We start from the raw sequence: 72,089 nt of genomic DNA, 5'->3' as shown, positions 1-72,089 counted from the left end.
TTCGATAAGGGTAGAATGGAGCCTTTCTACTTGGCCATTCACCTCACTTCTCTGGGATGGCGTAAGATAAAGGCTGATTCCTAACGATTCAAGCAAATTTTGTATTATCAGGCTTATCAATCCTCGTTCATTGTCGGTTACCAAAATTCCAGGGGTCGTAAAATAGTGTAGTAATTTCACCATTTTCTCTTTAAGGTGCAGAGTGGATTTGTTTCTAATGTGGAAAAGTTTAGCATATTTTGAGAATTTGTCTATGCAGCTTAAAAACTTTTCCCCTTGAATTTCGAATATGTCTATGTGAATGATTTCACAAGGACGTGATGGGATTGGTGTATTTTGTAGTTCTGGCGTATTTGGGTGCCTATCGTACTTCCTAAGTTTACATGTTTCGCACGATAAAACACATGTTCTAATCTTATTGCTCATTCCCAGAAAGTAGTATCACTCTAGGATTTGCTTTCTATTCTCAGTGGGGTTTCGATGCGCTCTTCTTTGCTCCTCCCATATGACTTCAAGGACTCTATCTGGGTTTCGTAGGTCTTCTACAAGAATTTGAGCTATTTTATAGTGTAAAAAGTTTTCTAAATATATCTTCTGGAGCAACCCTAAGTGACTTTCTGGAATTTTGATGCCGCTGATTACATTTGGTCTAAGCTTTTCTTTAAGCACATTAACGAGTTCTTGTTCGCCTATACCCTCTATTCCTACATAGTGTCGCAGGTAACCAGGATGAGGTTCCTCGCATATTTGTATCCTACCCCCAAACACAATCTGATTCCTGAACACGTTCAAAGGTACCTCGACGAATGGAATTAAATCTGAGTTATCCCGATCTGCGCTATGAACGGTGTCGCATGTTGAGCTGCCGTCGTTTGCCGAATACGACGTGGAGCCATGGTTGCGTTTTCGCTAGCATTTTCGGATTCGGACGTCGTTGTCAGTTGATGTACCTGAGTTTTTAACCGGGAGAGAGCATCAGCTACGACGTTCGATTTTCCTGGCTTATAGATGAGTTCGTAATTATACTCCTCTATCCTAGATTTCCATAACTTGAGCTTAGCGTTATAATTACGGTTGGTTAAAGAGAAGGTTAGCGGTTGATGATCGGTAAAAATTCGAATCTTTCTTGCACCGTACAAATAATTTTGGAGGTCGTCTAAGGCCCAGACGATGGCTAGCATTTCTTTTTCATTTGTTGCGTACCCCTGCTCTGTGGTGGTTAAACTTCATGATATAAACGCTATAGGCTTGTCTTTGCCATCGTGGTCTTGTGAGAGCACCGCACCGATCGCAAAATCAGACACATCAGTCGTTAGATTGAAGGCCTTCTCAAAGTTGGGGAATGTTAGGACTTCCGCGGTCGTCAGTATTTCCTTAAGATTACTGAACGCCTTTCGTGCTTCTTCATCCATTATTATTGCTACTTTTCTTGATTGTGTTGCTCTTACTTGTGCGTGTTCGTCCCGTTTTAGGTTGGTTAGTGGTTTGGCATAATCCCCGATGAATTTCCTGTAGTAGGAAATTAATCCTAAAAACTTTTGAGTTCTTTTAAACTGTAGGGAGGCAGCATATTTCTTATTGAGACTACTTTTTTTGGGTCTGGTAGTATACCTTCGGATGTCAAAATATATCCCAGAAACTCCACGCTTGTTCTTAAGAATTGTGTTTTTTCTAAATTGACTTTAAGACCAGCTGTTAAGAGTCTAGGAAGAATCGCATCGATATCTTTTAAATGAGTGGCTTCATCTTTGCTAAAGATGATGATATCATCAATGTATACGAAGCAAATGCGGCCTATAAATTCTTGGAGCACGTCTTCTATCATGCGTTGGAAGATAGAGGGTCCTTCATAGGAATTTGGTTGTAGTTGTTGCTCGCCCCACCTAATAGCCGCGACCGATCACAAATTGTCATCAATATATATATATATAACGGGAGTCCAAGGAAACTTGCCGTTTCAACAAGAGTGGACAATAATGAAAGGGGTGTTAGAGGCGTTGTTTCCACATTACAATTGAAGAGATGGTTGGTGTCATGTGGGGACACATTGCAAGCGGGGCATACATTTTGTATGTCGGGGTTGATTCTGGATAGCTAAGAGTTTAACCTGTTACAGTATCCAGAACGAAGTTGAGCAAGAGTGACACGCGTTTCTCTGGGGAGTATGCGTTCCTCTTCCGCGAGTTTTGGATAATTTTCTTTAAGTACTGGATTCACCGGGAAATTCCCGGCATAAAGGTCCGACGTCTATATTGGAGTTCACCAAGGACCTGCTTGTGTTTTTTCACTTCATATGGCTGGGTTCTCAGGTGCCGTATTTTCTCAAAATGCTTACGGAGATGACTCCTTAAGCCCCTACGCAGTGCTGGTTCATCAATCAGATGTCTGTTGGGATGCCCAGGTTTCTGGGTATTCAACAGGAAATGTTTGGTCAGCATCTCATTTCTCTCCCTGATGGGGAGTATTCTCGCCTCATTATGCAGATGGTGTTCTGGGACATAAGAAGACAGCCCGTGGCCATTCTGAGAGCAGTATTTTGGCAGGCCTGTAGTTTCTTCCAGTGGGTAATTTTTAGGCTTGGCAACCATATGGGTGACGCGTAGCACGTAATCGGTAATCGCGAGGCGAAAAAACTGGAGAGATTAGGGAGGTAGCCGTTTATTTTATTGCATAGCGCATCGATCTTCGGGCCTGGGCCTGTGGCCATTATTGTGCAGTCATCGGCGTAGGAAACGATTGTGACTCCTTCCGGTGGTGAATGTAGCTTAGATATGTAGAAATTAAACAAAAGTGGGAATAGGACACCACCCTGTGGCACCCCTTGTTTAATTATCCTTGGTTTTGATGTTTCGTTTCTAAATTGCACCGATGCCTGCCGACCACCCAGATAATTTGCCGTCCACCTTTTAAGGCATGGGGGAAGGGTAGACCCTTCCAGGTCTTGCAGTAACGAGCCATGGTTGACCGTATCAAAAGCTTTTGATAGGTCTAGCGCTACGAGTACTGTTCTATGGTGGGGTATTGATTTAAACCGCAATTTATCTTGGTGATAATGGGATTTAGCGCGGTGGTAGTGCTATGGAGTTTTCTTAAGCCATGCTGATGAGGAGCTAGCTGCAAATTTGCTTAGAAATAAGGGAGCAAAATGGCTTCAAGGGTCTTTGCCACTGGCGATAGGAGATATCTGACGATACGACTCACCTATATTAGCTGGTTTCCTAGGCTTTAGTAGCGGGACCACCTTGGCCATTTTCCATTTTTCGGGTATGACAAAGGTGGAAAGGGACAGGTTGAAGACATGCGCTAAATATTTGAAACCCTCTTTCCTTAGGCTTTTAAGTATCGGCATGGCTATGCCGTCTGGGCCCACTGCTTTGGATGGTTTAGCACGACCAATGGCGTCCTCAACCTCTTTAGCGGTGATGGTGATTGGTGATGCGCTGAATTTGTGTTTATGTGCATGTCTATTGGCCCTCCGTCTATCTTTGTCGACCGTACGATGCATTATATATTGTCAGCAGATTGCTCGTGCATTTTTTCGCATCCGACAGCACTTTATCCCCAAAGGCGATGGAAACTTTGTCTTTGTGCTTAGTTGGATTCGATAGGGACTTTACGGTGGATCAAAGATTACCCACACCGGTAGAGAGGTTACAACCCCTTAGGTGCTCCTCCCATTTCGCCCGCTTGTGTTCATCCACAAGCAATCTGATGCGTTGGTTTTTATCCCTTATTTGGGGGCGCCTGGATTAGCTGTCTTATAAGGTCACGTTCTCTCGCTAAGTTTCCGGCCTCCGCTGAGAAGTGGGGCCGGATTTCGGGAATTCTCCCGGCGGGAATGAAACGTGCCGGGGCAGATTCAATGACCTTACGTACCTTGGGCGGATGTCGCAAACCTATATATTCTGTGCTGGCAGACGGTGCAAACGGAGGTAGGGACTAAGAGTCTGTTTCCCTAACCTGCACGATTGCTGCCGGAAAAGAGGGGGGGGGGGAGAAGAAGGGGGCAGGGGCTGATGCTCAGCATTGCTACAAACTCTACTACGAAGGTAGTAGTTATGAGTGGTATCAGCTGTTTGAGTTGTTGGCGCCGTGGGGCGCGAACAGCAGAGGGTACTTGTTGTGGCTTGCTGAGCAGCGGGGCTGCTGGAGGGTAGTGGGGGAGGGGGGGGGCGCTTAGGCATAGACTATGAGCACCCTTGGGCGTGAACAGCAAGGAGCCACAAAAGATTTATAAAAGTAACGTGGACGTCGGGTTTTTGGGATCAAGCCCAGAACAACCTGTCCGATGCAACCATACCTTGCACGAGACACACTGAACAGAGTATGACCGTCCTAAAAAGATTCTTTTCCGGCAGATGTAGCAAAACCATTTCTCAGGACCGGGGTCAGGAGACGGACCCGGATTGGATTCGATGCCTTCCCGGAGTAAGAGAGTATGGAGCAATCCTGCTGCAAGGAGCTGCTGGGAGGATAAAAATTTGTGGGAGGGACGAAACAAATTAAATGGGGTCACACTGAAATGACAGTCCTTGGTCGGGAAAAATCCCGAGTCGCTCCGGTACATAGAACCGACTGCCTTGGGAACGATAGGAATTTGGTGGAACCCGGAGGTTAAGTCTAAGGTAGTAAAGTATTTTGCATTTCCCAGGCTTGCGATGGTGCCATTAATTGCTGTTATAGGGTATGTGTCAGGAATGCTTACGGCATTTAGACGTTTAAAATCTATAACCATTCTGTATTTTTTCTCGCCATCAGGCTGCGATTTCTTTGGTATAATCCATATGGGCGAGTTGTAGGGGCTTTTCGAAGGACGAATGATGCCTTCTGATAGTAGATCCTTAATTTGTTTTTCTACTTCGCTACGCATGTTGACTGGATAGGGGTAGCTTTTAGTGTAGATGGGGTTTTCTGTTTCGGTTCTTATCTCTGCCCGAACATTGGCTTCGATCTCCATTCTACGGTCGACTGGACCGAACACGTTTTCGTATTTGTATAGTATCTTTCTCAGTAATTTTCTAATGGAGTCAGAGATACTGGGGTCAAAAGAAATGTCTACGTTGATACTATTGACTTCTTGTACTTTTTTCGCTTAAGGGGCAGAAAAATATCTGGTTTTAGTATGAGAAGATTTAATTCCCTATCTAACACTGCTTTAATCTCTGTTAGTGTATCGTCACCTATGATACCATCGAAGGATTTGAGTCCTGGAAGAACAAAGAATGTGGAACGTAGATCTTTACCAACGAATTTAAAAAAATGTCTGCATACTTTTCTGCCTATTCTTATTTCTCCCCGCGGAGAATACATGGTTAGGTTTCTCCACCGGTATGGTATTTTGCGCTATGCGCTCGCTAATATAGTTCTTGTTTGCCCCCGTATCCACTAAAAACTTGAGTGTTCCCTGACCTTTCGTGGTGAATTCTAAATACGGTACGCCGGAAACGAGGCCCCTACCGTAAAATTTACCTGAGCACCGGTGGGTTGTTCTTTATTGCTTTCTATAGTGCCTTCTACGCCCTCCTCTTCATCTATTGGCACCAAATGGAACAATTTTTGTTGCTTGTTTGCTGAAAACCCTGAAGAACTAGGTCCCCTTTTTAGACTATCGTTTCTTCGAAAATTGGAACTATTGGATTGCCGGCTTTGTTAAGATGGATCACCATCCATTCTTGTGACGCCTGAGGGGCTGTTGTTTTTGCGCCAGCTCTGCGAATATTGATTACTAACGCGATATTGTCCTGACCCTGGGTGGTATGGGTTTGATCCTAACTGGCTTGGGACTCTATTTATAATACTTTTGTTTGTTGGGGCTGTGTACCTATATCTAGATTGCTACTGAGGTGGGTAATCCCTGTTGCCTTGATGCATATGACACAATTGATATACGTCAGTGAACATTCTGTTATTTCTGTTGAATGTTTGTGGGGCTCTATAAATGGCATTTCTGCTATCCACTTTCATAAATTCTAGGCATGATGAGTATGCCTCTGGTAAGGATTTTGGTTTCTGTATGAGGAGCAGCGTCGGCAAGTCCGCATTTAGACCTCTTATAAAAACGTCGAGTCCCCTTCTTCGGTGCGTCTTCGCCAAAGCCTTAACTGTTTCCTTATGCTCGTATTTTTCCGTATTGATAGCGTTTATCATTACAGATAATTGCTTGTTGATATGAGCGTAAAATTCGGAGACTTCTTGGCATCCTTGAGTGATGTGGGTTAGTTGTTGATCGAGCGTTTCGATGTATCTGTCATCGGCATAGTGCAGGGAAAGGATTTCCTTAATACTTTTCCAATCAGCATCCAGGATATTGTGGGATACCAGTGCAGCGTCTGCTGCCCCCCTAATCTTATACCTAATATGCCTTAATATGGCCCTATAAATCGGCTTGTACCGAACAACCTGATAATCCCTAACGATTTGTTCTGCGCTGTGGAATAGTGTTCTCGTGATCCGTCAAATATTTGGAGTTCCTTGACAGAATCTGAAAGTTTGGATTCATTTTCATTCAGTTCACCCTCGGGCCGAGGGCTTACGAGTGGCTCCTCTACTGGTTGTGGGTCGGTGTCAGCAGATTGTCTGCGCACATCCTCTAGCTGTTCTTCTAGTCTTGCCAAATTTTGGCTGAGTCCCTATGTTATATGGACTCTACATTGTTCTTTGTTTCGACACTTTTTAGGCGTTCCTCGAGCGGTATAGTTGCGAGAGAATGGCGTTTACTGCGCCATTCATTTCAAAAAGGGATTTTTTCATTTCCTCAATGTTCATGTTAAAATTAAAATAAACACGAGAAATATGTTAACTTATAAAATTTATTCTGTCCTCTTGCACGATCTAAATTGAACTAACTCGAACAAAGTATTTTACCTATCAGCTAAGTTCTTGTGTTAAAGCAATTATGCTATGCTAAACAATTATTGTGTACAAAATAGTTTACTTAACTAAAACTAGATTATGCTGTTCAATCACAATTTCTGTAACTACACCAATCGTTGTCCCAATTAACTTCCGCTTATTCTGCTCGTGTGCTGCGTCAGCGAAACTTCAACACACAACATAGCGCGGTCACATGCTCAGCAACGTTAGTAAGTGGGTCAACCGCTGGATACTGCTGTTATAACTTACATATAACCAGAAGGGTTTGTGTCTTGTATTTGCACATTTAGCTATTTTGAACAAATAAATAAAAATGTGATTTTCACTTGGGAATTCCTTAAATTACTAATCAAAATTGCAATTGCCTTATTGTAGGCAGTACTAAAAAATTTAAAATAAGAAGATGATACAAAAATTTTAGGGACTACCTTTATATAAATGGACCAGAAAATAGAAGGCAATTTTGCCTTTAATACAGACATAGTCTTGTTGAATTTTAACTAAAAAACTTTAACAATAGCTCTTGTAAAAGAATTTTGGGATTTCAAACTATAAAGGTTTAAATTTTAAATAATCAATTAGTTAATCCTAAGTACATGGTTTGCCTTAGATTGAAAGACTGCGCTCCACCTTTATAGTTTTAAGCCCCAAAATTTTCTTACAAGAGCTATTGTTAAAGTTTTTTAGTCAAAATTCAACAAGACTATGTCTGTATTAAAGGAAAAATTGCCTTCTATTTTTAGGTCCATTTCTATAAAGGCAGTCCTTAAAATTTGTTTATCACCTTTTTATTCTGTTTGAACATAGTATAAATTTACGCAATTAAGTTGACCCATAAACGACATGGTACAATTACAGGGGAGAGAAACCCTGCTTTTGAGTGTCAACCGATTTATTTAAATTTTAAATTGATTTACAAAACCTAAGGATTTTCATTTTTTTTTTTTTTTTTGTAAAACATATTGTGAAGACCAAATAAAACCTCATTAATTTGGCCCACACAAAACGACCCCGCAACATATCTAACACGGCATTAACACAACAGTCAGTCACAAAAGGTCCTAGCAACACGACAAATCAACAATTCTCAGCAACACAACAAGCGGTCGCAACATTTAACAACAACACGGTAACCATGGCCACGCAACTATTTCAGCTAGCAACACCAAACACAACAACCATAAAAGGCCGACACAGCAGCCCAGGAGTTAGTTAGCACGGAGCTGTGGTCGTGACCGGAACTACCAGTGAAGCGGTACCTCGGATGTGTCGGTTGTACCACCAAGAGAGATAGTTTCATAGGAGTGATCCACCTTTATGGCGATATCTCGAAAAGGCGTCCCCCAATAGAACTAAGGCCCACTCCCTTTTAAAATACTCATTAACACCTTTCATTTGGTACCCATATCGTACAAACAAATTATAGAATCACCCCTGGTCCACCTTTATGGCTATATCTCGAAAAGCCGTCCACCTATAGAACTAATGCCCACTCGATTTTAAAATACTCATTAACACCTTTCATTTGATACACATAAGTACAAACAAATTCTAGAGTCACCCCTGGTCCACCTGTATGGCGATATCCCTAAATGGCGCCCACCTATAGAACTATGGCCCACTCCCTCTTAAAATACTCCTTAATATCTTCCATTTGATACACATGTCATACAGACACATTCCAGGATTACCCTAGGCTCTCTTAGCTGAGTATGTAATGTTTTACTTGTTTTATAATTGTTTTGTTAAATGTTTGTCTTGCAAGTGCAGCTTAAGATGTTAATTAATGTTTGTTATAAATACGTATTGTCTTGTGCAGTTCTGATTATGACTTCAGACTAAAGGCGCAATATGGACATTAAATTAAATGAAAACAAAATAAAAGTGGTTAATTTAATCCGGCCTTGAGCTCAACAATAACAACAATAGTATATACTAACGGCCAAAAAAGAAAATAAATTATGGCATTTTTTTTTATTTTTCGAAATGTTCGATATCGAAAAAGTGGGCGTGGTCATAGTCGGATTTCGCCCATTTTTAATACCAAGATAAAGTGATTTCAAATAAGTAAGTGAACTAGGTTTAGTAAAGATATATCGATTTTTGCTCAAGTTATCGTGTTAACGGTCGAGCGGAAGGACAGACGGACGACTGTGTATAAAAACTGAGCGTGGCTTCAACCTATTTCGCTCATTTTCACAGAACGCTGTTGTCGTCATAGAAGCTACGCCTTTACCAAATTTCACAAAGATTGGTAAATTTTTGTTTGAATTATGGCATTAAACATATGATAAACAAATTAAATGAAAAAGGGCGGAGTCACGCCCATTTTGGAGGTCCCACTTCCCCTACCAAAATAAGTACACAGTAAATTAGTGTTTTGATTTCGAACACACACACACGCGGCTCTCAGGCTTGAATAATCGCCACTTTGAATACGGTAGAGAGACAGAGATCTTTCCTATGTAGTGTCGCTGAGAATATTACGATCCAAGGACGGCGATTCTCAGCAGGGAGAGATAGTACTAGCTAACGGTGGCGCTTAGCAGATGGTGATGACGGCGGTGAATGACGGTGGCTCTCGCCAAGGGGTGATTGTAGGGTTTCTAATGTATTATACATTTTACCTGTTAACTTTATATATTTTGTGAATTCAATAATTAATGTTCAATAATTTTATTTTCATTATTTTGATTTTTTTTTTAAATATCAAGAATTTTCTAATTTATTTAATAATTTGGGAAAAATTTTAAACAACGTGAGATCAGGACGGACAAGGCGACAGCTGTTTAGATTATACCTTGTAAATCTCTTCAAAGCCTTTTCTCCCGGGAGTGAGAGTCGAACCCGCACTCCTACGATAGTTGAAACGGGTACAAACGCATTCAGCTACGTCATGCCTTAGATGTTGTAAAGTTTTTCCCAATTGCCTTCTTTTGCATATATTATTCATCTACACAAAAATTTTCATTCTATAAAAAATCATAATAAATATAAAAGACACTTTTAGGCGTTTGTCAATAAAAGGTTTTGCTATAAAAATATAATACGGGTTTCGACCAATTCATTGAATTTGTGGATACGGTTTCTAATACTACATTGGCGATCTGGCCAGTCACAACAATCGTGAATAGTTAAATAAAATAACAATTTTATGTATGTGTGTGCTAAATTAACATATGAAGTAACAACGCAGTGGTGCAATAAAACACAAAAAGAATTGATTTTGCGACAACTTAAATTGCTTGAAGAACAAACACGCTTGAATAATTTGCCAAATCCAAAAATAATCACAAGCTTTTAACTTCATCATACGTAAGTCTGTGCAATTCAAACCCAATACGGTCACAAAAGTACAACAACATTTTTCAATACTTTCCCTTCCGAACAACAATTATTGTAACATGATAATACAACTAAAATCGCACTAAGCGGCAGTAACAACAATTACACGCCCACAACAATTGCTATTAAATAATCCTGTACAAAACGTCTTTAAAAATTTACAAAATCTTCAGAGTCACAAAGCGAATCTGATGCAGTCACAGGCGGCAACAAATAGTGGCGCATCAGTACAAGTACAAACATCTAATAAATTGTCCCATCTTACAACAGCCTCCGTTTGAAGTGCCATTGTTTCAGGCGTTACCGCTGCATCATCAACATCAGCCTTTCAATCAAAATTATCATCAAACATTGCAAGAGCAACAACTACAAATACAACACAATTAAAAGCCATTGCATAAATATCAATCACGGAAACAAACTAATATTCGCAAGTATTGTTATAATGATATCATCTTTTATATATTTATATTAATATATAGATAGATATATTATTATTATTATTATTGTAAACTCTTTCTTTTTGAGGTTTAGAAAAATATTTTTACATTTAGTAACGTTGAATTTTAAAGGTTATTTTTAAAATTTTGATATTATATTTTAATTATGCTTCACACGCCACCAAACGAAAGAAACACATCTACACCAACACATCAAGTTAACGATTCACTTATTGATTTAGAAGGTACGTCTTCACAAAATGACAAAATAAATCCATATGGGAATCAAAACAATAACGACATTTTTTCTACTTCAGTAAAACTTCCTCAGTTTTGGACAAATTGTCCTGAAGCATAGTTAATACATGTTGAAATGCAGTTTAATACTAAAAAAATTACTCAAGACACAACTAAATACGAGTATATTATTACTGCATTACCTCAAGAGGTCATAATCATCATTTTAGATTATATTCAAAATCCACCAGAAATAAATGAATATTCTGCATTAAAACAAATTTTGATTGAAAGACATTCCTTAAGTGAGAATGCGAAGTTAGATAAAGTGTTGTGCGATTCTGAAATGGGTGATCGTAAACCTTCGGAATTTTACCGATCTTTAGTTCTACTTTCGGGTTCTAATTTTAGCCAAGAAATTTGGGATGCGAAAATTACCCTAAAACTTCAATGTAATTTTAACAAGTTCGAACTTCAATGACATAAATGATTTAACTAAATTAGCTGATAACGTTTGGGAAGTTATCAGTAAAAATGAATTTGCTTTGATAAACAATTCTCAAAATTCTAAAGGAGAAAATTCAATTATTACTAATTTGATTAAGACAACATCCTTAATTTGTGAAAATTTTCAAAAATTATATTTAGAGTTAAGTGAAGTTAAGAAAGAAATTAATCGGAGTTATTCAATATCACGTTCAGTAGAAATAGTTTTAGAAGTACTGTTAGATATAGTTCGAAATCTCGTAATAATACCAACTGGTTATGTAGATATCATTACAAGTTTGGAAATAAAGCTAGGAGATGTGAAGAACCATGTGCGTTTGTGAAAAATAGTAATCCAAGAAACTAAAATGCTCCGTTGTTGCAGCGACAAATAACGGAATTTCAGAAATATCAACTCGTCGCTTAGTTATACTTGTCAAAAAAACAAGTTAAAATTTTTGATTGATAGTGGGGCAGAAATTTCTATGCTTCCAGCTTCGAAATTCTTGTGTACAAAAAAATCATCATATTATCTTAACAGAAGCTAATGGTTCAACGATTTTTACATATGGAAAAAAACTTGTAAATGTTAACTTAGATTTAAGGAGGGAATTTCCTTTTGTATTTTTGATCGCTGATATAGCGAAACCGATTATAGGTGCAGATTTTTTAAGCAAATATGGACTTCTCATTGATATTAAAAACAAATGTTTAAAAGATCCATTAACAAATTTATCAGTTAACACAATATTGTAGTATTGTAACATCTTGCTTCCAAACATTTTTTCAGTAGAAAATCAATACCCAAAATTGTTGAAAGAATTTCCTTCCCTTATAGAAGAGCCAAGTTATTCAAAACCAGTTAAACACACCACAGTTCATAGACTAGTTACACAAGGTAATCTTCCTTTCTCAAAGCCAAGACGTTTAGACGCAATCGAATTTAAGGTAGCTAAAACTAAATTTGATTTTCTTGTAAAAACTGGAATTTGGAGACCATCAAATTCCTCTGTAGCATTACCACTTCATTTAGTACCAAAAAAAGAGAGTAATGATTGGCGTCCCCGTGCTGATTTTAGAAGACTTAATACTGTTACTGTTACTGACCGCTACCCTCTACCACATATTCAGGATTTTAATATGAATCTAAGAAATAAAAAGATATTTTCAAAGTTAGATCTTGTTAGAGCGTATCACCAAATAGCAATGGCAGAAGAAGATATTTATAAAACAGCGATTACTACTCCTTTTGCTATGTTTGAGTTCATTCGAATGCCTTTCGGCTTGAGGAACTCAGCACAAACTTTTCAAAGATTCATCAATGAAGTTGTAGGTGAAATAGATTTTGTTTTCACGTACATTGATGTTATTTTAGTTTCGAGTGAGAGTGAAGAGCAACATTTTAAAGATCTCCGTATACTTTTTGAACGTTTGTCTGAATATGGTTTGAATGTTAAACCAAATAAATGCATTTTTGGTGTTACTAGAATTGATTTTCTAGGGCATGATATTTCTGAATTAGGAATACGTCCATCTGAAGGAAGAATAAAAGCTATTCGAGATCTTGAACTACCAAAATCCATTAAACAAACACAAAAGTTTATTGGTATGGTTAATTATTACCATAGATATTATTACCATAGATATTATTATGATTTAATTAATAAATCAAATAAAAACCGAGACAAACTTCTAGTTTGGGATAATAGATCTATTAAAATGTTTAAATGCATTCAAGATAAATTTGCATCTAAGGTCTCGTTAAATCATTTTAGCAAGGATTCAAAATTAGCTTTAACTGTAGATGCATACAGTACGGCAGTCGGTGGTGTTCTACAACAAAATGTTAACAATAAATCTGAGCCTCTCGAATTTTATTCGAAGAAAATTTCTCCAGCTGAAATGAAATATAGTGCTTTTGATAGAGAACTATTAGCAATCTATCTTAATATTAAACATTTTCGATATCTATTAGAAGGACGATAATTCACTGTGTTTACTGATCATAAGCCCTTAATTTTCGTTCTCAATTTTAAAACTGAACGAAGTCCGCGACAAACCAAACATCTTGAATTTATTGCACAATTTACAAGCGATATTCAGCATACTACTGGACAAGAAAATGTGGTGGCTGATACTATATCTAGGGCATTTAAAAAATAGGCAATTAAAATTCAGAATTTAATTTTAAAATTTTAGAAAAGGAACAGCAACAAGATGATGAACTAAACAATCTTTTATCTCTACAACAATTTCAAAATTTAAGATTAATTAAAATTCCTCTTTTAAATTTCCATATATGGTGCGAATCATCCGGAGATTGTCCTAGACCTTTCGTTCCAAATAACTTACGCAAAATAGTATTTGATAAGTTACATGGGATAGTGCATCCGGGTACTAAAGCTACTCGCCGTCTTATTATTAAAAAATATTTTTGGCCAAACAAGGATAAAGAAATTAATAAATGGTCAAAAAATGTATTAATTGTCAAAAATCTAAAGTTGATCGAAATACGAAATCACCAGTTAGTAAAATTTCCAGTGTTACCAGCTTAACACTGCTCCAACCCCTACATACCGACGGCCAGGCTTTGGATACTCGATCTCCGATATAACACTAGTGTCAGAAAGCCTGCTGCTGACCGCTGCTGGATGGAGAGTCATAGAGGATCTGACTTGCAGCGATCACAACTACATCACTTTCCACCTAAACGATCCCGGTCAGAGGCAGATTCCGAACGGGCCACGTAGAACAATAGCATGGGACGCATCCAAGGTCGACTCTGCCACGTTCTCCGCATCAGTACTGGGGGATGCCCGACGGATAATCAACAACTCCAGTACGACGGAAGAGACGGTTGAAAAGACAATGAGCTGTCTTCGCCACGCTTGCAATCTCTCCATGCCTCGGAGAGGAGTGTGGAGGGGTAAATAGCAGGTATACTGGTGGAACAGCGAAATCACGGAGCTGCGGAAAATATGCCCCCGGATGCGAAGGCTAGCAACTCGCGCGCGCGGTATGCCTGAGGCTCTAGAAAAGTCGGAAGCGTACAAAGGAGCGAAGAAACCTTTTAGCGCAAAGCAAGCTTACGTGCTTGAAAGCGCTTTGCGAGGAAGTGGATCGAGACGCCTGGGGGCAGGGATATAAGATAAAAATGAAGAAGTTCCGTTCGCCAAACCAGGTGATGGAAGAGAACCAAATAAGGAACATTGTGGATGGCCTGTTTCCCACCCAACTGCCTAGGGAGGACGGGTACGTTACCCATGAAGACCGCAACGTGGAAGAGCTTAAAACTGCCGTGCGAACTATGAAACCTGGGAAAGCATCTGGGCCCGAAGGAATACCCGCGGAAGCAATTAGACTAGCTGCAAATAACTGCCCAGAACTTATGTTGCACATGTACAACAAATGTCTCGAAGAAAGAACTTTCCCACCATATGGAAGACAGCACGACTAGTTCTCACTCCAAAAGGGAAAGGAGATCCCAACTCTCCATCATCCTACCGTCCCCTATGTATGTTGGACACAGCAGGGAAATTGATTGAGAGTCTCCTGAAGCAACGCCTCACCAGAGCGTTACAGGACGGCGGAGGACTGTCTCCCAGACAGCATGGTTTTCGGGGGGGCACTCCACAATCGATGCCATAGCAGAAGTGATAGACGCAGCCAAGAAAGCCGAGACAGCGTACCACAGAGCAAGACCTATAGTGTTTCTGTTCACGCTGGACGTCAAGAACGCTTTTAACTCAGCTAGGTGGGAGGACATGCTTGAGGCACTAGAAAGCACTTTCAAAGTACCGCAATATTTGTTAGAAATTTTAAGGGACTACTTAAGAGGGAGGTATCTAATATATGAAACCACTCACGGTCAAAAAAAGGTTAAAATAACAGGTGGAGCAGCCCAGGGTTCGGAATTAGGTCCCGATCTCTGGAATATAACTTACGACAGCCTTCTTCGATTAGACATGCCAGAAAGCACCTTCCTCGTTGCCTTTGCAGACGACGTGGCAGCTGTGACAACAGCACCAAACTGCGAGCTGGCACAGCCAAAATTAAACCAGGTCATGTGTAATGTAAATAGGGGGATGGCTGAGCACGGTCTCCAGTTAGCAACAGCAAAAACGAAGATCGTCATCCTCACAAAGAGACGTATTCCCACTACCAAGAACATGATGGTTGGGGACCAGCCAATAGAAACACTCGCTTCAACAAAATATGTGGGAGTGGGGTTAGAGAGCCAACTCAACTTCTCGGATCACATCAGAGGGGCCTGCGAAAGATCTGCGCGCATAATAGCGCAGTTGAGTAGATTAATGGCAAACACAGGTGGCCCAAAGCCTTGCACAAGGAAGTTGATTGCATCAGCCTCGGATTCTATACTCTTATATGGTGCAGAAATCTGGGCGAACGCAATGAAATACCGGAAGAACCGAGTCGCCCTCACCTCGGTCCAACGCATAGGGGCGCTGCGAATATCTTCGGCTTACCGCACGGTATCAGCTGAAGCTGTCCTGGTTATTGCGGGAACCATACTGATATATTTTCTCGTTGAGGAAAGAAAAGCAATATACGACAACGGATCGCAAGCAAGTAGAGCTGCTGTTGGCACGCAGCCGCGAGAAGAATCGATCCGACGCTGGCAAGATCAGTGGAGCAACAGCATCGTAGTAAAATGGACTAGGGAACTAATTCCTGAACTGAATCCATGGTTGAAGCGACTGCACGGAGAGGTAGACTTTTACCTGACCTAGTTTCTAACGGGACACGGTTACTTCCGCAAATACCTACACAGAATGGGTAAGGTTGATAACCCGAGCTGCCTGTATTGTGGGAAAATAGACGATGTACGCCACACCTTCTTCGAATGCAGGCACTTCTCCGATCAGCGAAGGAGGGCAGAAGAGGTACTTGGCGACCTATCCACATGACCTGTCGAAGAGACAGATGGGATACGGTCAGCACAAATGTGAGGCATATACTTATCAGTAAACGAGAAGACGAATGCCTAGCCCATTAGCGTGAGAGTAGCCATAGAGCTCACGTGGCGCGCACCCGTACCCGAAGTAATGCTAAACGCGGTCCCAGGTACGGGGATTTGCGCGAGCCGTGGGAGGTTAGGTTTTAGTGGGTATGCCTTCATGGAAGAAGGGAGTCCTACACTCGGAGAGTCTCGCAGTGAGGCTTAAATACCCCGGTCAGGGCATAAAGCATTTCCTCCTTCCAGGAAACACAAAAAAAAAAAAGTTAGTAAAATTTCAATACCGAAGAAAAGATTCGAACATATTCATTTAGAAATTGTAGGACCTTTACCTATTTCAAAGGGACATGACTAGATTTTGACTATTATCGATAGGTTCACTCGTTAGCCAGAAGCATATGGATTAAGGGAAATTTCTGCAGAAACAATTGCAAATAAATTTTTACATGAATATATATCTCGGTTTGGTGTACCTCTAGAAATAACTTCTGATCAGAGTTCTCAATTTATTTCAAAACAGTTTACAGAATTAACAAAGTTATTAGGCAGTCATCAAACTACAATGTAAGCTTATCATCTTCAAGCATGGTAGAGCGATTTCATAGACAATTGAAAACTTCTTTAATGGCTAAAAATGGAACCAGAGATTGGTATGGTGAGCTACCTCTAATACTCCTACCTCCAGACTCCACTCACGTAAGGCGAAGTGGCCTGGTGTGATTTGGTAAATCCTCTTATTCATGTTTGTCTATGAACACACTGGGAATTATACTCGCATTGCCGCGCACAGCGCGACAGCGAATGAAAATTCTCAACCATTGTGTGTGTTTACCATCGCTGGCCTGCCTTGTGCTTTCGCGGTGGTTGTTGGGCCGGTATGTATGCAATTTGTGTATATATGTATGTCGGTATGTATGCATGGCTATGACCATGCATTGTGTTTGCATGGTAGGGCCGTACTATGCAGTAGGTACATATAATACTGTAACGAATTTAGGGAAACTCTACTTATTTTACACCTTCTACTGAAGTTCGTGTCGCTAAATTGTTGAATAAATAACTCCAATACTTTGAAAGTACTTCACAATAACACGTATACTTCGCAACCAATAGCGTACTTAAATCAAACTGATTACGGACTACGCAGCTTCTGATGCTTTTATACTCTCTCCCAAATGTCTAGACGTTTCTTCCTCTAGAATCCTCTACCTGGTCACCAGCCATACGCGCGTGTGTTTGTAGTGTGTAACCATATGCGTGTGTATATGTGAGCGAAGTATTAGCTGATGATGACATACGTTTGTGAGTATCTCTCTGCTGCTTGTATATATGTGTGTACATGATGATTAATGTGTTTATGTAGCTTGCTTAAATGTTGTTGTGCCTTTAGTTAATAACCTCAGAGTTGGTAATATTCGTCACAATATGTAGGATGGGCGTTGTAAGAGGGGCAGATATTGTGAGGTAGCATTTGCTACGTTACAACGTTCCTGCTAAATTTCATAATGATATCTTCAGCGACTGCCAAATTACAGCGCCCATTACTGAAAATTTTACTAATTTTCTATTCTGCGTCACAAGGTGCACCCACCTAGCAAGTTTCATAGCTTTATCCGTCTTTGGTTATGAATCACCGCACTTTTTCGGTTTTTCGACATGGCTAAATGAATTTCTTTTTTCGCCCAGATCATATTGTTATATAGAAGTCTATATCTATCTCGATTAATTTATGCCGTTACGGGGTACCGTTATGTACAAAATTAATATACTCTGTGAGCTCTGCTCAGCTGAGTATAAAAACTGGTCAGAAAATTAAAAGAAGTAAATAAATCATGTTTGGATGATAATTTTTGTAGATTTGTTAATAATGCAGGGCTAAATATAATTAGGTAGGGAGACAAACTGTAGTGTTGCTTGGAATAAACCTCACTTCGAATGCTTTTATTGATACAAATATACATACACACAAACGTTCATATTTTATTGGCCCAGATAACCACTTGAGTTCATTTGCCTTTGGCAAACCGTCCAAGAATAGAGAGAGACTTCGGTGCGGTCGGATGTGTTTTGCCGAAGTGCAAAGAGATTTTTCATATAAGCTGTGTTGGTATGCTGCAGACTGATGTGGATTTTCTAACCTCGTCTGATAAACCATTATTTTGTAAAGTTTGTTCTCTTGAGCGTCGGTCTTCGATTCGCTCTCCTCCGCCACCCGCTGCTTTTGAAGAGAATTATATTTCTAAAACCAGCGGTAATTTAGCCTCATTCTCTGATAATAGCAAACAAAGTGAAACATTAGGTTTGCCTCAAATAAGCAACAATCAATGCCGCAATCTATCTTAAAGGAACTTTCTTATCTAAGAGCTGATAATGCTTCTATGCTGTCGTTGATCAAAAATTATCGAGATGATATACAACTTTTTGTGCAAAAGACGGAAGAAATTTGTGCCGAAATTCGATCATTGCGGGCCGAAATAGTTGACAAAAATGAGGATATATCGAAACTAACTCTCGAGTTAAAAAACCTTCAAAGCATTGTTGGTAGCTAGCTAAAGAAAAAAAGAGTAAAAATGGTGCAATGGGCAGAAGCAAAATTGTTGTATCTACTGCAAATAAGCCTGAGCAAAGCTCTCCTTCAATATCATCCGTCATATGCACTGCATCTAATGAAATTAATCAGGGATGCACCTTAACGTTAAGCTAATCGTTTATCAAAAAATTTCCACCGTTTCCGTTGAAACACTTCGAAATATTATCGATAAAGAAATTATCAAGATAAATTGTATCTCGTTTTTATCCGAAACGAAAAGCTTTCGTTAACGTTAAAAACGTTAACAAAAACGTGATACTTTATGTTTGAATTGTGCTGGCAATGCTATAGCCATGGTGAAGCCGTAAGGTGGTAACAACGAGCACACATACACACACAAACTAATGTCAAAAACACTCTGAGAAATGTTCGTACTGTCAAAATTCATGAGAAAAGTTGCAATCAGCTTGGCTATTGCTTTCACCTTTAATGACTCCGCCATCAATCAGCTTTGCCAGCATAGTTTGAAATTAATAATGAACATAAACGATTTGATTCCATTTTGATATGGCAGAAAACGAAACGAAATCATTTCGTTAATTTGACGTTTTTAACGTTAATAAACGAAACGAAATGACTTTGTTTCGTTTATTAACGTTAATTATCGTAACGAAATGATATCGGTTCGTTGGTTAAGCATGCCTGAAATTAATAATAAATCTGTCGCCGTAACTAGGTACTGCTAATCAGTCTCGTCAATGCTCTTCTCTTGTATCATCAGCTAATAATAATAATACTATACCAGTCTCTCGTGCTGCGGCGTGTTCAGCTATGTTATATTCTACATTGTCACAAATGCATTAAATGGGAAAGCTACGTCGAATACTGCTGCTCTGTTACTTTGTGTGCTTCTTCGCTGCCAGATGATACTCTACCACATGCTAAACCTGTTTTTAGTTCTGCTGTTACTCTCTCTACTATATTAACTGAGAATCAAAATTCTTTAGCTAAAACATTTGCTGTACCTATTCAAGCATCCCAGCAGTCTACTACTACTAAGCTTATTAGTGATACTACTCCATCTTCATTCGTAAATTGTCCTAGTACTGACACTATGACTCTAAATTCAAATTTGTCCTCCAATGGATTGGACCGCTCACTTGATTTGTCATCTACTAGCCGTACTATTCCAAATGCTCCAACACATACTGTGTCTCATGTTTCCAAATGGAAAACTAATAATAAATCCAACCGAAAGCTTCGTAAACAGCCTTTACTTGTTGGATCCAGCCACAGTCAGGAACTTGGTGTCGTACGATCGTTGAAGTGGCTCCACATATCCTCGTTCTTACCTAGCGTTTCTTCCGACAATATTATATCTTATGTTTCTAAACATATCTCAATTGAGAAGCATTTTCTGGTGTGCATTAAGCTTGTGAAGAAGGATGTTACTGAAGGTGATCTAAGGAAAGTCAACTTTAAATTGGGTGTTGAAGATTGGTGTTATGAGAAGGTGTTAAATGCCGATATTTGGCCTGCGAATGTTAAACTTCGTCCCTTCCAGTTTTTTCGAAAGGAGGTAGTGTCACCACTCAAACCATAAAGGCCCAGTCTCCGGTCATAATGCATAATAAACCCTTGAAAATATATTTTCATAACGTGTCTGGTTTAAGAACAAAATCTAAAGTACTCTTTGACTTGAGCTCTCACTCGGACTATGATATTGTGTTTCTTATTGAGGGCTGGCTCAATGAAAATTTTTTTAGCAACGAATTCCTCGATCCTAAGCTATATAATGTTTTTAGGAAGGACAGAGACTTCGCGAAAACCAAGACTTCAAGAGGTGGAGGTGTACTCATTGCAGTTTCCACGAAATATGGCTATTCATTGCTTCCCTTGGCAAATGGGGACTCGCTCTTAGATCAACTTTGTGTATCAATTTGCAGCAGCTCTAAACTTCTAATCTGTGCATCGTATATTCCGCCGTCTAGTGCTGATGGACTTTATAAACATATATTGATAATATTTTAGCTTTATTTACTAAGCATTCTAACAATAGTTACTGTATTCTTGGTGATTTTAACCTGTGCAATATAAGCTGGAACAGACTAGATGATAGTTTTTCTTTCTTTCCTAATAATGTTACTAGTTTCGCTGAGTCTTATGTAATTGATAATTTGTTAAGTCTTAATCTTGTCCAGGTTAATAGTTTCATTAACAGACTCTTAAAAATTTTGGATCTTATATTTATTAGCGATAATATGAATTTTTCATTAAATGAGTGCCTGGATCCTTTGTCGGCTGCAAATCAACATCATGTTCCACTAGTCTTAAACTTGGAATTTTATAATTTTAACTCTATTTGTGAAGATAACCATTCTACTAGTTTTTGTTTTAAAAATTGCGATTTTGATTCTGTCAACTCTGAAATGTCCTCTTTAGACTGGGATTGTCTTTTCTATGGTCTATCTTTACATGACTGCTTTGACATTTTTAAATTTAAAGTTAACAGCATCTGCAAGAGCATTATTCCTATTAATAAAAAAAGATCTTATAAAATACCATGGTATACTAAAGACTTAAAGAAACTAAAAAATTTAAGAAACAAATTTTATAAAAAATTTAAATCTTCAGGCTCTTCTTCTATATCTGTATCTGCGTTACTCGAAGGAGTTTAAATCCATGAGTAGGGTGCTACATAAAAATTATGTTCAGAAATATGAAACTGAAATCAAAACGAACCCAAAAGCGTCTTGGCTTTATGTTAAGTCTAAAAAATCGTGTTCTATTATTCCGTCTGAGGAATTCTATAAAGAAACCATTGCTTCGACCTCCTATGAGGCTGCAAATCTTTTTGCGCACTTTTTTAGTTCCAACTTTGGGTCTAACATTGAAGAAACTGAAAACCAGGGCCCAGTCGTTGACTCTCCTATCAATGTTGGTTTCTTAACCTAATAATTGATGATGTAATAGATGGCATTAGGAATATTAGTTACACAACACAGACTGAGTTCGATGGTTTATCGGCCTGCCTATTTAAAAATTGTGCAGCTTTTGCTTACCCTCTTTTAATTTTACTCAATAAATCGCTTGATAGTGGCGAATTTATCAATGCTTGGAAGATTACTTCTATTACCCCTATTTTTAAAAGCGGTAACAAGAATGATATTTCCAATTACACACCCATCTCTAAATTGTCTACGGTTTCTAAATTATTTGAGTACATCGTTAAACAGAAAATGTTGTTTGCCATTAAGAGCTTGATATCACCTAATCAGCATGGCTTCCTGCCAGGAAGATCTACCACAACAAATCTAGCCATATTTTCAGAATTCTGTTTATCAGCTTTTGGTAACCGTTGTGAATTTGACACCATATATACGGACTTTTCGAAAGCTTTTGATAAAGTTAGCCACTCGCTTTTATTATCCAAACTAGCTAGTTTGGGAGTTCACTCCATGTTTTTATAGTGGATAAGGTCGTATCTTTCATATAGAAGCTGTGTAGTAAAAGTTGACAATACGTCATCACGTTATTTTTTTGCCTCCTCTGGTGTTCCCCAGGGTAGTATTTTGGGTCAGGTGCTCTTTATTATCTTTATAAATGGCATATCAAGCTGCTTTCGACACTCACAATTTCTGTTATATGCTGATGACCTGAAAATATTTTCGGCTGTCACCAGTCACCTGGACTCTGTTAAGTTACAAGAAGATCTTAATAACGTTGTAGCCTGGTGTAATAGTAACCGATTACATTTGAATATAAAAAAGTGTTTTCATATTTCGTTCTCAAAGTCTCGTTCTCCCATTCCCACCTCATATTGTAACGAGGACTCTCAACTTTGCTCCCTTAGAGAAATTTCGGATCTCGGTGTTGTCTTTGACTCCAACTTCTTATTTCTTGGTAACATAAATTACATAATTGCTAAATCCTACTCAATGCTTGCATTTATTCGCCGGTTTGGCTCAGATTTTAAGGACCCTTATACACTGAAATTATTGTATACGAGTTTGGTACGTTCAAAGTTAGAGTATGCTGTCTTTATCTGGAGACCTTATTATGATTGTCATATCAATAGGATTGAACGAATTCAAAAATATTTTATTCGATTCGCTCTTCGTTCGTTTGGGTTCATGGATCCGTTACCCTCGTACACTGCTAGATGCCAGCTAATTAACTTAAAATTGTTATACTCCAGAAGAATCATTCTGTCACTTTCTTTTGTTTATGACATAGTTCGTGGAACTATTGATTCCTCTGCCTTGCTAGAATGCATTTCATTTCATATCCCAGCCCGAAGCTCGAGTTAGAACAATGCATGCTTTTAATTCTCCTATTCTAAGAGCATTAAGAGAATTTAATTTGTACTCAAGGGTACATGATGTTGATTTCTCTCTACCAAAAACCAAATTTAAATTGTTATTAAATAGGATCGTTAATTAATTTGTAATTTAATGTTTTTATTCTACTTAGTCTGAATAAAAATGTATATTTTCTAGATGTCTTAAACAAATAAATAAACAAATATATCGATTAGTCACACCAACCAACTTATGTGCGGATCATATTAACAATATGTAGGTCACTACAATAATATGCTGACAAACAATTATCTATTATGAAGTCATGAACTTTTTAGTATGTAAGCATTAATGTAATTATGTATGTGTAGGTTGAGGACTTTTGTATAAATAGAAATGCATTTCTTTAATAAACGGGAATAATAATTTTACGCTACACATCGGCGTTTCAGCTAATTCGTGTTTTTACATATTTCATGGCGATCCTGCCAGACTAGATCAAGAACTAGCAAAACTGTCAGAGATCCTGCCAGCTCGCGTTACCACAGCCCTGATAAAATTCGTGTCAGTGGATATATGCAAAATACAAAAAAAAACCAGCCAATAAGAACAAAAAAAATGAAGAAAAGTAAAAAAGAGAACTTATAAACATATAAAAGGCGCTATATAAATTTGCAACAATAAGACATGTCGCGCTTCTTTTCATAGCAAAAAGGGTAGCGTAAGAAAAACAAGCAACCTTATTGTTAATAATAAGTTTGACTTAGGACAATTGCTTATCAGGCTGTGCCTGCAATCTAGGACTTGTAAAGAATAAAAAACACAGTTGTCCTGAACGAGAAATTGGTGAAAATTATAGAATATTACTCGAGTAGGCAAATTTAAAAATAATAAAATGGTACCCTAGTTCTCAAAGATCAAATAATTGCGTTAACTTTAGAAGTTATGCAAGTGAAAAATCCCGGTAAAAAATAATAATAATAAATAATTCTTCATTAATATCATGACGATTCTGTCTTGGTGCCCGTAGCAGAAATCGCATGACATATAAAGTCAGATAAAGATATTGATGGAAGATATGAAAAATATGAAAAGAAAATTGAAAGATACGCAAAATTATTGCAACCACTGTACCATCTACCAATTAGCTAACTACTCCTACTATAAATTGCCTTGCTCTTCCATCAATTACAGCTTCTAAAAGTTTCTGTATCATTAGTTACGGATTTCATATTCAGTATGTTTAAAAACTCAAATAAAAAAAAAATTATTAAGGAACTAGCGGGACCCCGGTGTGCTTCGCTACACCAATAGAAATATTGGAAAAAGAATAAAATATCATAGATTTTTTTTAAGCTTTATTTCAATTCTTAATCCAAAACATTTGGATACACTACATTTTTCGTTTTTCCATCTGGGATATAACTAAACAAACAATTTGGAATGCCTACTCTGGAACAGGCAACACATAGCTGTCCGTGCGAAAAGCACGGTTCCTCCAAATTCAATCCGCATTCTCAAAGCGTTTGTTCTTGCACCTTGTTGACTGACATAGCAAATGACAGGCGTACTGGAAATTGCAAACGCTTGAATTCAAATAACATGTCTGTCGGTATCAGTAGGATTCGCGGTATAAGCACAATTTCACCTTTCGCTTTGCCGTCAGTATTGTTGCTTCAACTAAATTCGTCATCAACTTTTTTACATTCGGCCTTGTTCCATTACGCAATGTTGGTGCATTTAAATTCCGTAGTAAAATAACTGATGAGCCGACCTTCAAATTTAAACAATGCGGTGGCCTAACAGACGGTTCCAATGAATTCAAAAATTCAACTGGATAATTCACTGCGTCATCTTGATTCATTGCGCTATCCACTGACTTGTATGTTGTCATCACACAAGGCAATTTTTCAGAATGTGATGATTGATTTCATTGACATGTACATTTTTTGGTGCCAGTATTGCGCGTTCTCTCAACCAAGCGTGATTCATGTAATTTTGAATAATATTTGGAAACACTCGTTCAATTAATTCTTCTTTTGATTGGATGATTGTACAAAAATTGTTTGGCAATGTAATTAAACCATTTGTTTTGTCGATTGGAATTTTGACTATTCCGATCTCTAATAATTGCTTCGAGAACTGCTCTGCAGACTAGTCATTGCGCAACTCAACACGCATGTTTAAGTGTAATGTTAATTTTTTCACGTATCGCCACAAAAGGGAAGACTTCAAACATGCATTGGTCTCATCTGCCGGTGTTGATCGTAGAATAACGGGCAATGTTTGCCGAAAGTCACCTGAAAATAAAATTAAAGCACCACCAAAAAGCCTTCGGTTTAAACGTAAATCTTGCATCGGTCAGTTTAATGCTTCCAATGATTTTTTGTTTGCCATTTTACAAGTTATAACATTAGACCCACAGTTATCACATTAGGCCCACTGTGCCTGAACATATTTACCAACAATTTTATATAATTTATTTTATAATTACATATAACAGGAGAAAGCTTGGCTCCTGGTCACAACTAAGCAACACCAAAAATCTTGCTTCGCTTTAGTTATCTTATCAATAACTAAAAACCTGTTGCGCTTATCATGCGAGGAATGTAACAGGCGCTAAGTATGGCTTGATTGCTACCTTGATGGCTTGATTGCTACCTAGCACAGCTAAGTTGTGACAACAAACGCTCTCCTTATCACCACCCACATAGCAACAGCGACAGCGCATAACCTGTTTGCTTGCACAAGTTTGACCAAGCAACATAAACTAGCGTGTTACTTCTGACCTAGCAATAGCGTCGCTGCAAAACTCGTTGTAAGCGTGCGTTGATCACCGCCTAGCAACCACTAGCATGTTTTGCGCCAGCAGCATGGTACTAACAACAACTACTGATGCTGCGTGATGGAATGTAACAGGAGTTAAACTCATAACCATCACCAAAGCGTTAGAGCAAAGTGTAGCAACAAATTAGGGTAAACGTAAGTTGTTAAGCAATATGGCACAGGTACAGGCTAGCGGTAAGAACAATATGCACCTACAACCGCAACCACTTTCCCATGGGCTTCCTAGCGTTAAGAAAAGTATTTAAGGCAGTAGGATTAAGTCAAGTGTTTTAGTTTTAATTGGAAGACGCAATCATGGGTATGACATAAAGCAGTAATTTAAATTGTTGTGTTTTATTTTAAATATTCCGCAAGGACCAAAAGGACCTGCTTAACTTACACTAATCCCATAGAATGACCGCTGCTTGTTGCAAAACGTTTGCCATTGGTGAGTTTTTGGATATGTGACAGGTTGGAGTTTCAACCACCTGTATATTCAATGGCAATTTTAAAGCTCAATGAGCTCTTCGTCCTCAATCCAATAAAGTTGCAGCAATTCCAGAAGAAGCGAGTGCCAAAGAAATTTTCTGTTGCGATCGAATAGTTGTTAAAAACAATGAAATCACAAATGTTTTTCCGCTGCCGCCGGCAGCATCCAAAAAATATAATCCACCAGTGTTATCAGAAACAGCTTGTACGATTTTCTCAAATGTACGTAAATCGTCACAATCGAATTGTTGTTCACGCTTCAACCCTCGATCAAATAAATCATGCATTTCGAAATCAAAGCTAACTGCCCCAATGCTTTATTGGCAATCGCAAGATACATTTCTTCAATTATTATCAAAGTTTCATTGTACATTTCCAATGTAATCAGCAAATCAGGATCCATTGCTCTACGACGCATCCGAATTAAAATATCTTCAGTCATGTAATCTTTATATTTATTCCACAATTTAATTTGATTCGATGGCATGCATGTTGATATTATAATCGAAAATAGAATTCGTATTTGCTGTGGATGAGATGCAATCGATGCATCATGAAGGGTTGCGTCCCAATGATTGTCATCTTCTAACAAATACAAGGGCTGACATGCTTCGCGATATATCTGACAACCGTGAACTGTTCATAAATCCTGAAATGATTTTGGTCCTCGAACGTTTATCAACAACATTGGCAAATAGAAACATTCAGCATTGTTGGGATGTACCGTATACATTCTGCCCAAGGCATCTGTTTGGAAAATACATGGATGACCATCAACTGGTGTTCCTTGTTTACGCCGTTGAAATTTTTTCGATGATGCATTCCAGGTGTAATATTGCGGTATATCAACATATATCAAATTTCTGGCAAATGTGTCGATTTCACACAATGACAAAAAGCAGTTAAAGTAGTTGCTGGTGGTTGTGCTGCTATCTGCTGTACATTCTCAGTAGTGAAATAAACTCGTTGACCATTTTCCAGATGAACTGCCAAATGGACAACAACAGGATATCTTTCGTGCAAAGGAAACGAAAATATACGCCAAACTGCTTCATTACTGCTTATGTATCGCCCCATTTGATATTGAGAGATTTCATAATTTATATTTTTTATTTATTCACATATTTACAAATGTATTTGATAGACTTTACTGCGTTACAGTACTCAACATTTATGTGAGCCTGAAAAACTTTTGACAGTATCGGTGAATATGGCACGACCCAACGATTGTCAACTTCGATCTCTTGGTTGCGCACTCTTATTATCGTCGTTTTACACATTATTTTCAAATGATCGACGTCGATACAATGGATATCCGTCATTGCCTGTTACGGCATCGGAAATTAATGCTCTCGAATACCGCTTTGAATATTTCCCATCGATCATACATGGTGAATTCGTATTTATTTCACCGCATGGACCGTGAATCATGTTTTTTGTTACCACTTCAAATAATTCTGGATCGATTGTTTGATATGGTATTTCGGCTGATATGACGCTATCAATCTAGTCCGGTGTTATTTTACATACCAGCCATATCAATATGTGTACGTGTGGCAAACAACTAAATAGTGCTTTCAAGTTTTGCCGGAATACACGTGCTGTAACATCGTGTCGATCTGTTGGTGACTGACCGTCGAACAAATTATTTTTTATATCGTTGCACATCGGATTACACGTAAAAGTGATGAAAAGATCTGGTTGGCCGTATTTTTGAACATATGACATAACATCTTGTGCATATTCGTGCATGTGGCGTGGACTACCAATATAAGAAGCTGGTAATATCGTCAGACGTCCGATATCATTCACATTTGCGTCATTCGTTATTGCATCTAGCAAATGTATGTACTCTTCAGATCGCAATTTGGCTTGATTGAATATGATGAAATTGAGACGTTCAGTTTCAACTTTTGCACACATGTCTACAATGTATTAGTGAAAAAGCTTGCCACATCCCAGAATGTAATTTTGTTCTTGTGCACGAATCATCAATGGATAAGAATAATAATTCATCACACTAACTTTCTTTTGAACATCTCGACCTGTAAAAAATATGTTCATTAGATTTTAATTTTAGTTTTTATTTAATATCTGATTTATATAATTAGTATATTATTTACCGGTTCTTGTATCTATCATTGGTATATTAATGTGATAACCATCATCACCTTTCCAATGTAGAATTGGATATTGTTATGCGTCGTAACTGCGATGAAGCTCCCAAACACGCTGTAATTGTTCATTTCTACGATGAAGTGCAATATCGCGGGATTGAAACTGATCGTCAACAATTACAATTGCCACTTCATCGATCGTCGGTACATTAAATCTTCTGGCATGCTCACCAAAAGTCGTTTTATCCGCTCTCATTATGATTTTGTGATTATCAGATGACAAACGATCGAGAGCGGTTTTAAACTATTTCACCAATTCATTGTTCTTATGAAAAAATCTTTGGAGACCGCAAATAATCGCTCGTTTTGTATGTGAGCCAATTGTGCAACGTTCATCCAACTCACGATTTTCATCTCCGATAAAATATATTTGCAAAAATTGATGGTTATCGTCAGGAAATGGTAACAATGCACCCGCTCGATGATAAATCTGACTTGGAATCTGTGATGTGTGTGCAATGTAATTTGATGTTGGATCAGAATCCTTAAAAAAATTTATTTATTTATTTATTTGTTAGTCTACAAATTTTACAATCAATCAGACTAAATATGAATGAATGAATGAATATAAATGCGGATTACAGTGTAAAATTAACAAGCATACATATTGAGCAAAATTATATTATAAAATATGTATATGCACATATTATTGAATCAGTTTTCGGGATGGACTGTGATGCCGAGCAATGGAATTGATTATCAGTGCTGTCGGAATGGACGTGATTTCGAGCAGCGGATGTATATTTAACACACAATAGTAGGGCTACGATGTGTGGGAGGTTGGAAAGGACGTGATTCCAAGCCACCCGCCCAAAGTAACTATTGATTATTAGTACTGTCTAAATGGACGTGATTTCCAGCAGCTGATGTATATTTAACACTTAATGAGTAGGGCTGTGATGTGTGGAGGTTGAAAAGGACGTGATTCCAAGCCACTCGCCCAAAGTAACTGGAGCAGGTAACAGATTTAGTTTAACATGTGATTTTGAAACAGTTATGAGTTCAAGGCAGTGAGTATATATTTTTTTATACAGTAAAGTGTGTCGCAAGTATCAATACTATTGCAGTGATTATTGAAATCTTGACACAGACAACGAAGAGGTTCATGCATTTGAAAATTCGATCTACATGTATTTAAATATAGCGGTTGGAAATACCGAGACAAACTGCACAAACTGTTACTTACATCCACATAACAATTAAATGTCGGCATAAAATTGTCTCTTATAATTTTTTTAGCTCCAAAAGAAGTCATTTGAAATGATGAATTGTATTCTTGTATATGATTCACAAAATGCTTCGTCATTGGTGTTCCTCCAAAAATCAATGAGTGCATTTGATCAGGTGGAGTTTCAAATGCCGGCAATTTCACTTTGCCATTAGCACAACACATGCCAGCCGTTTTACCCAGAAACTTAGCTGCTTCACAATGTGGACATGTCGCACTCATTAATCCAATATTCCATGCATACTGTAATCAATTTGTGGATCGTAACTAAAAGCAACACGATACATATTTTCTAGAACACGACATCGTATTTGTTTTGGTCGTGCTGGATTTCTTTGCCGCTGTTGTTTTGCAGACCTATTTCGTGCATATCGTTCACGTCGTATTTCATTTTGTTGTGACAGGTCATCAATACTTTGCGCTCTTCTTTGAAGTAACATTCTGTTATTTCGACCGATATTTTGGTGTCTGGTTCGAGGCATTTTCTTCAAGAGAAAGGAAAAAATTCACTAAAACTCCATGTTCAAGGCAAGAAATTTAATTTAAGAAAAGCACATGTGCAAAACAAAAAATGCGCGGTCGAAATACACCCACACGTATATGTCCAAAAGACAAAACGAAAATACAAACCGCGTAAAAAATTTGATGAAACACACAATAAAGCACGTGCGCACGATTAGATACAGTTGAAATCAATAAATGTATTCTGTAAAATGAACGAAGAAAGAACATTTAAAAAAATAAATTTGAAAAGAAAAACAAGATATATCATTGCCACAATTTTCTACTATGTTTTTGTTCAACGATACGACATACTTACAGAAGCAATTCCCAATGTATTATAAATATTGATATGTATTCAATAGAAAATGAAGAAATACTCAATTATGAATCGAAAACTACATAAATATTGAACACGCGTGTTGATTCTCCATACTTCATAACAAAAAGACCTAATGTCAATATACACCGAAAGTACGATGTGCCAGATATGTTGTGTTGTGGTGTATCTCTTTCCATTGTATCTGAAAAATCCATATTGCCAAAATGGCAGCCATGTTCATTGTTCATACTCTTGTTTAAGAAAACTCGATCAGATGCAGATGAATCAGTACAACATATCATAAATACATTTCTTCATAACTTTTTTTTAATTTTTTATTCTTAAGGCATCAGAGTAAAAAAGTTAGTAAGTGTGTAGGAACAACAATTTTCGGGACGCTGGTGAATATATTCGTTGAAATCGAGTGATCCATGAGTTAGTTTACCAAATAGTTGTGGCGATATTGATTCGAAAAGAGGTGGGCGAATGTTTCTAATGTTGACTTGATCCGTATTTCGAAGAAACATTGTACATATATGTAAATCTTATGGCTATCAGATTTGGTAGTCGTAAATTTGCAAGTTGAATGGCAACATTCAACGATTCTGTATATTCGTTTTCCCAATAAGTGATTTCTCGTCGTGAAAGAAGATTGAACACGTTGCGCTGAAACGCTGTTTGTTGGGACAGTTTTGTAATGAAGAGATATTGTTAATTTTCAGTAAGGAAGTGACCATTTGAAAAGAACCAGTTGAAATTTGCGGAATGTCGGGTTTTGATTTCGAGAAATCAAAAATATTGACCGAAATAATGCATCAGCGTCATTCGTCGTAAAAAATGCGATGAACTCGATACTCTTGAATTCTTGTTGCCAAAATCCCAGCAAAAATTGAATTTGCCGATGCGAAATGTATGACATCTTCATCAGAATGCAGTCGGTCAGCAATTTCCAATATTATTTCAACTGTATTCATGGTTGTTTCTGAACAAAAGCAACGCAATTCTATTACAATGTTTATATGACACAACAATATCACACTTAATAAATTTAGTGGGACATTACCCACCAAATTGAAGCACAGCATATACCGAATTTACTTAAATGCAGTTCATTTATTTATTTTTTTCACAGTTTTTATAAAAAAAAAAAACAAAACAAAACAAATGACTTTTTTTCGTTTGGTTTTAACTTGAGAAATGCCGAATGTCAAATTATAATTTTAGAAACGTCAATTTCATTGAATAATGCAACATGGAAATAAGCACCACCTATTCCATTTTATGAAATAACGCAAATGTGTAAATAAGCACCATCTGTTGGTATGAAGCTTAGCCGGAGCTTGGTGTGATATATCTCATGAACCGCTCGACCAAATTCAATCAGTCTTTACAGAAACCTACTCCATGATAGCCTTAATATACCGTGGAAATTTGGTGGAGCCGGTTTCAAGTTATAAAGTAACACCAAAAATGTGCACTTTTTTTTATATATATAGATCGTTTTTACCTATACCGGTTTACTCTAGGAATAAGTCATAAATTTAGGAAAAATATCTTTAATCTAACCGTCGGTAGAACAGGAGATTTAGATAATTAGGGATAAGGCCTCTCGTAAGTTAAATAATAAGAAAAATAGTTTTTTTACCTTATCTTATCTACATAGAAAAATTTCGATAGGAAAATAGTTTTGCATAATTTACTAAATGAATGATAGAACCAATAAAAATAAGGAACTAATTTAAACTAATACAAAACCTTCAATAATAACCAAAATACGTTAATCAAAAATCTTCCAGCTATACAAGTAAGCATTCCACGTTATTCACAATAACCACCAAAAAAAAAAAAATAATAATAAAGAAATGTTCACTCAATATGTACACATCCAAAAAAACAAAAAAAAAACATGATATGTACAAATGTAAGAATGAAAAAAAACGAGAGTCAGCATATTATGAAAAAAAAAAAACCAGAGTCAGCATAATATTGTAACGAATTTACTGCAATTCCGCTTATTTCAAATCTTCTACTAAGGTTCGAATCACTAAACTGTTGAATAAGATATATCATTGCCACAATTTTCTACTATGGTTTTGTTTAACGATACGACATACTTACAGAAGGAATTCCCAATGTATTATAAATATTGATATGTATTCAATTGAAAATGAAGAAATACCCAATTATGAATCGAAAACTACATAAATATTGAACACGCGTGTTGATTCTCCATAGTTCATAAAAAAAGACCTAATGTCAATATACACCGAAAGTACGATGTGACAGATATGTTGTATAAGGGGGACTCATGTAACCGTATAAATGCCTTATAAAGTGTGTAAACGTATAAATTTATCTAGTTTACGCACGAGCTGTCAAATTTTGTATGAAAAATCATTTACACAATTTGTATAAATTTACGCGCACATTTCATTGTGTAAACGCGGTAAACTCAAAGGAATGCAACCTTGCAGACATTACAGCAGGCATTTTCATCAGAAATCTGCAACATCAGCAAGTCATTTACAAGAATATCTTAGTAAAGACGTTTTAGTTTTGATTTTTCACTTAATCTTGGCATTTTTTAATTTGTATAACAATCAAAAAATGTTGTTCGGCAATAATACAGCTGATAAACAATCAAGTTTATCAAGAGTATTACTAGGTGCGTTCATATAACAGCGTGTGTAAATGGATATAATTTTACACCTTATAAATTTATATGCTATCATGAGTCCCCCTATTGTGGTGTATCTCTTTCCATTGTATCTGAAAAATCCCTATTGCCAAAATGGCAGCCATGTTCATTATTCATACTCTTATTTAAGAAAACTCGATCAGATGCAGATGAATCATAAATACATTTCTTCATAACTTTTTTTTTTAATTTTTTATTCTTAAGGCATCAGAGTAAAAAAATTAGTAAGTGTGTAGGAACAACAACTTTCGGGACGCTGGTGAATATATTCGTTGAAATCGAGTTATCCATGAGTTAGGTTACCAAATAGTTGTGGCGGTATTGATTCGAAAACAGGTGGGCGAATGTTTCTAATGTTGACTTGATCCGTATTTCGAAGAAACATTGTACATATATGTAAATCTTATGGCTATCGGATTTGGTAGTCGTAAATTTGCAAGTTGAATGGCAACAGTAAATGATTCTGTATATTCGTTTTCCAAATAAGTGGTTTCTCGTCGTGAAAGAAGATTGAACACGTTGCGCCGAAACGCTGTTTGTTGGGACAGTTTTGTAATGAAGAGATATTGTAAATTTTCAGTAAGGAAGTGACCATTTGAAAAGAACCAGTTGAAATTTGCGGAATGTCGGGTTTGATTTCGAGAAATCAAAAATATTGACCGAAATAATGCATCAGCGTCATTCGTCGTAAAAAATGCGATGAACTCGATACTCTTGAATTCTTGTTGCCAAAATCCCAGCAAAAATTGAATTTGCCGATGCAAAATGTATGACATCTTCATCAGAATGCAGTCGGTCAGCAATTTCCATTATTATTTCAACTGTGTTCATGGTTGTTTCTGAAAAAAAGCAACGCAATTCTATTACAATGTTTATATGACAAAACAAAATCACACTTAATAAATTTAGTTGGACATTACTCACCAAATTAAAGCACAGCATATACCGAATTTACTTAAATCCAGTTCATTTATTTTTTTTTCACAGTTTTTATAAAAAAAAAAACAAAACAAAACAAATGACTTTTTTTCGTTTGGTTTTAACTTGAGAAATGCCGAACGTCAAATTATAATTTTAGAAACGTCAATTTCATTGAATAATGCAAAATGGAAATAAGCACCACCTATTCCATTTTATTAAATAACGCAAATAAATAAAATAAGCACCATCTGTTGGTATGAAACTTAGCCGGAGCTTGGTGTGATATATCTCATGAACCGATCGACCAAATACAATCAATCTTTACAGAAACCTACTCCATGATAGCCTTAATATACCGTGGAAATTTGGTGGAGCCGGTTTCAAGTTATAAAGTAACACCAAAAATGTGCACTTTTTTTTATATATATAGATTGTTTTTACCTATATTCTTTGTTAGAAATAATATTTTAAAGAAATAAATATAAGTCAAGCCGGCTTACTCTAGGAATAAGTCATAAATTTAGGAAAAATATGTTTAATCTAACCGTCGGTAGAATAGGAGATTTAGATAATTAGGGAAACGGCCTCTCGTAAGTTAAATAATAAAAAAATAGCTGTTTTTACCTTATCTTATCTACATAGAAATATTTCGATAGGAAAATAGTTTTGCATAATTTACTAAATTAATGATAGATCCAATAAAAATAAGGAACTAATTTAAACTAATACAAAACCTTCAATAATAACCAAAATACGTTAATCAAAAATCTTCTAACTATACAAATAAGCATTCCACTTTATTCACAATAACCACCAAAAAAAAAAAAACATAAATAAATGTTCACTCAATATGTACACATGCAAAAAAACAAAAAAAAAAAACATGATATGTACAAATGTAAGAATGAAAAAAAACGAGAGTCAGCATAATATTGTAACGAATTTACTGCAATTCCGCTTATTTCAAATCTTCTACTAAGGTTAGAATCACTAAACTGTTGAATAAAATAACTCCAATATTGAATAATGGAAACATGGCCTTTATTAAAGGACTTCACAATAAATAACTCTACTATTGCCCGACAGATTGCGTGCTTAATCAAAACTGAATTCCAGCGCCTCTACATTTGCTGCCTTTTATACTCTCTGATTTCCTCGTTCGCATCTTCTAGGCGCTTCCATTTCCAGAATCTACTAGTTGGCCACCAGCTATCAAATTTCTCAGCTATAACTAAAATTGCACGATTCTATGGCTTCTCTCATTGCATACTTTCGGGAGTATCTCAGATATATGCATGTGGTTGTGCGTTGCTCTCAGCTGCGTGCACCTACATATGTGTAGACATAATTATTGATTCGTTTATGTAGACACATAATGATTGATTTATGGATGTGCATACAAGGCACTGCTTAGCATTGGCTTAGAGATGGCAGGACCCCTTAGTGTTTCTAATATTCGTAACACTACCCTCCGCCTAAGTCTGATCGTCCCGATCAGACAAATCTCCCGATCTAAACGCAGCTAGCATTTCCAAATGTACCACTCTTCTACTCCTTGGTTTCCCAGTGGTTTCTATGCGGTAGTTCGTTAGTTAGTTAGTTGTTCTCATCGTACCTGCGTTTCATCTTACTACTCATTATCCTTGATCGTTCCCTCGCACTCTGTTGTTTGGCCAATGAACTGCTTTGTAGAGCTTGCTCTTGACGAATTGGCTTCACATACTAAGTATCGTTCCGACGTCTCCCAACAGAAGTACGCGCTGGCTTGAAACCACCCTTGCATTCTTTCTGGAAAATTCTTTCAGTCGTTTTAGTGCATCCATTAGGTTTTGTCAATGCTCTCCCTCAGGTGCTTTTGATTTCGCTTTATTTGGTCCACTCGATCCATCAACCTTTGCTCTATCTACTTCCATTGACTTTCGTGGTATCTGTCGAATCTTCTACACCAGTACCCGGTTACTGCTGAACTCTTTCTCCAAACTAAAGTTAAGTGGTATATCCTGGTTCTTATAGCGCATAATCTTTATCCACATATCGATCCTGATGTCATGGTCAACTAATAAGTTCACTCCCAATATGACTTCATCAACAATCTCCGCCACAATGAATTCGTGTTGAACCATGACCATGACAATTAAGACCTCACATACCACTTCTCCTTGGACTTGATTATACTCGCCAGTGACCGTACGCAACCTTGCCAGGTATATCAACATTCAAGTTGATATTTTAAAAAACTTTTAGTTTTGTTTCTAATATAAAATTTATTTTTGTTTATTTTTGAGTTTAGATATTTTCCAACTAACTAGAATTTTCTTTTTTTGAAGTTATTCAAAATTTTAAGTTAACATGAAAACTCAATTAAAATTATTTTAAAAATTAAAGTAAAGAGTACAAAGTAGTTAACACTATATTTACTCCCCCTCCAAGAAAATTTGAAACAAACAAATTATTAATTAATATTAATTGTAACCTTTTTTTGTTTTTTGTTGTTTAATGTATTTGTATTTAAATTAGTGTTAATAAGTATGTTTGCTGGTTTTAGTAAATCAATTGAAATATTTTTAATAGTATTTTTGTATTGAATTGTAAATGTTTTATGTTTCTTAGAGATAACTTTAAAAGGTCCTTCATAAGGTGATTCTAAATTAGATTTACGAAGAACTTTAACAAAAACATACTCACAATTTTCTAATTGTTTAGGAACGAAAAAATTTTCTTTGTTATGATGAAAAACTTTAGAACGAACAAGCGAAAAATATTCTCTTATTTTATGAAGAGCGTCATTAGAAAAATCATGTTCTTTATTACTATTTGAAATAATTAATTCACCAGGTATTTGTTTGGCCATAAACAAGTTCAGCAGATGAACATTTTAAATCTTCTTTAATAGAAGTTCGTAAACCAAGTAGAATGAATGGTAAAATGTCAGACCTATGAACCGAGTCGTTTGATGCTATAATTGCTGCTTTTAAAGTTCGATGAAATCTCTCTATCATGCCATTTGCTTGGGGATGGTAAGGAGATGTATGAATTTTATGAGAACCTAAAAGTTTAGTTAATTCTGTAAAAAATTTTGAGGTGAATTGTGAACCTTGATCTACTGTAATATTTAATGGTATACCAAATCGTGGTATATAATTTTGAATAAAAGTTTTTACTATAGTATTTGTTGAAATATCTTTAAGCGGATAAGCTTCAGGCCAACGTGAAAATCTGTCAATAATTGTTAAAATATAACAATTTCCATTTGAAACTGGAAGAGGTCCAACAATATCCATATGAATATGTTCAAAACGGCCTGATGGTATTTGAATTTTTTGGATAGGAGGTTTAGTGTGTCTTGAAATTTTGGATTTTTGACAATTGATGCAAGATGAAGTCCAATCGTTAATCTCTTTACGCATGTTAGGCCAATAATATTTATTTTTAATTAATTTTCTAGTTGTTCTTATACTTGGATGAGATAATGAGTGAATTTTGTCAAATATAATTCTTCTCATAGAATGTGGAACATAAGGTCGAAAAGGTTGTAGAGAAACATCACACCATATATTTAAATTAATAATTGGAATATGAATTTCTTTTAAATTATTTTTAGAATTTTGATCAGAAATGGTTTTTTGTAAAAATGTATCAGTTTGCTGTTCTTTATATAAAGTTTATAAATTTATATCTTGAGTTGAAATTGTATTTATTTCTGGAATACGGGAAAGTGTGTCGGCAACTATGTTGTCTTTTCCACGTATATATTGAATATCATTTGTAAATTGAGCAATATATTCAAGATGACGTAGTTGACGAGGAGATCTATCTACTTTAGAATTTAGAACATGAATTAAAGGTTTATGATCAGTATAAATTGTAAAAGTTCTACCTTCAAGAAAATGTTTAAAATGTTTAATTGAATTATAAATTGCCAAAAGTTCACGATCAAATGTTGAATATTTAGTTTCTGTTGTAGTTAATTTTCTTGAAAAATAAGCTAAGGGTTCTAGTATATTATTGCTAGTTTGTTGAAGAACTGCTCCAATAGCAACATTTGATGTATCTACTGCTAATGATAAAATACCATTTTTGTCGAAATGTGTAAGTAAAGTATTTTTGGCAAAAAGTTTTTTAACATTTTCGAAAGTTGTTGTGGTTTCATTTGTCCAATTTAATTGTTTGAGTTTGTTTTTAATTGCATGTGTTAACATTTCATGCAGAGGACTAAGTTCTGTTGCTAACATTTTAATATATCTGTGATAGTAATTTATCATACCTAAAAATTTTTGTAATTTATTTATAGAAATTGGTTTTTCAAAATTTGTTATGATTTCAATTCTATCGAAAGATGGTTTAATACCTTCGCCTGAAATTTCGTAACTTAAAAAATTTAATTTATTTACACCGAGAGTACATTTTGAAGGTTTGATATTTAAATTATATTCTTCAAGTCTTTTGAAAACTGATTTTAAATGATTTATATGTTGATCTTCATTATCACTGGCAATAAGAATGTCATCAATGTATGTAAATACAAAATCGAAATCAGAAAATACTTCATTAATAAAGCGTTGGAAAGTTTGAGCACTGTTTCGTAAACCGAAAGGCATTCTTACGAATTCAAACATTCCAAAAGGGGTAGTTATTGCAGTTTTATGAATGTCTTCTTCTGCCATTGGAATTTGGTGGTAAGCACGCACAAGATCAATTTTGGAAAAAAATTGTTTGTTTTTTAAATCAATTGTTAAATCGTGAATATGTGGTAAAGGATACCGATCTGGTGTAGTAATAAAATTAAGTCTTCGATAGTCTCCGCAAGGTCTCCAATCATTTGGTTCTTTTTTAGGAACGAGATGAAGTGGAGATGCAATAGGAGAATTTGAGGGTCTGCATATACCCGTTTTAACTAAAAATTCAAATTCAGCTTTAGCAATTTTAAGTTTGATTGGATCAAGACGTCTGGGTTTCGAAAATGGTAAAATACCTTTTGTTTCTATCCTGTGAACCGTATGGTGTTTAACTTTTTTAGTATAATCTGGTTCACAGGTAATAGACGGAAATTCATTAAGTAATTTTGAAAACTTATTTTCGACAATAGGAATTTTGAGTGAGAAAATATCAGAAAATCCAGAAGATCCAGCAACTTTAATTTTTGTAGTAGAATCCATTATTTCTTTATTTTTAATATTGACAATAATTCCGAATTTTTCTAAAAAGTTTGCTCCTAAAATTGGTGTATCAATGTTCGCAATAATGAATGGAAATTCAAAATCTCTTCTTAAACCTAAATCAATTTTAAGTAGTTTTGTACCAAAAGTTTCAATTGAAGAACCGTTTGCTGCGGTCAAAGTAAGATCCGAATTTCTTTTATAAATTTTAAATTTAGAAAAAGGAATAACTGATACAACTGCGCCGGTATCGATAAGAAAATTAAGTTTATTGAATTTATCAAATATGAATAGGCGACGAGTAGGTTTAATAATAGTTCCATTATCCGTCACCGTCATAATGGATCGTTTCAGTTTAAATTTTGTTCGTAATTTGAATTATGATTTTGATTAAAATTGCATGGTGGTATACATTTGAGAGCGTTATTCTTAAATTTTTTGTGATACCAACAAATAGTTGTTTGTGAATTAAAATTACGATTGTTTGAAAAATTTCTTGATCCTGAAAAATTTCGAGATTTAGATCTATTTCTATCTTTAGATCTTGAACGGATTTGTAATTGATTAATATCATTCGAAATTTTATTTAAATTTTGATAAATAGCCGTAGTTAATTCAGTTAAATTTTTAACGCATTGTTCTAAAATATTATTATTTATACTTGAGACTACAGGAGATTTGGAAGAATGACGTTTGTTGATTAAATCAAAAAGTTCGTCAGCTAAAATAATTACTTCATCTTTATTTTGATTGTTACTAGAAGTTAAATGGATTTGTATTTCTTGTGGCAATTTACGAATCCATAATTTGAAAAGTAATTCTTGACTTACAATGGAGTCAGTACCTATAAGTGATTTCATAAATCTGAATAATTCAGATGGTGAACGATCACCAAGTTCAGTTTTTGAAAATAATTGTTCTAATCGTTTTTCTTCGCTAAGAGAAAATCTTTCACATATAATTTTTTTGATTGTATCATATTTATTAAAAAGAGGAGGAGGGTTAATAACATCTAAAATTTTAGATATAGTATCTCGTTGAAGAGTAATTAGAACATTTTGAAATTTTAAATTATCATCATTGATATTGTTAATTTCAAATTGTCCTTCAACAAGCAAAAACCAGGCATCAGGACAATCTTGCCAAAATTGTGGTAATTTAATAGATTGAGTAGAAGGAAAATTTGTAAATTTTCTTGTCTTGAAGTATCTTGTGTTATATTAGAGATGATGTTTTGTGTTGCATTAATGTTAGAATTTTGAGTTGTATTGTGAGTCATGATGTTATTTGTATGGTTGATATTTTGATTTTCTGAATTTGTAAATTTACGAGTTCGTATTGGTGAACGTAGAACCATATGAAAAGAAATTTAAATGAAAAATTAGAAAATAAGAAAATATTTAAGATTTTTTTTGGAAAGGGAGTTAACAATTTAAATAAAATATTAAATTTTTTATAAAAAATAAGTAAATTTAAATAACTATATTAAAATTGTTAAAATATAAAAATAATCTTAAAATAAATTTAAAAGATTAAAAGGTTTAAAATTTTAATTTAAATTATAATTGGAAAATTTGTAATATGATATTAAAATAAAAATTATACTTACATAAAATTAAATTAGTAAGAAAATATTCAAATTAATAAGTATTTGATTGATGATTGTAGAGATTTTGAGGGAATAAATGGCGTTTTTTTGGGCGTGATAACAATTAAATTCATTGTTGTTGCTGTTTATGCAATGGCTTTGTTGTTTTCTTTATGAATCTCATCATTTTCATCGTGATGTCTTATACTTTAAATCCGTTCTTGTGTGTATTTTGCGTAAAATTGTTGTAATAGCTCTTGTTGTAGTGAAGTGGAAAACCTAACCATTGTTTTAAGCGTAGTATATTGTTTTTTAGAGTTCTTTATTAATTAACGATTCGTAGAAAAATTTTATTTTTATTTATGTTGCATAAAATTTATAGCATGTCTACTAGTAAATTTCTGCTATAAGTACTTTATGTTTTATTTGATTTTTGCACAAAATATTGTTTATTTATTGAAGTATATTTAAGTTTCATTTTTTTTTTTAAATCGATGTGCGATTTACAATTATGGTACTATGATTTTACTTTTTAATTTTTTTATTGTTTCTTTAAAAGTTTTAACAATTGGTTAAACTATTTTGTTCATCAAATCTGCTAAAATTTGATTTCCGTTTTCGGGTGTTTCCACACAGTCCATCTACGAATGTCTATGGACTTTCACTTATTTTCACAATAGTAAATGTTTTAAGCACTTTCAAAACGAAATATTTTTAAAGTTAATTATAGCTTCGTATTATAATCACTAAATTAATAATTTTTTGTTGATGGTGAATGTATTTCCAAATTGGATTTTAAGTAAACAAACTGATGGCTGTTCGTTTAGTCTGTTTCGCACAACTATTTAAATCGTTGTAAATATGACGGAGTAGTTACTTTAAAATTGCGAAATTTTTTGTTCAAAAATCATTTATCACAAGCACGAGGTATTATATATACAAGTACGGACAGATATAGATTTAGATAATAAATGCATTTTAATTAAAAATTAGCGAATGGAAATTTTCGTAATCATTACAGTCATTAATGAAATAAAATATTTGCGCAGGATCGTTGGTAGGATCGCCAATATATCAACATTCAAGTTGATATTTTAAAAAACTTTTAGTTTTGCTACAGTCAGTACACGCTCCTTGCCATCCAGCTTTCCTTCGACGATAAGACTGCTCGATTTTCTTCCAAATTTGCGATCCTCTCAGCACCTCCAATATTGCGTCTACCCACTCTGGCCTTTCTACTTCCACACGATGAGCTTTGTATGCGGGCTTACTCAAAAGCGACGCTGTTTCTTGAGTGAGTGCATGGGACACCGTTTCTGCGAATGTGGTGTTTGGGTTTGCATATGCCGCTCGCTTCGTTTATACGTCCCGTATGCCATTTATAAAACCCTGGATTTTTACCCTCTCGGTGTGTTCCACGCGTGCGTCCGCATTTTCCAAATGTGCCAACCGTTCAACATCCGAGGCAAACTCCTGCAAAGTCTCATTAGCTTTTTGGTAACGGTTTTGCAATTCTATTTGATGTATCTTTTTCCTGTGTTCGCTTCCGTAGAGAAGTTCTAAAGCAGCCATCAATGCTCATAACTGTTCCGTTCGTACTCTGGAATAGTCTGTAAGGTGTCGGCAGCTGGTCCTTTCAACGCTACGAAAAAGGCAGAAACTTTATCTTCCGCATTCCAATTGTTCACTGCTGTGGTCTTCTCAAACTGTAGCTTAAAGGCCTGGAAAGGAACAGAACCGTCAATTGGTGGTGTTTTTACCTTTGGATTACTCGCTGAAACTTTAAGGCGATTTAGTTGTAGCTGCTCCATACGACCCTTCAAATCATTGACTTCTGCCTGAAATTGAGCGATTTTTGCATCTTACGCTTCCAGCTTTGATGTTACCCTTGCTTCCTGTGCTTCTAACTGTGAAGATATGCGAGTTTCTTGTGCTTTCAACTGCTCAGCCATATATGCCTTCTGTTCTTCTAACTGTGTTTCCATCTTGTGTTATCTGTATCGACATTTCTGAAATAGCGCTTCTTGTGCTTCGATCTTTGGTCTTATTCGTGTCTCTTGGGATTCCATCTTGGATGTTATACGGTTCTCCTTCGATTCCATATACGTCTTCTATTCTGCCAGTTGAGATGACACTGTCGATGTTTGAGCAGATTTTGCAGCTAAAATCATGTTCAAGTCTATGCTAGTAACTGTCTGCGATGTTTCGTTTTTCTCCTGAATTTTTGTTGCCTCCTCGCCATCAAGAGGAAAGACATACTCTTCCACGTTAATTCCTTCTGCTTCCATTGCCTCTCGTAGTCGTGCCTGAAGTTCGAGTTTAATGCTGGTTGTATTCAATCCACGGCTCTCCAACTCCTTCTTCAGTTGATGCATCTTCAATCCACTGAACTTTGCCATGTCCTTGTTGTCCTCTGGAAGTTATTTAACAATTCCTCTTCTGACACCAATTGTAACGAATTTGCTTGCAATTCTCTTATTTGCCCTTTTTGCTAAGTTCGAACCACTAAACTATTGAATAAAATAACGCCAATATTGAATAATGGAAAAATAAGCATTATTAAAGTACTTCAAAATCAAAAAAACTCTACTATTGCCCGACAGATTGCGTGCTTAATCAAAACTGAATTCCAGCGCCTCTACATTTGCTGCCTTTTATACCCTCTGATTTCCTCGTTCGCATGTTCTAGGCGCTTCCATTTCCAGAATCTATTAGTTGGCCAACAGCTATCAAATTTCTCAGCTATAACTAAAATTGCACGATTTTATAGCTTCTCTCATTGCATGCTTTCGGGAGTATCTCAGGTATATGCATGTGGTTGTGCGTTGCTCTCAGCTGCGCGTACCTACAGATGTGTAGACATAATGATTGATTCATTTATGTAGATACATAATGATTGATTTATGGATGTGCATACAAGGAGCTGCTTAGCATCGGCTTAGAGATGGCAACACCCCTTAGTGTTGCTAATATTCGTAACAATGTGTACTGTATGTAAAGCAAATGTTAACAAATAAAAGCAAAGGACACATAAGCAAACAATTCATTACTTTAGCATCAAGTTACCACTATGACACAAATTACAATTGAATGCGAAAGACAAAAAAAAAGAATGTAAAATTGTGTAACAACAAGCAAGTTGACTGGGTCATTAAACGTAAAATGAAACAACACGGCAAATTTATATCAATGACACTAGAGTGACGGTAAATAATTAAGCGGCAAATTATATAAATTCAGCCTTGAAGGGCCGGTGAGGTGTTACTTGGAATACATCTCACTTCGAATGCTTTTAATGACACAAATATACATATACACAAACGTTCATATTTTACTGGCCCAGATAACCACTTGAGTTCATTTGCATTTTCCAAACCGTCCCATATATCGATTAGTCACAGCAACCAACTTATGTGCGGATCATATTGACAATATGTAGGTCACTACAAAAATAAGCTGAAAACAATCATTTATTATGAAATCATGTACTTTTTAGTATGTAAGCATTAATGTAGTTATGCATGTGTAGGTTAAGAACTTTTGTATAAATAGAAATGCATTTCTTTAATAAACAGGAATAGTAATTTTACGCTACACATCGGCGTTTCAGTTAATTCGTGTTTTTACATATGTCACAGACAGTTAGCAAGTCAGTTGGTAATTAGCTACGAAAGCATAAGCACGAGTCGCTCGGTAATTCGTAAAATATAGTCAACGTTCACTTCCAGCAACATCTGTACTTATACATACATACATTCACGCTCAATTGCATACATTACAATTTTCGATCACCTATATATTCATTTCAATAATTTACATATTTAAATAAACACGTTTGTCTGTACAAAATAATGCGTTTTACAGTTCAGAAGCAGGATTAATTCCGCCTAAAAACGAACAAAGAAATAAATAAACACATATCGACAGCGCAAAGTATATAGCGCAGAAAATATTTTCAACCCCCGTTAAAGCAGTGGCTTGTTCGAATATGTATGTAATACACACGGCATACATACCGGCATATATGTGAACGCTCGAGCGCAGACAAAACGAATTATATGTACGTACATACAAAAAAAAAAATTTTACTGTGAGTGTCAAAAACTTGAGCGAACGCAGTTGCAAACAAAGACACAACGGTTTAGCATTGCAATCGGCCGCTAAACAATTGGTTTTGCAGAGTAAAATAAAGTAAATAGAAAACGATACGAATGAAAAAATTAAATATATATAAACGGGAACGCCATCCTAGCGGTAGATTTTTCGAGAAAAACCAAGTGCGTTGAAATAGAAAAAGGTACAGATTTTAAAATAAAGAAGGTTGAAAGGTGACATTGAAAGCGGACAGACGCGTAAATTAAAGCCATGGTGATGGTAAAGTTAAATTCGCTGAAAATTTACCAGCTAAATAAATTGCTGCAAACTCATAGCGTAGTCATCACGGGAAACAAGGCGGCAAAAGTCAACAAATTGTGGGAGATATATGGAACCGATGAAGTTGAATCCGACGAATTGGAGGAAACTAACGACGAAGATGCAACGCAGCAGCAAGTGGATGAGCTACGTCAAATGCTCATGGAATTCACGAAAACGGTAACGCAATTGGCCACCACACAAAAGGCACAACGAAAAACGACACCAGCTACGGAACAGCTAGGGGCTGCAACAACACCAGCTACGGAACAACCAGTGACGGCAACGACACCAGCTACGGAACAACTAGTGACTGCAGCGCCACGTCAGGCAACGGCGGCACTACAACGACCAGCCAGTGTGCACGAAATAAGTGGAATTTTACCAACGTTCGGTCCACTAAAAGGCAGCATAAATTCAGAGGCATTTGTGCAAAAGGTAGAGCAACTGCAAAATATTTAGGGATGGTCTGAGAAAGAAATTCTTAAAGGCGTTGCGAAAACATGGTTGGATTCGCAACAGGTGTTTCAATCTTGGCAGGAATTCGTATCGAATTTCACGAAAGATTTTCCAAAGTCGATCATATCGGCGCAAGTGCACCACGAAATTGCACAACGCAAACGTCAACTAAAAGAAACATTGGAAGAATTTTATTACGCAATGCTGAGCATGGGTAGACTAGGTAAAATGGATGAAGAATCCATAAACTCCTATATTATATCGGAGCTTAACGATACTAACTTGTCGCGCACGTTACTCGCGATGAAATTACCAACGTGTAATGATCTGCTACGTTCTCTGGAAGCTATGGCCGTCATGCCGACGCAGAGCTTTACAAGATCTAGTGCACCATACGATAAACGCAGATGATCAAACGCAGAAAACGATGCAGGACAAGAAACACATCAAATGCTACAACTGCAACGAGTTGGGATACATTTCGTCCAAATGCACGCAACCACGACGGAAGCCGAGATGCAGCAAATGCAACAAAAGTGGTCAGGACGCAAAATCATGTAAGGCTGACAAAGCAACAATAGCAGAGGTGCAAAGTGAAGCGAAAGGTGTACCAAACCCTGTCATAAAACCGGTCGAGTGGAATGGTAACCCATCCAAGGCTTTCATCGACACAGGTAGTGATGTGTCACTAATTGCACTGTCCAAACTTCCACCTGGGGTGCAGCGTACAACTTCAGCAAAACGGCTTACAGGTTTCGGAGGTGCGGTTATCAGCAGCACAGAGGCTATCAACGCAGAGATTATCGTCGATGGAATTACGATCTCGGCCACCTGTCAGATAGTTCCAGATAAGTTTATGACATTTGATATTCTTTTGGGTAGATATGTACTTTGCCAAAACGATTACAGGTTGACCATTGATGCGGGTGTGATGCAAGTTCATAAGAAGACGAAGAATTGCCACATGAAATCGACGCGAAAGTCGGAAATTTGTTGCATGAGTATAGCGATTGCTGAAGACTTGGCAAAGTTAGGCAGATGCAAAACAACAGAGATGGATATAGCTATTTCGACGGATCAGCCGGTAGTGGGCAAAAAGTACCAAGTGCCCTTGTCGCAACGCTCAACGTTAACGAAAATTATTGACAATCTGCTCAAACACGGTATTATACGGTGCAGTTCATCGGTACATGCAGCTCCTGTAATCCTGGTGCAAAAATCTAACGGCGAAGACCGAATGTCCGTCGACTACAGGGCTCTTAACGCGGTGAAACTGAAAAAACATTTTCCTATGCCTGTGGTGGAGGAGCAGCTTTCAAAGCTTGCAGGTAATACTTTATTTTGCGTCGCTCGATGTGACATCCGGGTATTATCAGACACCACTAACGGAAGAAAGCAAACCGTATACGGCTTTCCTTACGCCTGATGGATTATTCGAACACAACGTCATGCCATTTGTGCTACGCAATGCTCCCTTGGTATTTCAAGAAATGGTTGTGAAACTGATTCGGAATTTAAAGCACCGTCAACATATCATTAGCTATGTGGATGAAGTAGTCATTGCCACTAAAGCCGTCGACGAGAGCATTGAAGTACTTTCGGAATTTTTGCAAGCGGTCAGAGCAGCAGGGCTCACGTTAAGGCCGTCGAAATGTACATTTTTAGCAACAAAAATAAAGCTTCTGGGTCACGTGGTGGATGCGTCTGGCATTAAACCAGGTGAAGAAAAAGTAAAATGCATTGCTGAGTTCCCACAACCACGCACACCAACAGAAGTGTGACAGTTTGAGAGTTACGACCTAACTGCTAAACCACTAGCTACACTTCTACGAAAGGGTATCACGTTCGAGTGGACTACGGATCACGAAAAGGCATTTTGTAAACTAAAAGAAGCACTTACAACGCAACCAGTATTGGTCATATTTGATACAACGAAACAGCACGAAGTGCATACGGATGCCAGCGCAATTGGTTTGTCTGGTGTTATGCTACAGCTAGAAGGCAACGGGTGGAAACCAGTCCAGTACTAAAGCCGTCAGTGTAGTTCCGTTGAGACGCAATATTCGAGCCACGAGCTAGAGTTGCTCGCTATCGTCGAGTCTCTTGCGAGGTTTCGCGTATTTCTGCTGGGTACACACTTTGTGGTGCGAACAGACTGCAACGCGGTAGCTACGACGAAGAGTATTACGTCAATGCGTCCACGCGTAGCCAGATGGTGGCTTCGCTTACAAGAGTTCGACATCGACTGCGTCCATCGCTCAGGAACGCAAATGCAACACGTCGATGCCTTAAGCCGTGCACCGGTCGAGCCTCCATCAAAACCGGATACAGTAGCCGAACGAGTCTTACAAGTAACCCATATGAAATGCGACGACTGGGTATACGCGATGCAAACACAAGATCCAAAGTTACAGCAAATATGTGACGTTCTCAAAGGCGTTAAAAATGTGGATACATCGGTGGCTAAACAAATCGAGGTTGACTACGAGATACGTAACAATCGACTTTTCCGTAAGGTAGGTCAGGAATACAAGTTAGTGGTGCTACGAGCGGTTAGGTGGCGCATTACAAAGGCCAGCCACGACGATGTTGGACATTTCGCTCTCGAGAAAACGCTAGCACGAATATCAAAACATTTTTGGTTCGAACGAATGAGACGATACGTGAAGTCGTATATAGCTTCATGCGAGGAATGCTGTTTCAATAAAGTCAAGGGTGGACGAAAGGAGGGTCAGCTCCACATTACGAATGTTTTGCCAATTCCTTTTAGGCACGTTTACGTCGATCATGTGGGCCCATTCCCAAAAAGTCGTGTACGTGCTAGTAGTGGTTTGCGGATTCAGCAATTATGTCGTACTCAAACCAACACGGAATACGAAGACCGAACCAGTCATCAAGGCATTAGAAGAGATGATCGGCATATTCGGTCAACCTATTAAGCTAACGTCCGATCGAGGAACCGCGTTTACTTCTGCGAAATTCCAAGCATTCGTGGATAAGCGAGGCATACAGCACATCAAGACGGCGGTTAGGATACCAAGGGCCAACGGTCAAGCCGAGCGGGTCAACAAAACGTTATTGCAAGCACTCAAATGTACAGTCGAGGATAACAAAAATTGGGACGCGCATCTCGCAGCTATATTGTCGAAGACTTACCAGATGTCACGGTTACGCAAATGCGCTATTCCAACTTTATGTCATCAGACCATATAAAACCCTGGTGTGTATCAAGTCCGGAGCTAGATATGGATGAAGATGAATCGTCCTGTGAGGACGAGGGATCAGGAAAGGCCGAGCTGTCACAGACAGTTAGCAAGTCAGTTGGTAATTAGCTACGAAAGCATAAGCACGCATCGCTCCGTAATTCGTAAAATATTGTCAACGTTCACTTCCAGCAACATCTGTACTTATACATACATACATTCACGCTCAATTGCATACATTACAATTTTCGATCATCTATATATTCATTTCAATAATTTACATATTTAAATAAACATGTTTGTCTGTACAAAATAATGCGTTTTACACATATTTCAAGAATAATGTCATGTGGCTGTATGAGGCCGGTGGTGTAAAACGCCGGCCAAGACGACGATCTAGCCTGGGCCTGCAAGCATATCTGCTTGCCACCGCTCCTCACCACCCAAACAGTCAGCCACGTAACAAGTGATTAATAACTAAGTAAACAGTGGTTTCTTTAAATGGAAACTAGAGAGAAATAGTCCTACATGATGGTTTCAAGTCAACGTATTGAATACTTGGTTGCATTTTTTAATTTCACCATTCGAAATTTCGATGGTAATCTGCAATTGGAACGGATCCACATTAAAAGGTAAGTTTTTCATAATATGTAAATGTTGCGTTTTAATGTGGATCTCTACATCTATGCTACACCACTCTGGTATGGTTTCCTGAACTAAAATACACACTTGAGAAAAATGCAGTCCTTCCAATACACTCATTACACCTATTCATTATTTCCATAAATTTGTCGAAAATAGTTTCCATAAAGGAGCTAACTGAAATGCCGAACAAACTATTAAATTCCCCGAAACCCGTATCCAAACTAGCTGATGCAGTACTGTAGTCCAAAAAAATAAGGGTACATCTTCGTAAACACTATGAAGAGATTCGGCAATCAAGAACATAGCGGTTTGCTCTAAAATAGCTTAGTAAAGCCTTCCGTCTCATCTCCATTCATTCGGTAAATGCATGTGCCGGTAAATGCCCGGCGAAATCGTTCTCTAAATTCAGAGTAGATGAAAACAGGCCTACCATGGAGAAGCGCGTTTTTGTGGCACAACTACGCCACACGCGACGTAAGTTCTGCACGCAATATGTCCTCATATAACAAAACCCAAACTTTCAATTGTAATGAGGAACCAACGCCTCTCTATGTTTCAACCCTAATAAAATGCCCAGGGTCCCTGGATTCCCGTTAACGAATACTAATGAAAACTAGTGAGTGATCGCATTTATATTATGAAAACTCTTTTACACAGTCTGCGTAATACTATGTACAAACACACACCATATTGGCAATATACACATTTGGGCAATTTATTACGTAATTTACCATATAATAAATTGTAATAATAAATTGCCAATTTAAAAAAAATTGCGTAATAAATTGTTTCAAACTGCAAATGCAACATTGTAAAGTGTGTTTATTGGGTAGATTTAAACGTCGCATGATCCAACTATATGGTTGGCTCATCTCATCAACTGGCTTTATTTTTTTCATTTCACTGGAGTAGGGATTGTAAAAGGAAAATGACAAACTCAAAATGATATCAAAGCATTGAACACATTATCTTACAACACACAAAAATATCAAAGTTTTATGTTTTCATTCCATTCCATACGCCTAATACCAACACGCACAATTTGACAGTCTGAACAAAGGTATGTTGTTGCTGTAGAGATGAGCCAACCAGATATTAAATTACTATAGTGAAAGTTAAATTGAGCTGTATGAACACCACTCAATTTAAATCGAAATAGTCTCTATTTATTTTTATTATTATTAATACCTTTATATTAAGTCCCTTTCATGTTTGTCCCCTCATTTCCATGCGAATTTTTGACCCACGGAACAGTCTTTTTCGGTAACTTCCCGTTGAGCTAGGCACTTGATACTTAGAACATAGTTCAGACCTGGGGGACATTACAATGCAAGTGAAAAAACAAATTCGCTAAGTGGCGCACGGATCGAGATATACAAAAAATTATTTTAAAATGGAAAGTTTGCGATCGACTTTTAACTAACTTATCGGTGATCCAGAGACTTGAAACGTAGCACATAGTTTGCGAGTCGATGGTACTACAATTCGTGGAAAACAGAATGCCGCCAGGTGGCAGACGAATCGAGATAAACGAAAATCCCTGAAAATCCTTAAAAAAAACGCAGGGAATTTTGCCATTGATTTTTAAGTAATTTCCCGGTGAGCTAGAGATTTGAAACTTGGGCCGTGAGTCAGATCCCGGTGACAATGCAATATTTGATCAAAAAAATTTCACTAGGTGGCGCATGGATCGAGATATTAGGAAAATTAATTTTAATTTGGGAATTTTTCAATCCATTTTATACTAACTTCCTTAAAAAACGAGGGGAATCTTGCAATCAATTTTTGAGTAACTTGCCAGTGACCTAGAGACTTGAAACTTGGCACACAGTTCGAAGCTTATGACAATACAATCCACAGAAAACAAAACTCCGCTTGGTGGCGCGCTAAGTGAGATAACTACAAATCATTGAAAAACGAGGGGAATCTTGCAATCGATTTTTGAGTAACTTCCCGGTGGGCTGGAGATATGAAACTTGAGCCGTAAGTCAGAACCCGGTGACAATGCAATATTTTATCAAAAAAATTCCGCTAGGTGGCGGATGGATCGAGATATTAGGAAAATTAATTTTAATTGGGGAATCTTTCAATCCATTTTATACTAACTTCCTTAAAAAACGAGGGTAATCTTGCAATCGATTTTTGAATAACTTCCCGGGGAGCTGGAGATATGAAGCTTGAGCCGTAAGTCGGAACCAGGTGAAAATGCAACACTTTATCAAAAAAATCCGCTAAGTGGCGCATGGATCGAGATATTAGGAAAATTTATTTTAATTTTGGAATCTTTCAATCCATTTTTACCTAACTTCCCGGTTACCTAGAGACTTGTAACTTAGCACATAGCTCGAGGCCCGACGACAATACAATTTATAGAAAGCAAGTCCCCGAAAAACGAGGGGAATCTTGCGGTCGATTTTTGAGTAACTTGCCGGTAAGCTAGAGACTTGAAACTTGGGCCGTGGGTCAGAACCCGGTGACAATGCAACATTTGATCAAAAAAATTCGATAGGTGGCACGTGGATCGAGATAGGAAGAAAACAAATTTTAATTCGGGAATTTTCAATCCATTTTTAAATAACTTCCACTTAGTTAGAGGCCTGGTGACAATACAAATTATATAAAACAAAGTTCCGCTAGGTGGTGCGCTGGTCAAGATAACTGCAAACCTTTTAAAAACGGGGGAATCTTGCGATCGATTTTCGAGTAACTTGCCGGTGAGCTAGAGACTTTAAACTTGGACCGTAAGTCAGAACCCGGTGACATTGCAATATTTTATCAAAAAAAATCCGCTAAGTGGCGCATGGATCGGGATATTGAGAAAAATTAATTTTAAATTGGAAATCTTGCAATCGATTTTTAACTAACTTCCTGGATGTCTAGAGACTTGAAACCTGAAATATAGTTTAAAACTCGGTGGCAGTACAATGTTTTATCAAGAAAGTTGAGCTACGTAACGCACAAGTCGAACTATTTATAAGAATAGGCCATACCTTCATGGCTATCCTCCTGAATGTTGCAGGCGTTGCAGAATTCCATCTCGTTGAAGGCCCAACTCAATGCACGTCCTTGCATAGTTTTAGGCGTACGCTACTTTTACCACGATTCTTTCAGACTATCAGGCGTATGCGAGTTTCACCACGATTTTCAGCTGTGCAAATTAAGTAGCTGACATACGAGGTGGAATTCTCTTGTGATGATGCGATGTGGAATTCTGTTGTTTTCGCCAGAGTTGTCAGCGAAAATTCCACTTATTCTCTTAATCTTGGGAATTAACTATGCGGATTATCTTCGAATTAATTCCGATCATGGCAGTTAATTTCGGACTTCCGTTCGTTTCTCAGCCGCTTAACCCACTATTCTTTATCATGAAGCTTCTTATACTATGATTTTCTTTGTTAAATTTTTGGGAGCAATGACCTAACAAGTGGTGAATCACGGGTACTGGTGAATGAACTATTAGTGGTGGTGATGAACCACAGCCAAGAGATAATTCTCTAAACAAATTATGTTGTTACTAGACTTTAAAATATTCTAAAATCTGCCGGCACAAAATTGTTATGCCCATTGAGTTAAGCCAGAATTCCATGGATAGCCTAGTGGGCGTTGCAGGTGTTCTCTAATTCCACCTAGTTTGTTAGCTATTCAATGTACACAGCCAAAAATCGCGGAGAAAGTCGCATGCGCCTGAAAGTTTGAAAGGACGCGCATGGAGTTGCGCCTTATAGGCCTTTTAGGCCCAAGTCCTTTCAGGCTTTCGCAACTTTCACCACACGTAGGGAAATCTATGGCTCCATCACCCCCAATTATTGATACTACATTAAATAAAAATTGTTAATCTTGTCCCATCAATAAATATGGATATGCTATCACTGTACGAACGATGAATAAGTATTGAACTGGTATCCAAAGAAAGTATGCGTAAGAAATCAATTAACTATTAATAAATTCGGCATTCTTAAAAAAAATTTTTGATTTGACATTTGGCTTCAGCATGATTCGAACCCTGTTCGTCTGGGCTATGAGCCCAGTGCTCTACCATTAGGCTACGGCATGTCATGAAATTTCCAGAGAACTATTGAAATAAATGAAATATAAAAAAAATTTTAATCCATAAAGCATTTCAACAAGTTGTAATATTGCTCTCACGCCAATATGAAATAGTACAGTGCCGTCCATAAATATTTTTCTTATACAAATAAAAAAAGTTAAGTCCCATCTAAAAAAAGTGTTTAATTGACTTTTTATTGGATGCAGATAAGAATTGTTAGTGGATCCATTCCAATAGATATCGCACGAAATGCGTCGGCTATCAATAGCAAAAATGATATAGCAGCCGTGCAGATGTGTAAATTGAATAGCTGAAATCTGTGAAACTAACCATAGACAATGCAAATACCAGAAACAAACCCTTCTGGTTAAATGCCATTATATCCAACATATGTCGCTGGGTGATGCACCACAGCCAAGAGAATTACGGCGACATCTGCTGGATAAATTGGTCATATACATATAACCAGAAGGGTTTGTGTCCTGTATTTGCAGGTTTAGCTATTTTGAACAAATAAATAAAAATACGAATTTTCACTTAGGAATTACTTAAATTACTAATCAAAGTTGCAATTGCCTTTTTGTAGGCAGTACTAAAAAATTGAAATTAAGAAGATGATAAAAAAAGTTTAGGGACTACATTTATATAAATGAACCAAAAAATAGAAGGCAATGTTTCCTTTAATATAGACATAGTCCTGTTGAATTTTGACTAAAAAACTTTAACAATAGCTCTTGTAAAAGAAGCCAAGAGAATTACGGCGACATCTGCTGGATATAATGGTTATATACATATAACAAGAAGGATTTGTGTCCTGTATGTGCAGATTTAGCTATTTTTAACAAATAAATAAAAATACGAATTTTCACTTAGGAATTACTTAAATTACTAATCAAAGTTGCAATTGCCTTTTTGTAGGCAGTACTAAAAAACTGAAAATAAGAAGATGATAAAAAACTTTTAGGGACTACCTTTATATAAATGAACCAAAAAATTGAAGGCAATTTTTCCTTTAATATAGACATAGTCCTGTTGAATTTTGACTAAAAAACTTTAACAATAGCTCTTGTAAAAGAATTTTGGGATTTAAAATTATAAAGGATTAAATTTTAAATAATCAATTAGTTAATCCCAAGTACATGGTTTGCTTTAAATTGAAAGATTGCTTCCACTTAAACCCAAGAATTCTTTTACAAGAGCTATTGTTAAAGTTTTGTAGTCAAAATTCAACAAGACTATGTCTGTATTAAAGGAAAAATTGCCTTCTATTTTTTGGTCCATTTATATAAAGGTAGTCTCTAAAATTTTTTTATCATCTTCTTATTTTCAATTTTTTAGTACTGCCTACAAAAAGGCAATTGCAACTTTGAATTTCCTTAAAATTTTTTATCACCTTTTTATTCTGTTTGAACATAGTATAAACTTACGCAATTAAATTGACTCATAAACGACATGGTACAATTACAAGGAAGAGAAACCCTTTTGAGTGTCAACCGATTTATTTAAATTTTAAATTTATTTACAAAACCTAAATATTTTAATTTTTTGTAAAATGTATTGTGAGGACCAAACAAAACCTCATTCATTTGGCCCACACAAAACGACCCCACAACATATTTAACACAGCATTAACACAACAGCCAGTCACAAAAGGCCCTAGCAACACGACAAACCAACAAGTCTCAGCAACACCACTAGCGATCACATTACTTAATAGCAACACGATAAACTAACAAGTCTTAGGAACACCACAACCATTTGAGCTAGCAACACCAAACACAACAACCATAAAAGGAGCGACACAGCAGCACAGGAGCTAGTTAGCACGGAGCTGTGGTCGTGACCGGAGCTACCAGTGAAGCGTGCCTCGAATTTATCGGTTGTACCACCAAGAGAAATCGTTTCATAGGAGTGAGTCGGGTATTCAAGGCGTGAATGTGTCGGTTGTACCACCAAACACCGCTTGAGACTTCGCTCACACCCGCGTAGGCAAAGCCCCCCACAGCAAAGCTGTTACAAGCCCCTTAAGCCTCTCCTCCTAAGATGGGCTTGCAATGCATGTTTGCTACGAGCGGTATGTGCACTGGCATTCATTGGAGAGCTTCAGCTGAGACCCACAACTTGCACCTGGAGAACCCCATACCTAGCAGCGCGCGTAGAAAGTGAACGACTGCCCTCAACCCACCCTACCATGGCACTGAGATGTTAATATTTTGGGGCTCAGATTGGGGCTCATCTGACCGCCCACACTAACTACGGAATCAGACCAAAGATATTAAATTAAAGATTCATTGACAATTTTTATTTATACTTCAACTCATTACTTATTATTCTTATAGTAAAAAAAAGTTTAAATATTTCTAAGCTATTTAGAATAGTTGTTACAAAGTTTCTTTGGGGGTATTGTAATAAGCTGACCAAAACTAACCTACCTCAACAATTATTTCAATCTTTGCTTACATGGTCAACGACCTTGCCGCTCTCGAAGAATTGGAGCATTCAAAAAGTAAAGAAATAGCAAAATAAGAAAAAATAATGACAACTCTAACTCTCTTGTCTTCGCAACTCAGAGCTCTCAAAAATCCAATCGCACAAAAACTATGGATACCACAAAAAACCCAAAGAGGAGATGCCTATACATTTATATATGTATGAACTTATGTATGTGCAAAATTAGTGCACGCAAACAAAATAAAACAAATTGACTGCATCTACGTACATACATAAGTAATATGCATGTAAGTACATGTGTGACTAGGCAACTTCTCTAGTTAAACTAAAATAGAAGCTGGACAAAATGTATTAAGTTCACTTACTTGTTTTGTTGTTATGTTACCATTTACTTAGTCCAACGCTGTCCCACGAAGCGAAGAAGGCCTTCCTTGCTCTGATACGTAGCTACTTTTTTTGCTAATCATAGGTTGCTCGTATATATTATTAATATAAATAACTTTTAAGACATTTAAAAAAAAAAAAAAAAAGTTGTGAACTTAGTTCGTGAAACAGTGGGGCTATTTTGCTGTCCGCCACTGTACATATGAAAAGCGAAGGTCGCATAAAAAGGGATTATGGATTGGTCTCCATCGACGTGGGCGTAAATAAGAAAAAAGCAAAGAGCTAAGCTCTTTGGTAAAAAGCAAAGAAAAACTAAGAGATTATGACATGCGATTAAGAGGATCCCCAAACTTTGCAAAGATCAGCATTTGACTTTGGGGGTGTTTGGGTTGAGAGTGAGAAAAGATGAAAGAAGATGACACAAAAATGATAACTGATAACATTTTGTGGAACTAGGTCAACTTTGGACACTTATCACATGGTAATCTAGGTAGATCTGTATGTACAAGGCAAAACTAATTATCCATGCAAATTGAAATTTTCAAAATTTTAATCTTTTAGGTAACTATGACCAAGGTAAGTATTAAGGTGAGATTACATCCATATCTACAGGGGGCTAATATATATCTAGCGGTAAGTATTAAGTTAAACATTCATTGTTTTTTTCTCTTAGGTAAGCCCCTAGGTAAGTACGTCTGTATGTATATCAACATATATGTATGCAGATAGAAGAATGTACATACATAAAAGCAACTTAATTTACTGGATGATTTTCCATTGGACTTCGTTCTCAGGTTATGGTAAAATTTTTTTTTGTTGAATTAATTAGAATTTTTTTTTTTTTAATTAGAATTTTTTTGTCTAGGTCCGTTTCTAGCGATCACGAATCACTAGAACTTAATGATAAAGTGGAAAACCGCCTTTTCCACTGGCTTACTTGTATTCCAACTTTTTATATAAAAATTGAAAAATTAGGGGGACTCATGTAACCGTATAAATGCCTTATAAAGTGTGTAAACGTATAAATTTATCTAGTTTACGCAGGAGCTGTCAAATTTTGAATGAAAAATCATTTACACGATTTGTATAAATTTACGCGCACATTTCATTGTGTAAACGCGGTAAACTCAAAGGAATGCAACCTTGCAGACATTACAGACGGCATTTTCATCAAAAATCTCCAACATCAGCAAGTAAAGGCGTTTTAGTTTTGATTTTACACTTAATCTTGGTATTTTTTAATTTGTATAACAATCAAAAAAATTTTTTTGGAAATAATACAGCTGAAAAACAATCAAGTTTATCAAGAGTATTACTAGGTGCGTTCATATAACCGCGTGTGTAAATGGATATAATTTTACACCTTATAAGTTTACATGCTATCATGAGTCCCCCTATTGAAAATTTAGATATAAGTATGTAAAATACATAGAAAATTTTCTTGAAGGCTAAGGTTAAATTTTTCCTGGAACCGGAATGTGTTTTAAGTGATAAGGCTTCGCATTGGGTGCATATGGTCAGATTCGGCCACTATTTGCCGGCATACATTTGGGGCATTATTTTGTGGCATTCAACTGCTGATTTGTTCCGGCCGCAACAACACTTTTGCGCACGTTATTCAGGCTGCGCTTGGAGGGCATTAAGAGAGATATTTCACTTTAGACACTTTTAGCACAAAAAAAAAACTTTAATTTAAATTTTAGAGCATTTCTTACCGATTTCTTTAAGTTGGGTTTAATTTGATTGCAGGGAATGTAATGATGGTGGGAATTGAGTTAGTTAAATTAGCACTCTCGAATTTTCTTAAGTTTTCAAGTTAAATTGGATACATGGTTTACTAACTACACTTCCACACTTACGATCTGCTAAGTACGATGGCTCTTCAGGAAAAAAACGATTTCCGGGCCGCATATAAGGCCGAGACCCATGAGGTAGTAATTGACATATAGATTATCGATAATTTTCGTATCGAAAATCATATGTTCGAAGTGATGATTGAAGGATGTTAATCTTAGAATAGTGTTGGGGACTACAGGGTGTTCTGTATGAAAATTTAAAAGAAAGCAAAAGTAGCAAAATTTTAAAAATAAGGGGAAACTGTGTTTATGTGATGGTGGCTTCATCTACCACGGTACATATACCGCCCACCTAGAGTGTTGGTGCGGTCGGTAAATTTCCCCTATCTTTTTGGATATCCCCTTGGTTGTAAATCTTACGCTTCCATGTATTAACGTCTTCTAACTCATATAGGCAATTGCCTTTTCGTGCAACAACTTTAGCTTTTATGAACTTTGGCGCAAACTTGGCACAGAAATTCTACGATACACGCTATCGCCTACTTTAAAATTTTCCGCGGAACTTCGCAAATTATATCTTTTCGCAGAACTTTCGAAAGCTTTTCTCATATGCTCACCAATTGATTTCCGTATTAATGCAAGCTTGTCTGTTCTATCAACGATATTATCATCTAGGGACTGTAGCTTCCGTAGCAGCACATAATCGTCACCATGCGACGGCATTTGCTGACCGAAGAGGGCATAATACGGGGTACAACCTATTGACTGGTGAAATAAACTTCTCAATACCTCGGCAATGCTGGCTAAGTGATTGTCCCACAGGGCCTGGTCGTCCTTCAAGTATGCTCTTATTCCCGCAATTATGGATCTGTTAACTCGCTCTCTTGCATTTGCTTGAGGGCTGTACAACGCAGTATAAATATGCTTTATGCCCCGTTCAGAAAGTAAATTGTTGAACTGAGAAGATTTAAATTGTTTCCCGTTGTCACTTAAAATGATTTCGGGTGTTCCAAAAATGCTAAAAACGTTTTCCTTTAGAAAATCACAGATGCCTGTGGCATTGAAATTTTTCACCGTTTTAACTAAAGGAAACTTAGTGTAGTGGTCTAAAACAATTAAAATTCCTATGTTCCCTGGCTTTGAAAGGGGATAAGGGCCTAAGAAATCGACATAGAGTTTTTGGAAGGGACGCTGAAAAGTGTATTGCGCGGACATAGGGGATCGAAGCGTACTATTGGAAGGTTTTAGGAATCCATAGCTTACAATTGTATACCTCTCGCTCAGGGTTACCAGTGGGATGTTCGGTCCTTTTACACACGACATCCTCAACTATTCGTCAATCAGGCAAACGATTTTGATTCTTTTTACCGTTATATATCAATTTCATGTATTCTTCGGACTTAAATTCGGAAGATTCTATATCGACTAACGGACAGAACTCTAACTCGTTGATTTCTTCGAAGTTATGGCGGGATAAGGTATCAGGTACAACATTCAAGGTACCTTTTCTATGATCTATGTTGAACCTCTAACCTTGAAGCTTCAAAGACCATCGGGCCAATCGGGTGGATAAGTCGCTTTCGCGCATCAGCCATTGAATACTGGCATGATCGGTCACAATTGTAAAATCTTGCCCTTCAACATAAGCTCGGAACTTCTTTAGGCTAAGCATAGCTGTGAGGCATTCTAGCTCCAAAATACTATAATTGCTTTGGACTTAACGCGAAGTTATCTACGGACCAATGGTACCAACCGGCCATTCCGAGGAAACGCCGGACTTGTTTGACATTAGTCGGTACTGTATAGTTTGTAACGGCCGAAATCTTTCCCGGGTCGGTTCGCAGACTTCCGTTTCCCACAATATATCCCAAATACTTTACCTCAGCTATGCAAAACTTGCTTTTCTCAACGTTGATTGTTAAACCAGCTTTTCTCAAGTGATGAACAACTTCATAGAGAGCGGACATGTGACTATCAAAGTCTTCGGATAGTATGAGCATATCGTCGAAGTAGACAAAAACTTTTTTCTTTAGTTTTGGAGGAGTGGCGCGATCCATCAAAGCGTGGAGCGTTGCATAAACCAAATGGCATTACATATTAACGATACAACGGGCGATTGGGGACTGTGAAACAAGTAAAATCTCGAGAGTTTTCGGACAAGGGAATTTGCCAAAAGGCACGGCGCAAATCAGGTGCAGTTATATATTTTGCCTTTGGTATCCTGCTCAATATACCATCAATATGGGGAAGGGGATAAGCGTCCTTAACGGTTACGCTATTTATCTTTCTGGAATCAAGACACAAACGGACTTTTTTCGGCTTATTCACTAATACAACCGGACTGGATCAAGGGCTATTAGGTGACACTTCAATCGCACCTAATTGAAGCATTTCGTCAATCTCCGCGTGAACTAATTTTTCTACCGCGGGAGAAATGGAAAAATACCTTTGTTTAATCGGACGGACATAAGAGACGTTTTTCCTAAACTTTCTTTTTCGCAGTTCGGAAATCTATTTTTAATAAATTTTAACTTGACTTGTTGCTCGTCCTTTAAGAAAAGGGCATTATCATCAGGTTTCACATCAAGGGTAACTTCAGATATTATATCTGGCGCTATTCGGAATTTAATCAAAAAATCGACCACTAAAATAACTTTTTGCGACATACTTGGAATAACGAAAAACGTGATCGATTGGCTCCAATCTTCGAATTTTACTTCCAAGTCTATGACACCGAAAACCACTTGCGCTTTTCCATCTGCGGTACAAACAGCTGTTTTATGTTCTCGCAACTTACTCTGCTTGCGAATCTCGTCAGCAAGTGAGGATCCGATGCATGATACTTGGGCTCCACTGTCTAGCAGTCCTAAGTATTCTACACCACCAATCATTACATATGGCCTTAGGTCAGATGACTTCTTAGTCAAAGAACGAACAAAGGTTTTAAGGGACTTTCGGTTTTCCTTAATACCTCGCCAAAACTCCTTAATATGGACAGACGAACGACTTAAACAAGATGATATAGTAGTTACTTCGGAAAATATTCGGTTACGGGCTTCATTATACTTTCTCAGACGGACTTCGTACGGAACAATTTTATTGACCTTTGGACTAGTAACTAAAAGTGTTCATTCTTTTTCTGGGTATAAAATCGAGGGTTTCATTATTTGCTTTTGGGGTCTTTGCGAGGGTTCAACCGGGAAGCCTCGCTAGTTTTCGATTTTCCCGAACACGTTTCGCATTTTGGCCTATAAATGTTTGCCTTACCACAGCCGTAACAAAATACCGTGTGATCTTCCAAACAATCCATATACCTGTGACCTGCGGATCTGCAGTTCAACAAACCAATTTCGACGCATCGAACGTTCGCCTTGTCACCACGTCCACTTCGCACTCTATGTCGACGGGTGTATCCTCCTCGTACTGAAGCTCGTTTGCATATCGACGTGGGATTGCTCGAGTATTTCCTGTTAATGGCAAATTGTTCGGCTTGCTAATCTCATTCGCGAGGCTCTCACCCTTCAAGCAAAGCCTACGCAGTTCGGCGAGCAAGTTAATGGGCACATACAATAACTGCTGGCGGATTCGAGGTGGCAAATTTTGGTGCAGGATCTCTATGAGCTCCGCCCCTGTCAATGGTACTTGTAGGGGTTCAGCTAATTAGAGCACTGAGTTCCTGAACTCATCAAAGCTCGCGGTCATACCCTGCTTTCTGCTCCTAATCTGCTCCTTCAACTCAAAATCGCTTTTGTGTTATTGGAAATTAGTCCTGAGGGTTTGCCATAGGGAAGTCCAAGTGACTCGTTCGACGGAACGTCGATATCTCCAGTACCAATCTTTCGCATCGTGAGTGAACAGACTTTGGACATGCTCGCATATAAATAAAAAAAAATTACCGCTGTGTGTATCGATTACCTGGCATTCGATGCGGTAAATAAAGCTATCGACAGACAGTCTTGGAGAACCATCGAAAGTTACAACCCAGCTCGATATGAGGTGTGCAATCCTACCGGAATTCGGTACTATCGACATATTGCTGAATCGAAACTGATCAATTGCACCGTTGAAAGTTTGGTTGGAGTTGTTGGGCAAATTACGTATGTCCCTAGGCCGGCATCAAGTCGAATGGTTGTTCGGTTGACCTATTGTGGCATTGTTAGCCGCTGGGATATGGCTACCCATTGGTGCAGGATAAACTGCTGGTGGAATTGTCGGTGCACTTGAATTTTCCCTATTCAAGTTTAGTCTAGCTAAGACATTGGCAAGGGCACTCTCGAGTCTTTGCTCGATCAGGTGCGCTACCCTATTTTCAAGATCGTCGACTACCGTAGTCTGTCGATCCGCGATCACAGCTTATACAATACTCCTAATCCGGCCTTCTTCATTCCTATTATTAGCATCTGGGGCAGGGGTTGACAATGATATGGCACCGCCAACCGCCGGTTGTTGATCATTTTGTGGGGATCTAGGTTTTTATTAGAACGAAGCCCAGAGGGGGTTTGCCTAAATTCCTTGCTACTGTACTTAGCTCGACATTGGGGACAAGTAGCGTTCTTCTTCAGCCAGTTCAATGGGCATGCCCTATGAAAATTTTGAAAGCAACCCTTGGGTAGGACGTCGTCGGTTTCTTCAGGGGTTTCCTGGCAGATTGAGCAGCCATTACCCTGCGTTGGTGTCCACGCCGGACCCTGACTATGAGCCATAATCAAACAAAACTCAAAAGCAAAAGAAAAAAATATCTCGAAGCAGCAATTACAACCAAGGAATCCTAACACTAAATCGATTCTCTAACCCACAAGCAAACCCAATACCAGTGTTGGCAAATGAAATTTGAAAAATAGGGTAAATTCAAATTTTAATTAAAAGTGTAGAATAGGGTATTTTAGTGTTAACCAAATAAAAACGTACGCGATCCTATTATCGGCAGACGATTTTAATGTAGCAAAATATTCATTAAATAAATAAACCGATTCTCATAAACTTCAGTAAAGAGGTAAAGTAATCTAGAGATCTAGAATTCAAAAAAAAATTGGGTATCTAAAAGTATATAAAATTATCTAAGCACATACATATATAGTCCATCTATGTGCATAGATAAGCCAAAAAGTAACATAATATATAATAAAATAATAATAAAAGTATGAAAATGTATTATCTCAATAAAACAAAAACTAATTCAAAAATAAATCTGAAATCGGCAGCAACAACCAAAAATTAACGAAACAAAATCAAGCAGCAAAAAAAAAAGGTATCATCAAACAATGGTCTGAATTCGGAGTTGTGTAGCAGACAGTTTGGCAGGGGTATTCCAGGTGAAATGGTAGAAGGTACGAGAAGCTTTCGGTTCAAAAATAAAAAAAATAAAATTTATAGAGACAAATCTAAATGTCAAAAAAAAATATAGAAGAAAAAAAACTTGAAAATTGGTATTTGCAATAAATTATTGAGTTGTAGGATAAGACGCTATCGGTTGGTTAGCTGGCATAAACTCAAACTGGAACCACAGTTCCAGATAGTATCCTATCCGTACAAACCAAAATCTGAAAATTTTAGATATTTGAGTTAGGCATCGACTATGTACTTCAGCGTCAGCGGTCAGACCTTGGACATAAAGCCTTTAGGACACTGCAATTCCAGCGTCAGCACTGGCATATTCTCAAAACCTAAAAACTACAAAAACTAGCTCTAACTGATTTGGTCAAAACTACAACATTTAGTTATAAATTTTGCGATTCCAATAATCAGTCGACTTTGAATCAAAAAAAGAAAAATCTAAAAAAATGTATTTGCAAAAAGCGGAAGGACAAAGCATATTCCAAGAGGGAATGTTATAAAGAGACCACAAAAATTAAGGTTTCTAACGATTTCGCCTCGTTGGGTGATTGTGGGGTCCCTACTCGGGCGCCATTTTCTGTTACAAGCCCCTTCAGCCTCTGCACCTAAGATGGGCTTGAAATGCATGTTTGGTACGAGCGGTGTGTGCACTGGCATTCTTTAGGGAGCTTCAGCCTGGAGAGGGTTCAAGCACTCACACCAAACCAAGCCACCATCTTTCAGTTTGGGGGCCTAACGAGAACAATACCTTGCACACCTATGAAACTTACCCGAAAGCATGAGACCCGCAATTTGCACCTGGAGAACTCCATACCTGGAAGCGCGCGTAGAAAGTGAACGGCTGCCCTCAACCCACCCTACCATGGCTCTGAGATGTTAAAAGAGTCCCAATCTGACTGCCCACACTAACTACGGAGTCAGACCAAAGATATTAAATTAAAGATTCATTGACAATTTTTATTTATACTTCAACTCATTACTAATTATAATTATAGTAAAACTTAACAAAAAAAAAAGTTTAAGTATTTCTAAGCTACTTAGTATAGTTGTTACAAAGTTTCTTTGGGGGTATTGTGATCAGCTGACCAAAACTAACCTACCTCAACAATTATTTAAATCTTTCATTACATGCCCAACTACCTTGCCGCTCTCGAAGGAATTGGAGCATTCAAAAAGTAAAGAAATAGCAAAATAACAAAAAAGAATGACAACTCTAACTCTCTTGTCTTGGCAGCTCAGAGCTCTGTAAAATCCAATCGCAAAAAAACTATGGATACCACAAAAAACCCAAAGAGGAGATGCCTATACATTTATATATGTATGAACTTATGTATGTGCAAAATTAGTGCACGCAAACAAAATAAAACAAATTGACTGCATCTACGTACATACATAAATAATATGTACGTAAGTACATGTGTGACTAGGCACCTTCTCTAGTTAAACTAAAATAGTAGTTGAACAAAATGTATTAAGTTCACTTACATGTTTTGTTGATATGTTACCATTTACTTAGTCCAACGCTGTCCCACGAAGCGAATAAGGCCTTCCTTGCTCTGGTACGTAGCTACTGTTTTTGAATTCAGTGCCTAAATCTGTCTAAATGGATTTCATAGCACCGTATATTAAAATGAAGCCTTCGAATAGTGCTGACGCGATGGTTTTTGCACTTTTATCAGGTATTGATATTGTAATTAAGTATTTTGTCAGATCGCAGATTATGGTAAGCGCGAACTTATTACCATATCCCGATTCTGGCAATGGGCCTATGGTATCAATTACGACAATGTCAAAAGGTTTATTAGGAGTAGGAGTTAGAACGAGTTCTTCTTTATTTCCTATTTTGACTTTGTTCAAAAGACATTTTTCGCATTTCCTAACATAACCAGCTATGTCTTTTGTCATGTTTTTCCAGTAAAATTTGTTTCGTAATTTGGCGTATAATTTTTTCGTTCCACAGTGACCTCCAGTGATGGGATCATTGTGATAAATTGCTAATAATTTTGATTTTTGTTCCTGACCATTGATTGTTTCAATTGGATCCATTAAAATAATTTTTAAAAGTTGTAAAAGCTTATTTCCTCTTTCTTTAAAATTTGTAATTGTAATGTATTTGAAAATTAAATAGTTTTCTGGCCATTCTATTTCCTTAATATTATGTTTTCCGGCTTCTTTTTCTAGCCTCGAAAGTAAAGTATCGAAATTCTTTATTTCGTTAGAAAATTCAAAATCAAGTAAAATTGTTCTTGTATGCTTTATATGCACGCATATTCTTAAAAATTGTTTATTGTTTTTATCATAAAATATTTCTGATCTAATACGAGGAATTTTTTTTTTAAAAGTTATGAGTGAATTTATCATAAACGTTTAATGTTTGTATATTTTCACATAAGTCTAGATTTTCAATAGAACTACATTTATCCTTTTCCTTACTCATATCCCTAGTCTGAACTGCAAATTATTTTTGGTTGATTCTTTTATTTCGCCAATGGTTATACGAGAAAGTGCATCAGACTCTACATTTATGTACTATGTGAAATTGTATTCTGCCAACTCAAGTCTAATTCTAGAAAGTTTTGAAGATGGGTCTTTCATAGTGAATAGATGGACTAAAGGCTTGTGTCTGATTTTACAATAAAGTGATTTCCATAAACGTAGGGTCTAAATTGTTTAATGACAAAATAAATGGCTAATAATTCTAACTCAATAATGGTTTTCTTTTGTTCTGCATCATTAAAAGATTTTGACACAGAACATATGGGTAAATCGCTGCCTTGACGTTCTTGGCTGAGTATTGCCCCACATCCCGTCTTAGAAGCGTCTATTTTAATGGTAAACTGTTTGGAAAAATCTGGGTATTGTAATATCTTTGGTGACATTAGGGATGCTCTTAGTGCATCAAAAGCTTTATCGCATGCTTCGTCCCAGTTAAATTCCACTCTTCCTCTATTCAGTCTATTCAGAGGTGCTGCCAGAGATGCAAAGTTTGGAGTAAAGCGTCTGTAGTAGTTGGCAAAAGCTACAAACCGTCTTACAGCGTCTTTGTCTGTTGGCTTAGTATAGTTACGAATTGCGTTTATTTTAGATTCGTCTGGTGACAGACCCTCAGCTGAGCATTTGTGTCCTAGGAATGTTACTTCTGGTCTTAGAAAATTACATTTGTTTGGACTGAGTTTAAGATTGAGTTATCTACAAGTATTGAATACTTTAGACAAAATTTTAATGTGATGGGATTCGCTACAGCCGATGACTATAATGTCATCTACATAAAGAAAAGCTACATTAGGTGGTATTCCTGAAAATGCGATGGTCATCATCCTAGAAAACGAATTTGGTGCAATGTTCAAACGAAATGGCAATACCTTCCATCGATACGCTCCGCGATTAGTAGAAAATGAGGTTATATCGCGTGAATCTACATGTAATGGTATTTGGTGAAATCCGGAAAAAATGTCTAAGGTTGAGAAAAATTTGGCTCTGCCAAGATTGTCTAAAATATCCTCGATTCGTGATAATGGAAATTTATCTGCTATTAGCTTCTTGTTAACTGCGCGAAAGTCAACACACATTCGGTATGCTTTTTTGCCATTTATTTTCCTTTTAGGAACTAAGATAAGAGGACTGTTGTAGTTAGAATAGCTTTCTTCTATTAAATCATTTTCTAATAATTTTGTAACTTGTCTGAAATTTGGGCCGAATTGAGTTAATAATGCATTTATACTAAACTAATCAAGATCTTTCGAATGACGTCATCCGTTTTTCGATATCTCTTTTAGTTTCAGAGATATTGAGCAATATTTTTTCGTATGTGCAAGGTCACAAGCGATTTCGTCTAATTTTGTCGCATGTGACAACTCATTTTCACGTACGACAATTCTCCATATATACTTTGTTCTTTGAACACTCGGTGAAATATTGTCGTAATCACCAATTAAACCAACACATACGACAAACCTTTACAGAAGAGTGGTAACATTTTGTCTTATGTGTCATACAAAACCGCATGATCGCACAATATTTAGTATCTATTACGATGTCGGCGAGTACGGACGAATAACATGCGCCACTTTTGCCGCCGGAAATTAATGAGTAAGTATAAATTTAAAAATATGCAATGCAATTAATTGAAAACGATTTAATATTATTACAGTATGGAACGTGAAATACTAAGCGATAGCGATAGTGATTTTTCATCAGATGATGATCAGAAAGATCCGAACTACATTCCAAATACTTCGAAAAAGTCTGCAATAACGCATTATTATGAATCTATTGCCCCGACAATCGATTCAACACCATATGATGTTGGCAGCCAACTTCGAAATTTGCCGTCCCATGCCAGCAATTCTTGTATGTATGCGCCTTTTCTTATTTTAGTTAATCTATCAATATTTATCTTCAGATTACAGTGAGTCTCCAGTAACTAGGAAACGTGAGCGAAATCCCGAACTTTGGAAACAAAATGTGAGAAAAAATCTTCGCAATCGAGGCTTACCATATGTAAGCAACAAAGGCAAACAAATGCCTGGCAAAACTCTTTGTCAAGCATGTTCTCAATCTTGTTTTTATACATGTACAAGAAATATATCTACAGAGGAAAGGCAACTTATACTCGACCATTTCTGGAGCCTAAGTCCTACAGAGAAACAGACCTTTTATGCTAATTTTGTAAAACAGGAGGAAGTTAAACGCAGACGATGTGAGACCAAAAGGCAGGATGATCCAAAAAAAGAACAGCTTTAAATTTTATTTGAAATCATGTATCAAAACTGTACAGGTTTGCAAAAGATTTTTCTTAAACACCTTATCAATATCCGAACGAGTCATCTACTACTTTTTTCGCAAACATTATGCAGTAGACACGAAGGAATCTTTTTCTAAACTACATCATCGTGGGAGAAAACGTACCGAAGAAAGTCGAATAGAGGAAGTAAAGAATCATATTTTGAGCTTCCCAACAGTCGAATCACATTTCTGTAGATCCTCTACCTCAAGAAAATATTTGGAGGCCAATTTAAGCATCCAGAAAATGTATGATCTCTATAAAATTTCGCTCAATAACCCAGTCAGTTTAGATATTTACAGGCAGGTTTTTAACACAAAGTTCAACTTAGGGTTTTATACACCACGTAAGGATGTTTGCGACAAATGTAGTCTCTTTAAAGTAAATAATGCTAAACAAACGGTAGCTTCTGTTCAATTGTATGAGAAACATTTAAATGAAAAAAGATTTACAATAGCTGAACGTGATGCCGATCTCAAGATTATTGACAAAAATACTGCGGTTTTAGTGTATGATCTACAAAATGTATTTTAACTTCCGAAATTATTTGCTTCAAGCTTTTACTATACGCTTATACTACCTGGATGCGAAAAAGTAACATACTGCTCCCTTTGGAACTAAACTTTGAGCGGACGAAGCGGAAACGACATTGCCAGTGCGTTAATTAAAATATTGAATAAAATTTTAGAAGAGCATCCAAATATTAATACCATTATATTATGGAGTGACTCGTGCGTTCCGCAAAACAGGAATCGTATAACTGCGACTGCTTTGCTACAATTCTTACACGATCATCCACATATTATAGAAATTAAGCAAAATTTAAGTGAGCCAGGGCATTCTTGCTTACAACTGGTTGATTGTGTTCACAGCGTAATTGAGAAATACTTACGAAACGTCGAAATTCCTAGTCAACTTACATTATTAAGACTGCTTAAAAATACAAACTTTCCAAATACAAAACTCCGTTTGTTACAAATGACTGATAATGATTTTAAGTGCTATTCTATAAAATCAGAAAATATGAATTTCAAAGATGTATAATTTTTTAAATGCAAATCTCTACTATATTCTGGAAATGATTTGTTCAAAATTGGAACGAAAATTTCTTTTGAACATGCAAATTATTCGTTTACAAATATTCAAAAAAAAAAAAATTGATTTTCAAAATCCATAACCATTTGGGAGAAACCCTTTTGTCTTGTGCCGAAAAAAGCACTTGATGAAAATAAAAAAAAGACTAAACAAGTGCCATCTCATTCCTGGAAAACCAGGAAGATAAAGACTTTTATCAAGCTTTACTTAAATTTTAAAATACTTATCGCTTTGTCTATTATTATTTATTTATTTGTTTAATTGTTTGTTTACTTTATTTTTGTTTAAAAACTGAATTGTTATGTTTATTTATTTGTTTAAGTTGTTTGGTTATGATACCTGTACATTTAGGTTTTTTTAAAACAGAATTTAACTGTTTTTTGGAAAGATGTTCATCCTACTGTGCTTTTACTTGCTGTGAATTAATTTATTTATTTTTATGAGAAATAAAATGCAATATTTAACTAACTTAAAAAATCTTTAATTTGGTTTAAATTGAGAGCACATTTTGTCGTAAGTTATACACATTGCTGCAAGACTGTTGCTAAATATAACGTACGACAAAATTTTACTGAAGAAAATCCTTTATAAATTCTAAAATAATTAACAATATATAACAGAACTAAAACAATTTAAGAATTTCGTGGCCTAGTAGTATTCTCCAAGACTTTGGAGAAAATCTAATGAGGCGTTTTGGAGAAATACAATTACAAACTTCAAACCCGTTTTCCCAAAAGTCTTTTAATGCAAAATACGACATCAATTTTTCCGGCCGACGTATTACACTGGTTCGTTGTCAGTTAACCGCAATTTCTGCTCATAAAAATTATTTAACGTCATCTTATCGTTGTCAAGCGCGAATATGACAGCATATTGTATGCATAGATCTAAAAGTTCAGATTGTGCATATCCTGGAATTTGATCTTTTAAAATCGAAGTTATTTCGTTAATTCGCTTCTAATCTGACTTAGTTTTGTCGATTATATAGACGTGATAATTAGATAAGTTTTCTGCTTTAATAGAATTTTTTGTACGAATTGTACATCACTTCTGGTATTGATTAATTTTATGACTGGATTATTGGAATTTGTAACGCATCTTGCGGTAAATACGCCTTTTTGTATTTCTTGAGATTCAACGAAAAGTGGAGTTGTTGAGTGACCAAAGTCGAAAATTCGAAAAACTTCGCATCTTGATGGTATAATACACATATCTATTTCTGTTCCGTGTAGGATTGGCATAATGACTTTTTCTTTATTTGCCCAGAATGATATGCTACTATTTGAATAATTTATTATGCATTTGTTATAATGAAGAAAATCTTTACCCAGTATACCGTCTGATGGGATATTGAAGTCATCTTTTACCACATGTAAGCTGTGTTCGACTAGATTATTAGAAAAATTTAGGTCTATGTATATTTTACCTATGGTAGGAACTGAATTTGATGTTACACCAGTGATATTAACTATATCGTCAGAATTAATTGGAATTTGCTTATTGAGGCTTGAAATTTTAATCAGAGAAATATCAGCTTGTGTATCTAGTAAAAATGTACATAATTTGTTAGATCCGGTTATATAAACTTCGATAAAATCTGAGTAATTTAGGCTTAGACAAAAAATATGTTTAATATTTATACGTTTATTTCCTCGTCCCTCATTGTTCGCTGCTGAGGGGCCTCCAAGTTTAAGGAGCAAACGTTTGCATTATTTCGCGTATTTGAACTTCCGGCGTTAGTATTTTTTCTGTTTTCTAACCTATTTTGACTGTTGCTAGTGTTACGCGAATTACTATTGTTTCGATTGTCGTTGTTTTGCCTATAGTTGTTGTTTGCCTATTTTGATTGTTATTATTGTATCTACTGTGAGGACCAAATATAATCCATTAATTTGGCCCACACAAAACCACCACCCCATAACACAGGAGCAGTACTACAGACAACACGAGACACAAACAAGTCTCTGAAACATCATAAAAACACGATTAGCAACATTGCCAGCACAACACGGGACACAAACAAGTGTCAGCAACATCACTAGCGCAACATGTTGCCGCAACACGCCACAGCAACACCGTAACCATGGCAACGCAACGAACCATGCTAGCAACATCAAGAGCATTGGCTATAAAAAGGGCAACACGAGAAGACAGCAGGCAGTCAGCACGCGGTTGTGGTGGCGACCGGAGCTACTATTGGAGCGTTCTGGAAGGCATATCGGTTTTGACCATTGCAAGCCAGTGCGTTTCATAGGAGAAAGTCGTGGACTGAAGATTGTGGGTAAGCAGGTTTTGACCGCTCTACAACGCTTTAGATCACGCTTGCTCCCTCGCAAGCAAACGCCCTCCACAGCATCGTAATCCCGCGCAGCCAAACGTCGT

Source organism: Eurosta solidaginis, chromosome X (genome assembly GCF_040869045.1).
Source record: "Eurosta solidaginis isolate ZX-2024a chromosome X, ASM4086904v1, whole genome shotgun sequence".
Classification (NCBI taxonomy): Eukaryota; Metazoa; Arthropoda; class Insecta; order Diptera; family Tephritidae; genus Eurosta; species Eurosta solidaginis.
The sequence above is the reverse complement of the archived record's forward strand: the minus strand, read 5'-3'. Positions refer to the sequence as shown.